The sequence below is a fragment of the Meriones unguiculatus genome, chromosome 17 (assembly GCF_030254825.1).
Source record: "Meriones unguiculatus strain TT.TT164.6M chromosome 17, Bangor_MerUng_6.1, whole genome shotgun sequence".
In the NCBI taxonomy this organism is placed as follows: domain Eukaryota; kingdom Metazoa; phylum Chordata; class Mammalia; order Rodentia; family Muridae; genus Meriones; species Meriones unguiculatus.
In genome coordinates, this window is record NC_083364.1 from 14,791,643 (window position 1) to 14,852,590 (window position 60,948).

The 60,948-nt window shown below is 41.7% G+C and overlaps 4 protein-coding genes across 5 annotated transcripts in view; 1 reads left to right on the plus strand and 3 right to left on the minus strand.

Moving 5' to 3' along the window:
- LOC110561476 (zinc finger protein 883-like) overlaps nt 1–4,410 on the plus strand; it is an 11,706-nt gene extending 7,296 nt beyond the window's left edge. The window contains exons 2-4 of the mRNA XM_021657916.2: nt 77–203; nt 404–458; nt 1,376–4,410. Coding sequence (XP_021513591.2) covers nt 77–203; nt 404–458; nt 1,376–2,954 — 1,761 coding nt within the window. The 3' untranslated portion in view covers nt 2,955–4,410. The remainder of the gene's footprint in view (nt 1–76; nt 204–403; nt 459–1,375) is intronic.
- Nucleotides 4,411–9,227: 4,817 nt separating this feature from the next.
- LOC110561482 (zinc finger protein 14-like) lies at nt 9,228–24,414 on the minus strand. 2 transcript variants are annotated; one of them, XM_060371014.1, is made up of 5 exons: nt 24,278–24,389; nt 16,407–16,485; nt 13,108–13,234; nt 12,853–12,913; nt 9,228–12,086 (listed from the first exon to the last, which is right to left on the minus strand). In XM_060371014.1, the coding sequence occupies exons 3-5, from the start codon at nt 13,139–13,141 to the stop codon at nt 10,766–10,768; spliced, it is 1,416 nt and encodes a 471-aa protein (XP_060226997.1). In that variant the 5' UTR covers nt 13,142–13,234; nt 16,407–16,485; nt 24,278–24,389; the 3' UTR covers nt 9,228–10,765. The 2 variants fall into 2 exon arrangements, with proteins under 2 accessions (XP_060226997.1, XP_021513598.2); XM_021657923.2 differs by lacking the exon at nt 16,407–16,485 and having other exon boundaries at nt 24,278–24,414.
- Nucleotides 24,415–31,045: 6,631 nt separating this feature from the next.
- LOC110561483 (small EDRK-rich factor 2) lies at nt 31,046–31,537 on the minus strand. Its single transcript, XM_021657927.2, has one exon. It carries the CDS (start codon nt 31,518–31,520, stop codon nt 31,341–31,343), a length of 180 nt encoding a protein of 59 aa, XP_021513602.1. The 5' UTR covers nt 31,521–31,537; the 3' UTR covers nt 31,046–31,340.
- Nucleotides 31,538–44,479: 12,942 nt separating this feature from the next.
- On the minus strand, nt 44,480–53,544 carry LOC110561478 (zinc finger protein 14-like). The gene is made up of 4 exons (XM_021657919.2): nt 53,428–53,544; nt 47,386–47,512; nt 47,145–47,205; nt 44,480–46,319 (listed from the first exon to the last, which is right to left on the minus strand). The coding sequence occupies exons 1-4, from the start codon at nt 53,446–53,448 to the stop codon at nt 44,921–44,923; spliced, it is 1,608 nt and encodes a 535-aa protein (XP_021513594.1). The 5' UTR covers nt 53,449–53,544; the 3' UTR covers nt 44,480–44,920.
- Between the last annotated feature and the right edge of the window lie 7,404 nt (nt 53,545–60,948).

Below are 60,948 nucleotides of genomic sequence, written 5' to 3' on the forward strand. Positions count from 1 at the left end.
CAATGGCCTGGTTCTGTCAGGGTAGCAGATCTTGTCAAATTGACAACTAACACTAGCCACTTCCCTATTATTTTAGGAGCCTGTGACCTTTGAGGATGTGGCTGTGAACTTCAGCCCAGGAGAGTGGGCTTTGTTGGATTCCAGTCAAAAGAAGCTCTACAGAGATGTGATGACAGAAACCTTTATGAACCTGATCTCCATAGGTAAGCACACTGATTCTTTTGCTACTCTGGAAGAACAGCCTTTTTCTTACCTGTCTGTATGCATTCATGAATTGAAATATTGAAAGAGTACATGATAGTGAAGGCAGCATGTCAGGCGATCTTATAACACAATAAAAGGTCGCCTGTATCAAGTGTTTTCTATTGGATATGTTATGATTTTTTTTTTTATTTACTTCAAGGAAAAACAGAAGAAAACATTGAAGAGGGCTGTCCAAATATCAGAAGAAATCCGAGGTAATTCACACTCAGATATTTGCAATTTGTTTTAGGAAATATGACAATCAAACCAATGATCCAACTACATCTAAATGTAAATTGTTTCAGTGACAAATTTCTCTAAAACCTGCACTGAGTTTATATATCCAGAATTGTCAAGAATTCTATCTTCCTGGTCTTTGAATATCCCCTAACTATGTTATGTTAAGTAATGTAAGACATTCCTGAATGATTTGTTGGATATAAGCTTCACACACAAAAATACGTAATATATCTTTATAAGCTTTTCTTTAGGATTTGGATACATGTTTCTATGTTAAATCCAGTGACTTCTAGTTTTAAATTGGGATCTAGCTTCAGTAAATCTCATGAGGGATATTCAGGTATTTCAATTTCATCATGCTTGATCCACATCCTTTGTATAAGTTATATTCCCCATTGTTAACTGGTATAGACATTTTTTTAAAAACTTATTCTTTGGTAATTTCATACATGTATGCAATGTAGCTAATTATAACAATAGCCTTCTCCTTCCTCTCCAGCTCCTCTAGCATCTTTCCTCAGATCCCTCTTTCAGTAACTGCATGTCTTCTTCTTAAAAGAACTGTGTTTTTTTTTGTTTTGTTTTGTTTTTTTTTTTATCTAACCCATCGCGTCTCATTAGGAATGGGTATTTTATAGGAATAGGTGCAGGATAGTCCAGTGGAGCATGGGGAACTCATAACCATCCAAACTCCAGAAGAAAAGTTCCTTATAAAAGTTAAGTCAACACTTAGATCAGGCTCTTTTTGTGTGGCCCTAAAAGTTGGTGTCATTCTCTGCTGCCTCCTAAAGACTATCAGTAGGAATTAGTGGGAGTGATCCACTGACCCCAGGCTCCAGGCCTTCTCCTGGCTAATCATAAATACTAGCTGTGTTCTTTTCATGTTTTGCAGAACTCAGATGATTGAGAGGGACTACAAGTGTGAAGATAGCTGTCGGTGCAGAGAAGCCCACCACCAACAGATTCCAGAATATGTTGTTAGTGAGGACATGCCATCTGCAACAGCAGTGTATGAAAGCAATGTGTGTGAAGGAGCCATCAGAGCTCATTTGCCTTCAGATGCAAATCTCACTGATAAACATGGAGAGAAATCATTTGAGAGTAAGGGACGCGTGGAGGAAACTGTTCAACATGAGAAATGTTATGCAGATTTCACTTCATCTGAGTTCTTTCAGTTACTCAAAAGTCCTATACAGATAGTTTGTAAAAAGAAACAATTTAATGCAGCCTATAAGACTCTCACTTCTGATCAAAATTATGAGAGAATTTACAATGAAGGTGCATGTCACAAATATAATCAGTTTGAAAAAGCCATCAGAAGATACCCTTACTTTCAGATGTATGAAAGACTCCACACTAGAGTGAAGCCATTTATGTGTAAGCAATGTGGAGAAGCCTTTATTAATTTTAGTCAGCTTGTCTGCCATGAAAGAATTCATACTGGAGAGGAATGTTATGTGTGTAATCAGTGTGGAAAAGCATTTAGACATTATTCGTACCTTCAGAAACATGAAAAAATCCACAGTGGGGATACACCATATATGTGTAAGCAGTGTGGCAAAGCCTTCATTCGTTCCTCACACCTTCTCGTCCATGAAAGAATTCACACTGGAGAGAAACCCTATGCCTGTAAACACTGTGGAAAAGCATTCAGCCACCACAGTGCCTGTTACAGACATGAAATAATTCACACTGAAGAGAAACCCTATGTCTGCAAGCAGTGTGGGAAAGCATTCACTTGTTCTACATCCCTTCGTAACCACGAACGAATCCACACTGGAGAAAAACCTTATGCATGTAAGCAGTGTGGCAAATCCTTCATCCAACGAGATGCGTGTTATAATCATGAAAGGACTCACACTGGAGAGAAGCCCTATGTGTGTAAGCAGTGTGGGAAGGCCTTTACATGGTCCACGTGCCTTCGCAACCATGAAAGGACTCACACTGGAGAGAAACCGTACATATGTAAGCACTGTGGAAAAGCCTTCACCCATTCCAGCACCCGTTACAGTCATGAAAGAATTCATACTGGCGAGAAACCATATGTATGTAAGAAGTGTGGGAAGGCATTCATTCATTCCAGCCATCTTATCAGCCATGAAAAGATCCACACTGGGGAGAAACCTTATGCGTGCAAACATTGTGGGAAAGCTTTCATTCAACGTAAGGCTTGTTACAATCATGAAAGAACTCATACTGGAGAGAAGCCCTATGTTTGTAAACATTGTGGAAAAGCATTTAGGTGTACCACGTACCTTCGCAACCATGAACGAACTCACACTGGAGAGAAACCTTACATATGTAAGCATTGTGGGAAAGCCTTTACACACCAGAGTGCCCGCTACCGTCATGAACGAATTCACACTGGAGAGAAACCCTATGTATGTAAAAAGTGTGGAAAAGCATTCAGTGATTGCAGCTATCTTGTGAAGCATGAAAGAATTCACTGGAGAGAAGCCTTACACATGTAAGACTAGAGAAACCTCCATGTGTTCCACATCATTATCCACATGAAAGGGCTGACAGAAGAGAACTGAAGAATACCTGGTGGCCTTGCCTTAGTATTGTGAGGCATGAAAGAAAGTATTAACAGCTTACAAGAAGGTTCAGTGAGTAAAGGTGCTTGTTGCTAAGCTTGATAATCTAAGTTCTATCCCAGGGACTCTTATGGGGAAAATAGACAATTATTTCTAAAAGATTACCTCTGAATTTCATGTACATATGTGGGTTCACACACAAACTCAGTATTTATTTCACACAGGACATACAAGCAGACAGGATGAAATCCTACTGCACTCAGTATGGTAGAAAAAAGGCACAGCCTTTATTCTGGCACTGGGTGAGGTGGGATGGTAGAGATTAGAGAATTATATTGATATAGTGAGTCTGAACACCACATGGGAAGGTTAAGAGCTAGTTACAAGCAAGTGGAGTTTTCCTCACAAAGAAAGAAGAAAACAGCTGGAGGGAGGGTTGAGCTGTTCGGAGCCCATGCTGCTCTGTAGGAGCTCCTGGTTTTGTTTCTCAGCGCCCACATCCTGTGGCTCACAACCGCCTGTAATTCCACATCCAGGAACTGTGAGACCCTCTTCTGGCCTCTGTAGGTACAGAACACTTGTAAAACACATATAAATAAAATAAATCTTTAAAAAAGTATGTGTATAAAGCAAATAAAAAAGCTGTGTTTTTTGAAATAAGAAAATTTATGAAATATCATATAGTTCAATTTTATAAGAATAATAACTGGAGACGGAGCAAATTTATTTGCACAGATTATTTCTGGAAATAACCTGGAATACAATAAAATTATGAGCATTTTTATTGTTCAAGTCTTATGAGACCTTTAGTTTGCATTATTGTTCTTTACAGTTTTAAAATAAGATTTGGTGAATAATGTCATGATTTTGTCTGCCTGTACTGCCTGGTGCTTAGACTGCGGAACCCACCAACACATTGACACTAACAGTAGCAACCATTTATAAAACTTTTGCATTGAGGTGATGTAAATTCGGTGAATTGATTTCAGTTCAGTAGGTATTGTTTAAATGAAATGAGGTAATGCTTTATTGTAGAGCTGTTGGATTCATTGGACTGAGATGTCTTTGCAATAAAACAGTAGATTTAATTTTACCTAGGTTATTGGTAATTGTGCATTTGAAAGTGAAATGTATTCTTCTTAAAAGTATTTTCTCACTATTATATGGCATACTTTTAAAATTATTATTAATTCCTTTACAATGAACTTTTTCTGGTGTTTATACAGATTTTATATTTTGTGTTTTTCAGTGTATGTGTTGTTCCAATGAGAGTATTTTATTTCTTTTTGTTTGTAGACAGCATCTCACTATGTAGGCTTGGCTGGCTGAGAACTCACACAGTTCCTGCCTTTGCCTCCAAACAGTTGGAATTAAAGCTTATACCACAACACCTGGCTCAAATGAGTATTTTGTATACGTTTTTATGGTAATTTATTTATTTACCTACATATTTATTTACATGTTTGAGAAAGGGTCTCACAATATAACTCTGGCTGTCTTGGTACTAACTGTGTAGAACAACCTCCAACATACAGATTCTCGTGCCTGTGACTTCCAGTGGCCAAGATTAAAAAGGATGAGACAATACACTTGGCTGTGTTTTACAGTTTTTGAAATATTTGATAAAAAAAAATGTTATTGTTGAGTGTGTATGTTTGTGCTCAGCTGCATATGGGTACCTGTGGAGGCCACAGTCATCCGATTCTTGGAGTTATAGATTGTTGTCCGGACAGCTGGATAGCTGCTGGAAACTGAACGCAAGTCCTCTGAAGACCAAGAAGCGATCTGAACTGCTGAGCCACCTCTCCAGCACCTTGCTCTTAATTTTTTGATAGTTTTATACACTTACATAGTGACTTTTAGTCCTGTTCTCTCCCACATTCCCTTTTCATCTCCCTCTCTCTTGCTAAGATCCTTAACAATAATAACAATAATAAGATCCTTGTTTTCATGTCTTATGTGTGCTCCACTGAGTCTAACTCAGGGCTTGCTCAAGTGCAGATTAGAAATTTAGCTACTGAAGAGCAAATTGCCTGAGCATATACCACTGAAAAGAGGACTGCTCCTCCCCAAAAACCATGAATTGCCAATAGCCCTCTACTGGATATGTGGAGATTCCTGTTTCCTTCCACTATCCATGATGAAATTCTCACAGGCCCAATCTTGTGCAGATCTGGTACTGATAACCATAGGTGTAGTGAGTTCTTAACACACACATTATTTTTTTTTTCAGTGTATATTTATGTGGCCCTGGATATTCTAGAACTCTACGCAGACCTGGCTGTCTGCTGTCTCAGCGTGCTACCTACCTCTACCTACCTCTGCCTCCTGTGCCGAGAATAAAGACATATTCAACTATACACTTTTTCTATCCTTTGTCTTTGTTCTGACCACTCTTTACTATTCCCTTGTCCTTTGAGAAAGTGATATCTCTGACCCATTTAGGAATCACTCTACTTGGTCAGGTATGGGTTTCTAAGCCATTAGTAAGAAGCATCTCTGATGAATGTAGACAGCATTAATCTCCAGGTGTGAGTGCTGACAAGATGACCATGTAGCAATATAATAATCAGCACCTTCCTCCCTCACCAAATGAAGCTACCAGTACAGCCAGTGGAGTTGTTGGCCTAAGGGGTCCCCTGGAATCTCAGAATGTTGCCAAGACAATAGACTGCTCTTTGCAAACTGACAGCATGACCTCATGCTGAAGACAACACCCACACAACTCACTGAACATGCAGGAAGAACTGGGCCCACATAGAACCTTCACCTTTAGTGGTTTGGGTATGGGAAGGTACTTTCCAGACTACCAAAAAAGAAACACAAATCCAGCCACAAACCATTTGATCTACAATTTATCCTGCCTGCAAAATATGCTAGGGCAATAGTGGCACAAAGCTGTGGGAGTACCAACCAATGTCATTTGACTTAAGGTCCACTCCATGAGATGAAATGTATGCCTGACACTGGGTGACCAAGAACCAGACACTAGATAGCCCGCAGACCTAGGATAAAACCAAATACTACTGGGTTTTTTTGTTTTTGTTTTTTTTTTTTAAGTTTCAACAAAATACTGCAAATGATGTTCTGCTATACTCATAGAATGGTGCCTTATTCAGCCACCCACAGAACGGCTTCTTCCTGCAGCAGATGGTAAGAAATAACGAGAACCGCAGCCAGACATATGGAGCAAGTCTAAATGGGATGTCTCCATCAATCCTACTCAGAGCTCAGAAAACCCTGCAGAAGAGGAGGCAGAAAAAGGATAAGGGCTGAAGAAGAGGGAGAGCACCAGAACAAGGCCCTCTGAATCAACTAAGTAAGGCTCACATGAACTCACAGAAACTGCCGCAGCAAGCACAGGGTCTACACAGGTCTCCAGCAGGTCCTCTGCATATGTATTGTAGCTGTCAGCCTAGTACTTTTGTGGGACTCCTGGACGTGTGAACGGGTAGGTCTCTGATTCTTATACTTCCTTGGGTCCCTTTTCCTTCTGTTGTTTTGCCTTGTTTAATATGATTGCTTTTGTTGTAGCTTATTATTTTGTTATAAAAACTATGGAGATGTAAGAGAGAGCAAGGAGAAAGAGAATGGACCAGGCATGAGTTCCCTCCCATGGAAGTAGCTCTAATAGTCAGAAATGGCTTGTTTGGCGGCCCATAATAGTTATTTATAAGGTACATGTTACCTGATAGATCACTATTATAGTTCATAGGACATGTAATTAGGTAAGACTTGATGTTACTTCCCTTTTATCCTGCATAACTACTTCTGATATTAGGAATGCTAGTCATTAGGGATACATCTTTCAATTCAAACTTGATTTCTATGTGTGATGGAAGTTTTGGTTTCTTTATAAACTCAGTTATGTAAATATGCTTTTGTTTTCATCCCAAGTGTGGGATTTTAGTTGGGCTCTAGTTTGTCCACACCTGTTAACTGTCACTTATGGGGCATGATCTTTGCCAGCTGGTAATGGCCACCCACGTGTGGCATGGAGAGGGGTGTGGTCTAGGACTCAAGAGTCAAGAAAGAGGAGGTGTGTGTGTTGGCACATGGTGGTGGCATGTGGCGTGGAGCTGTTTGCAGAGACCAGAGATGGTGTGGTGGTTTGAAGCAGACAGATGGAGAGAAACGCTTTGGGGCGCAGTGGCATGGAGGAGCCTGATGGGAGTGTCTGCTGTTGATGGAGATAGGTATAGAGCCCTAAAAGAACCACTCGACCCTAACTAGTCAGGGACCCCTCTCCCCACTAACCTTTTCTCTCTTGTGGGGGGTTGAGGGAGGGAGTAGAGGCCTAAACACCCCAAAGAAAGGAGAGTTTTTAAAAAAGACTGCTACAGGTAATGCCCAATGTGGTTGGTAAGATAAAAGCGACTACCAAGTGATACGCAGATGTGGCTTAGGGATAATGGGGAATTCGTTTTTGGTGCCGCACAGGAGACAGCAAGTTATGAAGGAGTGAATGTACTGTTTAAAGGCGTCACTAAGGTTTGTAACAGCAGCTGCTGCTGGCTTCTCTCTCAAAATGCTCCCAGAGAGAATTTGCTCCCAGAGGGGATTTTTCCTTTTTTTATCTTCCTATATTCTGTTTTTAAAAAGACTGGGAAGACAGGAAAAAAAAAAAATCAGAGAGTAAGAGGAAATCAGGACAGATAGAGAGAGGCACAGAAAGTAGAAGGGAGGGACATTCAGTTTGAAGGGATGTTGGCTGAGGAGGAAGGGTGCTTTCTCTGCCTCTCTGAGCTAGTAGGCTTTCTCCCCAGCCTCTGGCCCCTGAGGCTTTGTTGATAAAATGAAACATTTGATCTTAAAAACAATAATTCTGTACAAAAAAAAAAAAAGATTGGAAGAATGGTGGATGAGATACGAAAACCAGAGGTGTCTGTCACTCAAGTCCGTTGTTCTGGGAAGGACTGCAGAGTTGGCAGTTAAACAAGCTGATACACTTAGGAAGCAAACAGCACCACAGAAAAATGGGAGTTTACCTGCTATTGCTGCCACCCCCTTCAAGCACCAGGAGTTCAGAGCACCTGCGTGTGGTTGGGGATTGGAGGGGAGGGGAGGAAGAGGAAGCAGAGCAGGACAAAACAGCTCTGCAGCCAAGTGCTCTGCTAGAGGAACTGCCTTCGGCTCCACAGACAGCATCAGCTTTCCTAGTCTTTGTACAACGTCCGCCTGCTAATGATGGTGGTGAAGCTTACAATGATATGGCATCCAAAAGAAATGCTAGCTCTAAAGCATTTTAAAGAGGCTATGGTAAGGCATGGAATTCATTCAAATTTCCTTAAATAAATGTTAAGTAACTGGGCTATGCAAAAAAAACACTTATTCCCCAAAACGGAAAGTGTTGGTGTCAGCTGTGCTAGAAGCTGGTCAACATTACCGTGGTGGAGAAATGAAGCCACAAAAATTGAACAACAAAATGTAAGAAGAGGGATAAATGTTAAAGATCAGCTGCTTGGTTTTGGCGTTATGCTGACTTATGAGAACAAATCCCAGCTGACGATGTTGTAACTGAACAATGGCGTGTTGCAGCGATAAGAGCATGGGATGTGGCTGAGGAGCCTGGTAAAACAACCACCTCAGGTACTTCAAGGCCCTTCACCCACTCCTTACAGAGATTGGGTTCAGCTCTAAATAGAGCCATACCAGACCCTGAGATCAAACAGATGTTGACACAGATCATGGCTTATGAGAATGAAAAATACTGAATGTAAGAGAGTATTCAGACCATTAAAATCACGAGGAGCCCCAACTGACGGATAAAAGAGACAGCTGGCATTGGCTCTCAAGAGCATCATACCAATATCATAGGACAAACCTTAGCTAGAAGTCTCAAATCAAAAAGCTGGGTGCTTTAATTGTGACGAATTTGGCCATTTCCAAAGAAACTGTAAGGCTAAAAGCTCCATAGGCTTTCATGGCTCTAAAAGCACTTAGTTAGAAAGAAAGAAATGAAGTCCTTCCACACTCCTTGTATTTATTGTACCTTTCTAAGGATTCCCGAGTGGTGTAAACTCTGAGCTGTATGTGGACAGATCAATGAGAATTTCTCCCAAACAACTGAGTATCACATCACGTGGGCTCTGGGAATCAAACTCAGATCCTCAGGCTTTAGGGGAAAATCCTCTATTCACTGAGCCAATTTTGCCCCCAAAACATCTTGCTTCAAAAAAAATATATTTTAAAGTAAAAAGCACAATATCTATGTAAAAATTTTTACTATTAGAAAATCCAAGCATACACAGAAATGTAAGAAAACTGCCAATGAATTAAGAATAGTAAGAAAAGCAATCCACCACGTAAGGAGAACTGAAAACACTAACAAGCAGCTGATTTTCAATTTCAAATGAAGCATAATTGTTCAAGTCTACTAGCACTTACAAAGCACTTGAATTCCATGAGTCAAACACAGTCTCACACCAAACAGAAAACATTACCTCTCAGTTTCAGATGTCCACTAAAGTAAGATGGACCGGCTGAGCTTGGCGGCACACACCTTTAATATCCATCCCCTCTTGGGAGGCAGAGGCAGTCTGCGTGAAACCAAGGCCAGCTCGGTCTACACAGCGAGACCTTATTTCAATACTAAAACTATTTAGCAAATTAAAAGACGTTGCCTCAACACATGTAGTTTATGCTGTTGCTATTGTTCTTCGAGACAGTATTTTGGTGGCCTCAGTTTTCCAAACAGCAGAGAGGACAGGCAAAATCATGCCGACGTTTTCAATTTCCACAAAACCAGAAAACAGTGTTCAAATTTCTTACTTTTACAACATACAGAAGAAAATTCCCTTTCACATTATTTGAGACAACATACAGCTTATATGCTTAATGCTGAGTTCTTCCTTTGGCTGAAATGGGTTCCTGCCTCTCCCAGCTGTGTTCAAATTCACTGTATTCAATTTTGTAATTCCCTAGCTTCTACTACCCTCGTGAGTAAAAGGCACGAAGCAGGGCAGCAAGGTTCCTCAGCAGGTTACGGACTTGTTTTGAAGGCAACTTGACTGAGATAGTAGAGAACAGAACAGACTTTGTTTCTATGTGTGCACGCTGGCATGTGGGTGCCCACGCACATACACCTACACAATGTAATGTTCATGAGCTGCAGAACCGGTTTCCACTCAACTTCAGGTTCCATATGTGTGCAAAGTTATACATTTTCAGGTCTCCTATTCCACCTATTTCTTTCCAGCCTAAAGAAAAATTACATTTATGGGGCTGGAACAATGGCTCCGCATCTTAGAGTACAGATACTGTTCTTCCAGAGGCCCTGCTGGCCCACCCTCACATGCACACATCCACACACCTACACAGAATTACAAATAAAAGACAGCATTAAAAATGGATTTGAAAGCCAGGCAGTGGCAGCGTACACCTTTCATCCCAGTATTCCGGAGATAGCGGCAGGTGGATCTTCAAAGCCAGCCTGGTCTACAAAGCAAGTTGCAGGATAGCCAAGGCTACATAGTAAAACTGTCTCAAAACAAGAAAGTATTTTAAATTATTCCATTTATTTATACACGTGTGGGAGGATGCTGCAAAGGAAGGCAGGTGTGCAAGCCAGAGGAAAACTCTGGAGACTCAGTTCTCTCTCCACATGGGTTCTGAGGCTCCGCCTCAGGCTATCAAGCTTGGCGCGTGCTTTCACCCCTGAGCCATCTCACTGGCCTTGCACACAGTTTTTACATAACAGCAGGTTGACCAATGACAATTCCATATTATGTACGTGGTTTCATATGCTACCCACTGGGTTTCTTTTCAGTGTGAGCTCTTTCATGTTTGTGGAGGCATGTGGAAACTCTAAATGCTTTCCCACAGTAATTACAGATATAAGGTTTTTCTCCAGTGTGAATTCTCTCATGGTCACGAAGGGATGTGGAAATCCTAAATGCTTTCCCACATTCCTTGCAGACGTATGGTTTCTCTCCAGTGTGAATCCTCTCATGATTATAACATGCATCCCGTTGGATGAAGGCTTTCCCACAGTGCTTACAAACATAGGGTTTCTCTCCAGTGTGAATTCTCTCGTGGTTGTTAAGATGGCTGGCCCGGAGGAAAGCCTTCCCACAGTGCTTACATACGTAGGGCTTCTCTCCAGTGTGAGTTCTCTCGTGAATGTAACGAGCACTAGAGTGGGTGAAGGCCTTACCACAGTGCTTACATAGGTAAGGCTTCTCTCCAGTGTGAATCCTCTCGTGTCTCCGAAACGACGTGGAACATGAAAATGCCTTCCCACACTGTGTACAAACATAGGGTTTCTCTCTAGTGTGAATCCTTTCATGACTGTACCAGCCGCTATAATGGGTGAAAGATTTCCCACAATGCTCACATGTGTAAGGCTTTTCTCCACTGTGAATTCTTTCATGGATGAGAAGATCATAGGAACGAATGAAGGCTTTTCCACACTGCTTACATACATAGGGCCTCTCCCCACTATGAATTCTTTCATGGTTCTGGAGTGATGAGGAATATCTGAACGCTTTTCCACACTGCTTACATGTGTAACATTTCTCTTCCGGGAGAATTATTTCATGCTTAATAATATGACTAGAAGTGAGCAATGCTTCACCGTACTGCTTACACAGAAACGGTTTCTCTCCAATGGTGATCCTCTCATATATCTGACCATAACTGGGTCTCCAGAAGGCTTTCTCAACTTGCTTCCATTCATGGAGCTTATCTCCAGCGTGCATTCTCTCACAATACTGATCAGAATTACCACTCCCGTAGGCTTCATTAGACTGCTTACTTCGGTAGGGTGTCTCTCTAGGAGGACTTTGATTTGTCTGAATGGACTCAGAATAAGTGGAACCTTTCCAACATTTCTCATGTATAAATGCTTTCTCCACATGTTCCTGAGACCCACATGTTTTCTCTGTGGTCTCACACTGCACATTCGAGGGTGAACGAACAGGGATGTCTCTTGCAAGCACACTGTTTTCACATACTGTCACTGCAGGACACATGTCTCTATGAACAATATGCTCTGCAATCCACTTCTGGGTTTCTCCACACTGAATACCATCTCCATAGTCACAATTCCTCTCAACGACCTGAATTCTGCAAAATAGAGAGAAAAAAAAAACAAAAAAAACATGTAAGTAGACTTTGCTAACTCACCAGCAGAAGCGCTGGAGGCCGGATGTGGTGCTGCGGTTATTACAGTGTTCTGGAGGAGGACGGGAGGACACTGGCATAAAGTCCCCGTGGCCACGCACAAATACCCGAGCGAGGGAGGATGACACTTCTGATTTTGCTTCTCTAAGAATCTGCAAATATGAACGAGCTGAACATTCAGCCCTGGTCCTGAAGATAGTATACAAAATTCTTAAATACTGCCGTTTTTAGGCGTTTCATAGATACTGTGTGTGCCCCAGTTAACAAAGCTGAATATTCCTAATGAAAAATGTTGTGCATCGAACAGTATGGGTTTTGAAACAGCTGAACATATTTTTTGTGATTTACGGACAACAGGTTTCGATCTAAACCTGAAATTCATTTTATTGAACACACCTCATATCCAAAGCTAAAAGGTAACTTGATAAAATACGGTGAATAATTTTCTGTATAAAGGACAGTTTGCACATAATGAAACACCAAAACAAGTCTTACACAGGTTAATGCTGCACTACATTTTGGCAATATTCATACACTACAGAGCTGGCCACCTCTAATTACTTGTCCATATTCCCGCTCAGCATGCTGTAGAGAAAATTTGAAATTAAATCAATTGCACTGAGATGGACTGCATCATTTGCTTGGTTATCAGATTTCCTATCACTTGCAAAAATTTGATATAAATTCCTCTCTCTTGAGTGTACATTACCTCACATTTTTCCTAAGATTTTGGTGGTTGTCTTCAATGTTTTCTTTTTCCTCTGTTCTCCCTAAAAAGAAAACCCAAAAGAATCATGATTTAATTGAGTGTCATACAAAAATTCACTAAATTCTACATTTTGTTATTGTGCAATCTGACCAGGAATGCTACATTCACCATCAAGCTCCCTTCCAATATCCATATAGTTGAGCAAGACACAGCTGTTTCCTAACTGAAAAGTAAAGAAATCAGTGGTGTGTTTACCTATGGCGATCAGGTTCATAAAGGTTTCTGTCATCACATCTCTGTAGAGCTGCTTTTGACTGGAATCCAACAAAGCCCACTCTCCTAGAGTGAAGTTCACGGCCACATCCTCAAAGGTCACTGGCTCCTGAAATAATCCACATGATGGGAAGTCAAAAGTTAACTGCCAACTTGACAGGATCTAGAGTCACACAGAAGCTAAGATGTTAGGATACTTGTAAGTATGCTGAAAGCAGGGGTTAACTGGCCACTTTTGACAGGATCTTGGCACAGAAGAATCCTTAAAGGAATAAAAACTGTCAATGCCTGGCTCAGGAGGCTTCAAAGGGAAACTAGGAAACCGGGATAGAGGCTATTTGTGCTTTATTTTAACCAATATTTGGCTTCATTCAGCCCAAAGCCTGACAACCTGAATGAAGTTGAATTTAAAGAAAATGAAATAATTTGACATAGAAAATGAGTGCGAACAGCTTACTGTTTTGAACAAGGAGAGTACAGATAACAAAACAGCCATGACTAGCATTGAGCACTGGAACAATGCTGAGGCAGGCCAGCACAGTGACTGTATTAGCAAAACGAGATTCCACTTGACTTAGGCTATGCAAACACCCATCTGGGAACCTATCAACCTATGCACCCATCAACCACTTAGCAATCTAGGAGCCCCGCATTCATCAGGAAACATACACTTGCTTTATACAATAAAAACACTCCCCTTACTACCATGTTTCTATTTAAATAAATTCTGCAATCCTTCAGGAACCTATGAGCAATGGACTTATCTGCCATGAATTACTTTTGGGTGCATGCACAATAATCAAATTATGTTCATAAGACTCATCTCTGGGGATATTTATGTTGCTTATCATAGCTGGACTAGCATCAAAACAAACAACCATCTGTACATGCTACACACTGTAGTAATTAAACTTCTTTTTAGCCACTAAAAAGAGGCCTCAAACAATAATTTCGGCCCTTGAGAATCTCCCCTCCTGTGGCCTCCTTTCATTCTTCATGGTTTCTTTCTGGTCTGTACTATGGCTTTTCTAGACCTGGCTACGTTGCAAATCTATGAGGATTATTATTTCAACGGTTTAAACCTACGAGTCATGACCTCCTTGGGAAATGATCAACATTTTCACAAAAATATCTGAAAACAGGTATTTACATTATGATTCACACCAGTAGCAAAATTACAGTTATGAATAGCAACAAAAATAAATTTATGGTTGGGTATCACCACAACATTAGGAACTGTAGTAAAGGATCACAGCATTAGGAACGCTGAGAATCAATGGTTTAAACAAAGGCAAGGGACTGAGAATGGGGGTGGGAGACTTGGCTCAGCAGTTAAGGTTGCTCTTCCATGACCCACGTTCAATTCAGCACCCACAGGGCAGTTCACAAACACTTGCAACTCCAGTTCAGGGGATCTAACACCCTCTTCTGCCCTCTGCTGACTACTTCATGGGTGTGGTGCACATACATATACTCAGGCAGAGAGACACATAAAGTAAAGTAAAACAAAATAAAACAGAACTTGGAAACACCCAGTTCAGACACCCATCTACAAGTAACAATTTGGCAACCCTCACAGGGAGAGAAAAAAGTCTCTCACTACTAAAACTTTCCCTCGCTATTTTCTAACCATTGTTAATACTGCAATGGCTAATCAAAATAATCAATACTCATTTGGTCAAAGAGTCATCAAGGGCTGAAGAAATAGCTCAACTGTCAAAGGCTAATAAACTCATAAACAAAAAGACAAAAAGGCACCAAGCTGAGGCTACCCTGCCTAATTCAAGAACAGAATGGCTGAGGACAGGTTCTCTGCCAGCTGCTTCACTGGCATAGAAAAGACAGGAAGATGAAATCAAAGAGGGCAGCAGCTTTCTCTGGTCAAACATGAAGAAAGAAACATTCCCGCTCCTGTCCTTAGGATGGTTTCTGCTCAATAGAACTGCAGAACCTAAGTCTAGTCATGTGGAATTTATAGAAAATGTTTCTCCCTCTCTCTCCTTTCCATTTTTTTTTTTATTTGAAGTGATTCTGTGACATTTTGCTATCCCAAAATAAAAATACAGGTCCTCTGGATTCTCTGAAATTACTTCTGCTCTTTGGTGCAGACCTTTGCCCATGGCTGACTGAATTTTTAAGTTATTCTTGGGCTAGGCCTGGTGGCACAGGACTTTAATTCCAGCACTGGGGAGGAAGGGGTAGTTGATCTCTGTTGATTTTGAGGACAGCCTAGTCTACAGAGCAAGTTCCAAGACAGCCAAAGCTACATATTGAGACCCTGTTTAAAAAAAAGAAAAAAAAAATCCATTAAGAACATTTGTATTCTTGTGCTGTGGTTTCACAGAGGCAAAGCAGGTGACAAGAGGGAAAGAAAGACAAGGAGGAAAGAGGGATTGGCAGGTGCCTCCCGATCAAAGCACTGGAAGAGACTCACAGGGCCAAGTTAATTCCCTGCCTTAATCAGGACACGCTGTACCAAGATCAATTCCTCTGCCTCCTAATGCTGCTTCTGCTCTCTGAACCAAAGCAAAAACTCTACTGCTACTTTTATTTTGTTTTTCCCAGTCTGGTTTTCATTTCCCCTTTTTCTGTTCTCACATGTGTCTGGCATACCACTGTTAAGAGTAGTTCTGACACTCAAATTAGAGACAATCAGGTGACAACAAACACACACACACACTAAAAATTTTTGTGGGTAGATTACTTGTGAAATTACAAAGGAATATACAGACGGCCATATCAAATCACTAGGGGCTCAGGAGGAAAATTGGTCCTGAGATTGGAAGGAACCAGGTAACCACTCCCAAAGCATGCTGGGTAGTTTATGTCACACACACGCTGGACTCATCTGAGATGGTGGCATCCCTGGTCTGGTGGTCCTGGGTGCTGTAGAAAACAGCCTGAGCAAGGCATGAGAGCAAGCCAGTAAGCAGCACCCCTCCACGGCCTCTGCATCAGCTCCTGCCTCCACCTTCTCATCTGGTTTTGGTTCCTGCCTCGGCCTTCAGGGGACTGTGATTCAGGATATGTAAGCCAACTTAAACATTTCCTCCCCAGGCTGCATTTGGGCATGGTGTTTCATCACAGCAATAGAAACCCTAACTAGGATACATGGCAGAACTGTTCTCCTGAGCCCCATCTTCCAGATAGCAAGCCGCTGACTGGGGAGTCTTTGGTTGTCTGAGACCTTTTGGTCTTAGTTAGGGTTTCCATTGCTGTAAAGAGACAGCATGACCATCAGAACTCTCAGAAATGACAACATCTAACTGGGGCTGGCTTACAGTTTCAAAGGTTTAGTTCATGGTTGTCATGGTGGGAAGCATGGTGTTGGAGCTGGAGTGCAGAGTTCTGTATCTTGACCTGCAGGCAACAAGAAGAGCTGCTGTACCACACTGGGTGCGGCTTGAGCATATCATGACCTCAACGCCTGCCTCCACAGTGACACACTTCCTCCAACAGGGCCACACCTACTCTAATAAGACCACACCTCCTACGAGTGCCACTACCTACGACCAAGCACTCAAACACATGGGGGCCATTTCTATCAAACCACCACAACTTCCCCGGGTTTTAATCTTTTCACCTTTAATGCTTCTGTTGCCTTTCCCGGGTGCAGGGTATAAGAATTAAGAGCCAGTAGGACCTCTGCCACTAGAAGGCCACCTAGGCTAATGCATCCTCTAGCATCACCAGCTCACATATCCTGTCTTTCCTGTATCGTAAGACAGCACAACTCCACCAATTAGTGAAAAGAAAAAAACATTGTATGGATTTCCAGTCTTTTGATTTCCTACCAAAACCCTGAGGAAAATAGCATTTTGGAGCATAGCATTTTTCTTTTTTTTTTTAATTAAATTTATTTCTTTTTATTTTGTGCACATAGGTGTTTTGAATGCACGTATGTTTATGAGGGTGTTAGATCTTGGTACAGATAAATGTGAGCTGCGATGTGGGTGCTGGGAGTTGAACCTGGGACCTTGGGAAGAGCAATCAGTTCTCTTAACCACTGAGCCATCTCTCCAACCCAGAGCAAAGCATTTCATTGACTTACTCAATAGGCAGACTGCCTGCCAGGCCCCTTGTTGTTGTTTTGTTGTTGTTGTTGTTTTGTTTGTTAGTTTACTTTTAATTGTGTGTTTCTGTCTGTGAATGCAGAATGAATGCAGTGTCCAGAGGCCAGAAGAGGTCATCTGATCCCCGGGAGCTGGAGTTACAGATGGTTTTGGGTGCTAGGAATAAAACTTGGGTTTTCTCCAAGACCACCTCTTCGGTTTTTCAAGATAGTTTCTTTGTGTAGCCTTGGCTATCCTGGACTCACTTTGTAGACCAGGCTGGCCTTGAACTCACTATAATCAACTGCCTCTGCCTCCCTGAGCACTGGAATTAACAGCGTGCACTACCATGCCCAGCTGTCAAGACAACCTCTTAACTACTGAGCCATCTCTCTCTAGCACCAACCCTATGCTTAGAATGATTACAAGTGTACAGTCCTAACTGTGGATACAATCTTTCAACCAACTCTCATTCAGCCAACCAATACATAAGGCAGTGCCTTTCAAAAGACATCTATTATAGGATTATGTGCTTCAACAGGAGCCAGGATGAAGCAAAAGCTACTGTCTGCATGAGGAATACTGCAGCCATGAAAGGATAGATTAAGGAACTCACAAAGAGATATGGAAATAACACAAAAGTATGACATCTATTACAGATGCTCAGCATCCAAAGCAGACTGGAATTCCACGTGGGTGTGTCCCTGAATCTATATCCTGATCTTCCCTCTCTGAGGGGGAAATCACCCATTTCAAAGAAAACTATGGATGGTTTTCCATTTCCTCTTTCCTGTTTTCAGGCTGCCATGGGAAATGCCTTGTCTGTAGTGTCAGATTTCCTCCACCTGCCAAAGTCTCAGGTATATCAGTAATCACTGGCAAAAGTCTGACACAGACAAAAGCGTAACACTACCTAGACGTAGCACAATCTGGAGCCACAGAGAAATGATCCTAAAATGGCGGCCTCAATTACAATACTATTTTATGCCTAGACCTTTTCTGTAGAGACAAGGATAATGGTGAGATTTCCTATGTTTAGGCCATTGTGGTCCTCTGCTGAGACTCCTCTATTTACCAAGAGATCTGGGAAGTCGAAAAAGAAGGAAACTCCAAACTTGACTTTGATATGCGGATGATCCATGCCTGAGTGGTCTGTGTCTCCAAAGAAAATCCCTTACCACCCAACCCTAAGGTTTCATCAATCCAAAAGCTACAGATGCCATCAGACAATCTCTGAGACCTACAATGACTTCTCTGCTTTGCTGTCCCCATTTCCACCTGATGCTTTCAGTATCAGGTAAAAACTGATGCCTGACTCAGTTTACAACAATAAGGTTTTCTTAAATACCTGTCTGCACCTGTAACAATTTCCCAAAAACTGGCTTAAAGAACAAAGATTTTGTTTTATCCTTTTACTGAGTGAGCCAAGACTTCATGATCGAAGCTTACCCAAACGCTGTTTATACACTTATACTTGTCACTCAGAAAATGTCTCACTTACTGGTTAACCACTGTCAGAACAATAGGAAGAATTCTGTTACAAAGAAATGTTCCTATATTTCTGCTGTATCACAAACATTTAATCTATTTATAAAATCCGGCCAATCATACAATACTTCGTGCCTACAATCTTCCGTCATTTAGACTGATGATTAAGTAGACCATTGGCACTAGTTCTTTGAGAAGACCTGGGCTCAATTCTCAATTCGTGGCAGCTCACAACTATCTATAACACCAGTTCCAAGATCTGATATCTTCACAGTCATACAAAGAGATCAAACACCAATGCATGGAGAAAACAAAATAAAAAATAAAAACAATAACTTTAAAACAACAACAACAAAAAATTTAGTAAAGCTATGGCTTCCTTAGCTAAAGACACTCATTTGTTTTCCAAAATCTAAGATTTACATCTTCCTGAAAACATCCATGATCTCTTCATAAAATGCTTGTTATCCTACACACACACACAACCACCACCATCACAATCAAATATAAAAACAAAAACATAATGACACACCCCTTTAATCCAAGCACCTGGGAGACAGAGGTAGATAGATCTCTGGGAATTCAAAGCCAGCTTGGTCTACATAGGGAGTTCCAGGCCAGCCAGAGCTACATAGTGAGACCCTGTCTCAGAAAAAGGAGTATGGGGCTGGAGAGATGACCACTACCTGCACTTCCAGGGTTCAATTCCCAGCACCCACATGGCAGCTCACAACTGCCTGTAACTCCAAGATCTGACACCCTCACACAAACATACATGCAGGCAAAACACCAATCACTTATGAAGCACTTGTTTAAAAACAGGAGGAGGACGTGGAGAAGACCTAAAAGACCATCTCTCTTCTCTGAAGAGAGAAATAGACTGTAAGTGTCTTTCATAATACATGATAATTAGAAATTCACAGTACTGCCACAATGACCTACTGGGAAAAGCAAAAGGAGTTCCTCGATTGGGAAAATCCGTAGCAACAATTCCTTCCAACCTGAAGGGAACACATTCTACTTAAAGCACCGCCTGTGCTCTAACACTTCAGAAACAAACTCAGCTCCGGACTTATCTCAGCTTGCCGTCAATTCCGAGACTCGTTCTCCTGGCCTTAAGAAAGCCGGAAGATACCTTCAGCAATGACTTCAGACACCGCATCCCAGTAACTACCCTTAGAACCCTCTAACGTTTCCAATTCTCGTCCTTTCTCTCTTCTAGTCTATTCCTCTATTTAGTGTGTGTTTATGTGTGTGTTTGTGTGCCAGGGAATGTAGATGGGAGGTCAGAGGACAACTACAGAAGCGGCTCTGGCCTTCAATCGTGTGGGTTCTACGCACTGTACTTATGTTGTCAGGCTTAAGGCAGGGGCCTGTACCTCCTGGGTCATCTTATTTTAATTTTTAATAAATTTTTACACTTTAATATTTCTGAAATCTTTCTACAATTTTTTAATGTTTTAAGACTTTCATATACAAGTACATTTTTTATCATTTCCACCCTTCCCTCTACCGATTCTACGTCCTCTCATGCCCCATTCAATTTATCATCTCTTCTTTGTTACATATGTACATGTATGTATGTATGTGTGTATGTATGCATGTATGTATACATTTTCTAACTGCTGAGTTCCTTTAGTTTTGCTTGTACGAATTTAGGGATTTAGGGTGAACACCTGATATTGCATAACATATCAGAGGGTTTGTCCCTGAAGACTGATTCTCCCTCATTTAGGAACCATTACCTGCCTGTAGCAAGTCATCCAGGGGCAGGGTCTTGTGACATTTCCCCATCCACACTGGCATGTCAACTGGTGCTGTCATTATATAGGTTTTGCTTATAACCATATTGTTGAGATTTCATAGTTGCGGATCCTTTACTCTAGAGACAGCATCTTGCCACATTCATTCTGGTCCTCTGGCTCTTTAAATCTTTCTGCCTCCTCTTTCAGGATGCTACCTGAGCCTTAGGTGTACTGTAAATGTATCAGCTACTGAAAATGTGTCAGCCCCTGACAGTCCGCTGTTCTGTTTTGACCAGTTGTGTTTTTCTGTACTAGTTTCCTATCTGCTGTAAAAAAAGAAGCTTCTCTGATGAGGAGTGAAAGCTACCTTTATCACGGGATGCTAACGCAGGAGCTACATAACCAGAGTGAGGCCTGAGAGGTTGTGGATGGCACAAATGGGAGAGGTTCTCTCTTAAGCTTTATAGATACTTCGAAATTTGTCTAGGACACTTAGCATTTTCTTTAACATAGCTCTACACAATTAAGAAAGGAAAAGAAAAGAATTTTTTTCCTGCCTAAAAAGCATGCAGTCTCCATGATGAAACATGGAGCACTTTGGGTTATTAAGATACTTGTTTTCAGGACTGGAACGAGGTGGATCAAAGGTTAATAGCCCTGATTGCTCTTCCAGAAGATCAAGGTTCAATTTCCAGCACTCACACAGTGGGTAATAACGTATCTGCAGCCCCAGTTCCAGGGGTTCTGATAACCTCTCCTGGCCTCTGCAGACACCAAACATGAAGGTGCTACACAGATACACATGCAGGCAAGACACCCACACATATAGAAATAATTTTTTAAATTCTGTCTTTCTTATATATATGACTTTTTGAGCTACTTCTCTCTCCTGAGGATTGCTTTCCTACCTACTAAGCTTCATCTATACTAGATCCTAAGAATGGGCTTTCCTACCACTGATAAGAAAATATCCGGCCTTCCCATGCATAAAATACGATTCATGGCCTTCAAGGTGAACTAGAAACTGAAGTTCACAGAGAAAAGGTCAGTGTGAAATAGTACCGGCTGAGAGCCAAGTTTATCTTGGGCCTTCTAAACAAGCAGTTTATTGCCCACCTCCATGTGTGACCTAATATTCTTGTGACTATTAGTTGAGTCCTTTTATATTAGTAAACCTGAAAAAGTACAAAATGTATACTGTTAAAATTCTTCCCTTAGGTAGTGCCCCTCCACTCACTCCCTGATTGTTTACGTTTAAACTTCATATTCTCAATAAGCGTTTACAGTTTGCATCATCCAGAATCCAACAGGTTCACCTACAAATGACCCTTCCACATTAGGTGTCAACAGGAAGAACCAAGCATACTCATGTGACCAGGGGCAAGAAGACATCTATTAAACCCCGAGTCAACAGAATGAGAAGGTTTTCAACATGCTCCAAAGAAATGTAGCACCTGTAGATGTACAATATAAGATTACGCCTGCACTTATTTGGCCTCTGCCCAAATCTACATCCCTATTCAGTATGACACAGTCCAAGACGACTGACTTTCTGCCTTCTCTACTCCAGGGAGAAATGTCTTGAGAAGTTGAGTTAGGCAGACACAGGAACAGCTTAATAACCTGGGCTCTCCTTGGCTTGGGCTTCGCACACATCCCTACCTGTCCTCGCTTGTTTTCTATTGCTGTGATAAAGAATACAACCGAAACAGACCAACTTTGGGAGGAAAAGACTTACTTGGCTTACACTTTCTGATCAACAAAAGAAACAGTTACACAAAGGCAAGACACTACCCAGCAAATGTTCCAAAGTATAAAGATGCAAATTAAGGTGAACGAAAAACCCTCAACTGGGATTCCAGCTGAGGGGGTCCTCTGCTGAAGAGGTGTTTCCCTACAGTCACCTCACGGAAGCTGACACTACTGTAGTGCAAGTGGGCTAGGCTCCATCAGAGGATGGAAGAAGAAACTGAAACTCAAAGTGTCATCCAGGTGGTGCTAGTTTGGGGGGCATGGAAGATGCCAAGACTGAAGAGACTTGCACCATGGATCCAGAGAGCCACTAAGGACAGACATGCAACACAATAACAATGAAGCCCAAGTTGCAATGGAGACGTCAGGATGATGGAGAGAGTAGCCGTTAACCATGAGATGTGCAGTTTTTTTAAAAAGCTGTATATACAGAGTAGAGTCAGCCAGTCCAAGAACGAAATTTTGTGTGCTGTGGGCAACATAACTTAAAGAGAAGGGTCACCTAAGCCCTTCGGATTTGAGATGATTCCACTGGAGGCATCTCTAGGCGAATACAGAGTTTCAGTATTTCGTGAGTTCCTCAGCTGGATTTTGTTCTGTGTGTGTGTGTGTGTGTGTGTGTGTGTGTGTGCAATTAGTCCTCGGAAATACTTCCATTCTAGAAAATCTTACCACTATACCTATCCTATCCCTTTTTTCTTCTCTCCATCCATCTATCTATTTTCCACACACACACTTGTCTCCTATTGAAGAAATGGGTACAGTATGCTAACACTGTCACTGCCTTTTAATTGGCATATGTACATATATACATACAGTCCACATTTAAATTTACAATTGTGTCACAGCTTTCCGGATGCAAATTTTTAAAAATGATACACAAGGGCTGAGGATGCAGCTCAGTTGTTACAGCTTGCCAGTCCAGGAAGAAATCCTGGACTCCACCCCCATCGCTGCCTAAAACTGAGCTTTGTGACTCAAGCCTATAACCACACTTCAGAGGTAAAGGTAGGAATATCAAAAGTTCAAGGTCACCTTCAGCTATCTACTTAGTTCTAAGACAAACTAGACGCATGATAACCTGACATAACACACACACAAGCCAGGCAGGGGTGGCACATATCTTTAATACCAGCACTTGGGGAGCAGAGGCAGGAGGATTTCAATGAGTTTGAAGCCAGTGTCTACAGAGTAGGTTCCAGGTCAGGAAGGTCTACACAGAGATACTGTGTCTCAAAACACCTCCCACCCGCTCCACCCACCCCCGCCAAAAGAAAAAAAAAAAAAAAAAAAAAAGGAGAAAACCAAAGGCAGAGGATTGTCCTCGTTATTCCACTATCACAGACGCTTTACAGTAATAATTTTTTTTTTAATGCATTGCACACTCAAGCCCGAAAACGTTCTCATGAGAAAAAATAAAGGTGTCTGTCTCAGGCTGACCATCCCGGACTTTCTCAAAGGTCAGGAATTACTGTCTGCATAGAACAAGTAGTTGAAGGAAAAAGGAAAAGTATCTAATTGGGGTACATTTATTTTCCCAAGAACTGTACCCCAATTAGATACTGATTGACAAGCTCTCACTCTCAATTCTTTCTGTTTGGAGAAGCAAAACAGATTACAGTTACATCAAGCTTTTTTTTCCCCCACAGCCAAAAAGGCTAGAAAAGCTTTTCAAAATCCCACTTTTTGCCTTACAAATAATCAAGAAAATTTATTTTGACTTGCATTATTATTAAAAAGAGAGGGAGCGATCGGAAGAGAGGTCGAAAGAGATTTCCAGAGGAGAAAAACGCCCTCTGCACACGAGGAGTTTTTGCCTAGCGCGAATAAAGCCTGGTGGTCCAGCTGGCAGTACAAAAAAGAAAAACACTGCGATCACAGAGGAAAACTAAAGGGGGGCAAACGGAAGCGCAAGGGCAGAGAGACGAACGGCCGCGCTCACACCCACGAGGGTTCGCAGCAGTTCGGGTTCGGCATCACCGGCGGCCAGCGCCGCGATTTCTGCGGGGACACAAGTTCAAGGCCCGGTCTCACACCGAGAGGGCCGGACGGAGCCGCTTCAGAGAAGCGGGGCAGAACTGGACGCCGGCCTCCACACACCCGCCACCCACTCACCATACTCCGTGTCCGGCGCCTCCCGCGTCCCCGCCACGGAGCCTGCGATCGGAAGGCGTGACAGTCACCGAGGCCGGGCGAGCCCCCGCACCGCCGCTACCCACGCTCCAAGATGGCAGCAGGCAGAACCCCTCGATGACCGGCGCTCCTCATTGGACAGGGGAATAACAGCGTCGTAGATTGGTGAGCCCAGCCCCCCCCGACCCCGCCACCCCGAGCCAAGCTGAGGGAAAAGCAGCTTTTCTGCATGCCAATGCAGCTGAAGAAAAGAAGTGATAGCTGCAACTCACGACCCTTTTAGCCGGAACAATCCTGGCACCTGAAGATCCGAGGCATGTGAGGAGAAAAAAAAGAAAGAAAAAGAAATAGCGCTGCAGCTTTACGGCGGAGCTTCCTGACTCTATACCCCAAGGGAAAAAAAGCTTAGACGCATCTTAGGAAGAGTCCCCGTGTCAGTCTGGACCCAAGAACAGAGAGGACCTGACGTGCAAGCTCCAGATGCTGGGCTTTCTCACACCTTGTGTTTCAATCTTCACTTTCCAACAAGAAAATTAAAACATATCAACAAAGAGTGCAATTACACAAAACGCCTGGAGAAAAATGGAATTACATGGCAGACGCATTCTACAAAGGATACAATAGGTATGAAAAGCAACCTTTGAACTTCAGACCAAGAGGTTGGTTTGTACAAGGTCACAAGGAAATTCTAAGTTCAAAAGTGTGAATGTTCCCCATCTTCCAGATTACACTAATTTTGGACCAGGAGTGCCACCGTGGGTTATTTCCTAATGATGAGACAGACACCAAACATTGCTTCCTCTACCATGAGATCAACCTACCAATACCTTAACTTTCACAAACGAAAAAATGTCATCCGCATTCAAATTATGGTTTTTGGTTTTGTTTGTTGTTGTTGTTGTTTTGTTTGTTTTTTGTTTTTGAGACAGGCTTTCTCTGTGTAGCTCTGGTTATCCTGAAACTCATTTTGTAGACCAGGCTGGCCCCGGAGATCCGCCTGCCTCTGCCTCCTGAGTGCTGGGATTAAGGGCGTGCACCACCACACCTGGTTCAAATTATGACTTTAACAAAATAACCTATCAAATTCACAAAACCTTTTCCTAGGGCCCTACTAGAAAAGTCTTTAAATGTGATCTTCACTGGAGTCCTTCACAAAGGAAGGAGGGAGACAGGGAGAGAAGGAAAGGAAACGAATGGAAACACGGGAGGCAAGGAGGCGTTGCTGGGGAAGGAGCACAGAAGTGGACAAACGATGGCTGGGAAAAAGAAACGTAGATACCAGAGTGCCCCGCACACCTCCTGTGTCTGCTGGCGCAGAGGGCGCTCTGCTGAGGAGTCCGAGCTGAAAGATGCTCCTCATGGCATTTTCAGCTTCTTGATACCGAGACAGAGCATCGTGCGGTTGGGAACAGAATCTTAAAGTACTTCCTTCCAGATAGTGGCAATTGTTAGGCTTGAGGGAGAGCACAGATGGTGTGGAGTTCACGGCCACCACGTGATTTCCACGTGTACACACCATGGTGTGTGTTATATTGAGTCTTATATTGGCCTCCGCTGAGATGAGTTCACATTACACTCAGACATACACACAAAATGAACTGTATTGCTTGACAACATATGCATACTTTATACATATAAAGATCTAAAGTAACGGAAGGGTATCATTGTGCCAATGTCAGCACAAAGGATACCCATTATGGGGGGAGAACTTTGAACAAAAATAAGGAGCTAGGTTTCTTGAATTATGATTTTATGCTTCTTGACAGAGGATGGTCCTTTGGGGTGCACTTAAAACTATTCACTAAAAAGGACATTTGAAGAGGTGGTTACATGGACTCGTATTCCCACCTACCTTAGAGGCTTAAGTCACAACATTTGATGAGCTCCAAGGTTGAACAATCTGAACAACATATTAAGACTTTGTCTTGGGAAATAACAAAATATTTGAGAAATATATGTGTATTTCACAAACAATGCCTTTAGTAATAATCTCTGTCTTTACTACCAGGTGGACTGCCAATTTTTATAATAACCTAATCTAAAACAAAACACCATGTGAAGTGATAAAGTCAAAAGAAGAAGGTGGTGAGGCAAAGAGGATGTTGGGCCATTTCAAGTACATTTTTGTATTTAATGACCATGAAATACAGTATAATAGAAAATGAGGCAAAGCAGGAAGAATTTTGAAAATGAAGGCTCAATTTGATCAGAAACATTTGTTGAAGATGCTATTATTTTCTCCAGTTCTTTGTCAAAAATTAGGTATCCATAAGTGTGTGAAGTTTATCTGGGTCATCAGCTCTATTCCATTGACCAACATGTCTGTTTTTATGCCAATGCCATGATGTTTTTATTACTGTACCTTTGTAATACAATTTGATATCTGGAATAGTGAAAACTCCAATGATTCTTTTGTTATTCAGGATTGTTTTATCTATCCTGGATTTTTTTTTCTGTTTCCATATAAAGTTGAAGACTTTTTTATTTCTGTGAAAAAAATGTGTTAGAATTTTGATGGGGATTTTACTGAATCTACAGATTGTGTTTGGTAGGATGGCCATTTTCTCAATGTTAATCCTACTGTGCCACAAGCGTCGGGGAGGGTCTTTCCTTTTCTGGTCTGTTCTACAATTTCTTTCTTCAGTGTCATACACTTTTTATCATGCAAATCTTTCAAGTGCTTGGTTCATAATCCCAGGATGTTTTTGAAGCTATTGTGAAAGGTGTTGTTTCTCTAATTTCTTTCTCAGTATTCTGTAATTTGTACATAGGAAGGTTACTGGTTTTTGGTGTGTTAATTTGATATTCTGCTATTTTGCTGGAAGTACTTATCAGCTGTAGAAGTTTCCTAGCAGAATAAATAGGGTTGTATGTTTAATATAAAATCATATCATCTATAAATATACTTTGGCTTCTTCCTTTCATATTTGTATTCCCTTTTTCTCCTTCAGTTGTTTTATTGCTCTAGATAACACTTCAAGTACTACCTTGCACACAGGAACCTAGAATGGCTTTTATCTGAGAGACTTCATGCAGCAGATGTCAGAAACAGATGTAAAGACCCACAGCCAAACATTAGGTGAAACTCAGGGAGTCTTCTGGAAGAGTTGGGGAAGGACTGAGGGAGCAGGAAGGGTCAAGGACACCACAAGAAGACCTACATAGCCAACTAACCTGGGCCCATGGAGGCTCCTAGAAGACATGCATGGACTAGTCCCAGGCCCCTTACACCTATGAAGCTGATGGGCTGCTTGGTCCTCACGTGGGTCCCCTAACAACTGGAGCAGGGGCTGTGACTGACTTGGGCTCTGTTGCCTCCTCTGGATCCTGTTTCCTTAGCAGGGCTGTCTTGTCTTGACTCAGCAATAGAGGAGGCACTTAGTCCTGGTGCAATTTAATGTGCCAGTGTGAGTTGGTACAGGGAGGGGGGGTGAAGTGGAGAGGTGGGTGGGAGAGTAGGTCTGGGAGAAGAGAGAGTGGGGTTTTGAATGGCGTGTAAAATGAACAAATAAATTAATTAATGAAAAAAACTTCAAGTCCTGTATTAAATAAGTATGGAGAGTGAAAATGTCTTATTCCTGAAAGAAAGTTATTTATTTATTTATTTATTTATTTATTTATTGAATTTATTTATTTATTTATTTTTTTGAGACAGAGTTTCTCTGCATAACCCTGACTGGCCTTGAACTCAGAGATCAGCCTGCCTCTGCCTCCTGACTGCTGGGATTACAGGCATGTGCCACCACTGCCCAGCTTATTCCTGAGTTCAGTGGAAATGCTTTGAGCTTCTCTCTGTTTAGGATGCTATGGGCTTGCTATAAAGTGCTTTTATCATGTTGAGGTATGTCTCTTATAACCCTATTCCCTCCAGGATTTTTAACATGGAGTGTTAAATTTTATCAGTGCTTTTCTGCATCTAATAAGATAATCATGTGGCTTTTGTCTCTCGGTCTGTTTATATGTCAGATTGCATTTGCTGGTTTAACTGTAAATCATCTCTGGTATGGAGCCAACTTAATTGTGGGGAATCATGGTGTTGTGCTTGAAAAACCTTATTGAATTTTTTTCATCTATGTTCATATGAGATATTCATCTCTAATTTTCTTTTTTTGAGTCTTTGTGTTGTTTTGGTATCAGGGTGATAATACCTTCACAAAAAGGAGTTGGAAATGTTCCTTCAGTTTCTATTTTGTAAAATAATTTGGGGAGTATTACTGTTATTTTTCCTTTGAAAGTATAGTAGAATTTTTCACTGAATCAATCTGTCCCTGAGCCTTTAATGATTGGGAGATTTTTTTTTAAATAATTAATTTAATTTAATTTTATGTGCATTAGTGTGAAGGTGTCAGATTCCTTGAAACTGAGGTTAAAGACAGTTGTAAGCTGTCATGTGGGTGCTGGGAATTGAACCCAGGTCCTTTGGAAGGGCAGACAATGTGCTTAGCCACTGAGCCATCTCTCCAGCCCTGATTGGGAGATTTTTAATTATTGCTTCTATTTCACTACAGGTTATAGGTCTGTTTAAGTTGAAGCAGCATACAGAATGGAAAACTGTCTATTTACCAATTACACATCTGTCAGAGGTTAAGTGTAATGTATATATACATATATATAACTTAAAAAAGCAATCTTGATCAAGAAAACAAACAACCCAATTAAAATGGGGTACAGAACTAAGCAGAGTGAGCTCATAACACGAAACACAATGGCTTATAAACAAAGAAACGTTCAACATCCTTAACCATCAGAGAAATGCAAATTAAAACTACTTGAGGATTTCATCTTGCCCCGGTCAGAATGGCCACGACCAATAGAAGAAATGAGAGCACATGCTGGCAAGCATGTGGGGAATGGGAGCACTTGTTCATTGCGGGTAGTCACGCAAAGCTGTGCAGCCACCGTGTAAATTAGTATGGAGGTTTTTCAGGAAGCTGAGAAAAAATTTATCCCAGTATCCACCCATGTCATTCTGAGTCACACACACAAGACTCTATGTCTTCTACAGAGATACTTGTTCATCCTTCCTCTTTGCTGCTTTATTCACAATAGCCAGAAGTTGGAAATAGCCCAAATGTCCATCATCTTTATGAATGAATAATGACAATGTGGTATATTTGCTCAATTGAATACTACTCAGCTGGTAAGAAAAATAAAATCATAAAATTTGCAAGTAAATTGGGGGAGCTAGAAACAGTCATCCTGAGTAAGGAAGTCCAGGCTCTGAAAGACGGATATTGAATTTTTTTTTCTTATATGTGGATGGTAACGTTTAAGCTTTAGGTATGTTTAAATCCAGAAAGCCACAAAGGCTAAGTAACTAGTAAAGTACCAGAGGGAAAGTGGGATTTTCCAAGCAAAGAGGAAATAGAGGACAGTTCTAAAAAGATAATGGAGAAACAGATCGGGAGGATTGAACGAGAAGAACGGAAAGGCAGCGTAAAGGAGGGAATATTCAAAGAAACAACCTACTAAAGACCTTTTGAAAGTCGCATAAAAACCACTACCAAAGCAGAAATTCTGCTTTCTTTGGACACTCTGTTGTGTCACGTGAATATGCTTTTTGCTTTGGTCCCAAATCTAAGCCTACAAACTGCCGTAAAAGCTTCCTAAAATATCTGCATACAGGAAAGGAATCTAAATGGAGGAGGCAGTGTCCCAGCTAAACATCTTTTACTGTCAAGTAACACCTCCAGGGCCAGAAATTGGTTACATTTTGTTAAGTCATTGGCCAAAGGGTTCCAGAGATTCCCTCCAAAAATTACATGTAGTGGCTGATCTGGAGCCACCATGTATTCAGATGTTAAGTGCTTGCTCCCCAGCATCTGGCTGCCAAGTCTTCATTGGTAAAAATCAAACAGTTGGGGTTTTCATTTTTTTATAACTACAGGAACCTGCACTCGATCTGGAGTAGAACCCAACATCAATCACTTCACTTCACAAATCCAGATTTGTTTTCATGAGAATTGCTGATCTAGAGAGACAAGCTACTTTGGTTCTGGAAACTAAATTACTGCAATTTGGGAAATCATTACCATTCAAACACAATGGAGGAACTTTACAAAATGGCATCACCTAGAAAATCCATTTCATGGTTTTAGAAAAGCTTTGGGCATGGTGGAGGCCAGAGGGAAACTTACCAGTCTGTTTTAATCTCACACCATGTGGGTCCCTGGGACTGAACGCAGGTCACCAGGCTTGACATCACACCTCTTTATCTGTCAGCGGTTCTCAACCTTCCTAATGCTGCAACCCTTTAATACAGCTCCTCACGCTGTGGTGAGCCCCCAAGCATAAAAGTATTTTGTTGCTACTTCAAAACTGTAATTTAGCTACTGTTGTGAATCCTAATGTAAATGTTTTTGGAGGTGGAGTTTCCCCCAAAGGGTCAAGATTATAGGTTGAAAATCTCTGCAAGCATCAATTTGGTCCTTCTGTGGAGTTCTTTGCCGATCCATGAACCAACATTACAGGTCTTTTAACTCAAAGGTCTAATCATTTCCAACAGGATCATCTTCACTCACTTTTTAAAAAATCTTACTAAGTCCCGGCTGAATCAAGTATGAGCACTACTTTTTCAGGGTCTTGTAGTACAATAATTGACCAGGTCCCTTCAGTGTTTGAGTGGAATGTTCTGTGAATGTCTCCTAGATCTATTTAATCTGTGATGTCATTTAACTCTCTATTTAGTTGTTGTATTTAGTTTCTGTATTTCGTTTTTGTCTGGGTGCCCTGTCTATTGGTGAGAAAGGGTTTTTTTTTTTTTTTTTTTTTTTTAATTACAAAGTTACTTTTAATACTTTGGGGTGTGCCCCACAGGAATAAAAAACACTGGGAAGGGGTAACCCCTCACCCCCAGGAGTGGCCCAAGGGGAGAGAGGCTACCTGAGGGGAAGGAAGCACAAAAGGAACCCGCTGCAGACTCAGGGCAAAGGAAATGCCATCGGTGCTGGGACCTGTGAGCACTACAGGAAGAAACTCGAGCATGGTGGGACTGGCTCCAGGCACACAGGCGTAGGGCAAGAGGGTTGGACACGAAGCCACAAAGCTACTTGGGTTCCTCCTTCTTCTCGTTTGCCTTTTTCTGCTTCTGCTGCATGATCTCCGAGTCCCTCTGCTTGCGGGCGGCAGCAGAAAGCCCATCATCTCGGCGCTTCCCCTTAACCGAGTCGCTCTGCTTCTTCATGTTCTTCTGGCGGGCGAGCTCTCGCTGGTTACCGCGGGTCATGGCGACGGCAGCGGCTCCCGAGAAAGGGGTTTTTTAAATCAACCACTATCATTGTGTTAGGGTCAGTATGTGATCTAAGACCTAATAGTATTTCTTATATGAAACTGGATACCCCTGTGTTTGGTGTGTAAATGTTTAGAATTAAATCCTCTTGCTAGATTTTTCCTTTAATGATATGAAGTGCCATTCTCTATCTCTACTGACTAATTTTAATTTGAAGTCTAGTTTCCCAGATATTAGAATAGCTAGGCATGCTTTGTTCTCAGTTCCATTTGCTTAGATTACCTTATGCTGTACTTACACTCTAAGGTGGTCTCTGTCTATGATGCTGAAGCACGTTTCTTGGAGGCAGCAAAAAGATGAATCCTGTTTTCTAATGAAATCTGTTACTCTGTGTATTTTATTGGAGAACTCAGACCATTAATAATTACTTAACTGTTTATTAATTCCTGTTATTGTATTGTTGTGGTGTTGTTTTCTTTCTTTCCTTCTTTTTTGTTTTTTGTTTGTTTTTCAGCCAAGGTTTCACTGTGTAGTCCTGGCTGTCCTGGAGCTCACACTGTAGATCAGGCTGGCCTCAAACTCACAAAGGTTCACCTGCCTCTGCCTCTGAAGTGTTGGGATTAAAGGTGTGTGCTACCAGTCAGCTATTTTTTTAAAGACCTCCTTTAATTCACTGTTCTGGGATTCTTTCTTTTGTTCCCTTTGGTGTGTTTAGGCATCTCTTCAAATATAAAAATATAATTCAAATGTAATCTTCTTCCAGTATCTTCTGTAGAGCTAGCTTTGTGGACATGAATTCCCCAAATCTGTTTTTTTTTTTTTTTTTAAATTGTATGTGTACTGGAGTTGTCTGCATATATGTCTATGCACCGTGTGCCCTTGGAGACCAGAAGAGTGCATCAGATTCCTTGGAACTTGCATTACAGATGGCTGCCAACTGCCATGGGGGTGCTTGGAATCTGGCCTATATCCTCTGGAAGAGCAGCCGGTGCTCTTAACCGCGGAGCCATCCTTCCAGCCTCCCTTTAAATTTGTTTTTTCTCATGAACAATTTTTTTCTTTGTCCTTTAATTATTGCTACACCCACGCCAGTGTCGCCATAGTAGCATGTGCTACATTGTGGGAGACACGCTTTCTTTGGAAATTCGCTCCCTGGAAGGTCCCTGGCAGACTCATCCCACTTGGAAAAGAGACGTATTCTGAGATTTCTGTGCTTTTCAGGCGCGGTTCTGGGGCTGGATTAATGAGTTTTTGAATCTTTCTCTGTGACTCCTGAAACAGCACAACTAATTTCATAAAGAAATTTATTATTAGTAGATTATTAAAGGCTTTAATAAGAATAAAAATGTAAAAGAAATAAGTTTAAGAAAAGTAATGAATTAGATTTAGTATTAATAGGCATTAAGAATAGTGAAAAAATAATAGGCTCCTTCTTAAGAAAAAGTAGCATGAGAGGTGCAGCTGGCGGGAGTTTCCCCTCCCTTCAGTGCCTTGTTTCTAAGGAAGATTATAAATCTTGGGCAGGACATATGGGAGGATGGTTAACAAAGGTGTACTTAGATTTTGATATAGAGAAAGATTTTGGCAGGCATCTGACTTAGCTCCTGACTTTCCTCTTCACTGGTTAGCAATAATGAAACTGCATTTGAGGTTTCTTTTTCTTTGTTTGCCCTGATCAAAAAGTTTTTAGGCCAAGATTTCTTGTGGGCACTGCTTTATGTTTGACTACATTTTGAGTTAAAATGTAAACTTTGTATTCTTGGTAAAAGTCTAAATGTTCTGGGAAGTATGCCAATTTTAAGGTACCTTTTGTAAAATCACTATAAAAATACTAGCTTGACTTCAGTAAAATTGCAGCAGAGCCAAAACCATTAAGGTGTCTCTCTCTGTCAATTCATCGCCGAAACCGTGTCTTCCTGTCCAAAGCTTGTTCTCCCTCGGACGCTGGGAGCCCGACTGGGCCGGTCCGTGGCAAATTATGACTGGTAATTTTTCTGGGTATAGTAACTTGGGCTGACATCTGTGGTCCTTCAGAATCTTCAAAAAGGTTTTCAAAGTCACTGTTAAAAAATCTCGGGTGTTATTCTGATGGTCTTGCCTTTAAATGTGACTTGGGTTTTCCCTCCTGATGTTTTCAATAGCCTTTCTTTGCTCCGCACATTCAGCATTTTGATTCTGTCACAGGGGTTTCTTTTCTCATCCTCTCGATTTGGTGTTCTGTATGCATCTTGCACCCTGAACGACATCTCTTTCTTTTTTATATTAGGAAAGTTTTTCCTATAATTTTTCTGAAAATACTTTGTTTGCCTTTGACCTGGATTTCTTCTCCTTCTGTTCCTCTTAAGCATAGGTTTGGACTTTTCATAGTGCCCCAGATTCTCTGAATGTTCCTTTCCTTTAAAGCTCTAGCATTTGACTGGGAGATGCATTTCTTCTGTCTTGTCTTGGAGACCTGACAGTTTCTCTTCTTGATTCAGTTTGTCGGTGAAGCTTTCCTCAGAGCTTTGTGTTGCGCTTCCTGAGTTTTTCATTTCAAGTTTTATTTCAGTTCTGCTTTTATCAAAGATTATATCTCCTTGTTAATTCCTATTTTCATGTCTTTGTGTTAAATATGTCATTTAACTGTTTTGGTTTTCATAGTCTTCATTCGGGCATTTATTTACAATCTCCTTGAGCTCTGAACATATTTATAATTGCTCTTTTGAAGTCCTTGTTTTGTGTTTCAGCTAAGTTGCTTCTCTCAAGCAGTGTTCCAATAGGGGCGCTAGTTTTTGAAGGAGACATATTGTCTTGGTTAGTCAGTTACTTGTGGTATTTCCAGGTATGCATACCTGGCCTCACCTTTGTTGGGCGGATGTTTGGATCTTTGCTGTCACCCAAATGTGTCAGGTCTTGAAACTACTCTGCACTTCCAGGTGGGATTACCAGGTTGGCACAATAGTTAGGGCGGCTTACAGGCAGGCAGGTGAGGGAAAACTGGCTCTTAGCATCTCTAACTAAGGTTCGGGATTGGGGCCCAGCAGTAGTTGAGGCGGTTATCTGTGGTCAGGCCACTGACCACCCCTGGGACTCCACGTGATCTTAAGTGGGTGGAGCATCTGGAGAGGCTCACAGGTATGCAGGCAGAGCAGACACACCTTGATCTGAGACAGCCGCTCAGTTCCTTCTAGTTCGAGGACCGTGTCCGGCCACCATGAGGCACCTGCCCAGCTCTTCCCGGTCAGCTCCGACCTCTCTGCACCCCAAGCCTCTGCCATTTCTATCAGCCCCGGAACCATTTGGCACGGGCATTTGCCCACACCTCGGCTTCTGGACTCTGAGGTTCTGCTGTCTTCTGGTTCCGACTACCTCATTAAGAAGAGATACCGTAATATAGTGCACAGGGGAAGCTGTTCTCCACATCCCGGGTGACGTCGGACGTCTTGTTGCACAGACCTCACTCCACGTGTTCCAGTTGTTCCCGAGGAAAGCAGAATCCAAGACGCAGAATTTCATCCATTTAGAAGCTGACAGCATCCGGGCTTTCCTGTGAAGGAAGCGTGGACTTTTGGGGGCAGCCGAGATGGTAGTTGGCCATGGCGTGGGGGCGGGGTGGGGGACAGGACCACGGAAGCCTAGCTGAACAAAACCTAAAATAACCTACGGCAAAGTTCGGTAGTGATGTCATCTGGCGATAATGTATGACTCCCCAGACAGATGTTTACCCTGATAGCTGCTCCTTACCTTAAGGAGATCTAGATTCGATGCCATTCACATCAAAACTCCGATGCGATTCTTCGCAGGCATTGAAAACCATCTTAAAATTCATTTGGAAGCACAAAAGATAGCAAAAGCCACCTTAAGACAAAGCATAGCGTAGGAAGTATCATCATAGCTGCCTTTACGGTATATTAGAAAGTCACAATAATAAAGCATCACGGTGGATAAAACAGGTATGTGGATCAACGCAACGGAAGACCCAAACATAATAACACGAAACTATAGCCACCATATTTCAGACAAAGATGCAAAAACTACCCATCAAACGCAAAGCACCTGAGAAAATTACTCCATCCGGGCAGTGGTGATGCACTTAATTCCAGCCCTTGGGAGGCAGAGGCAGGAGGATCTCTGTGACTTGAAGCCCAGCATAATCTACAGAGCCAGGTGTGCCTGGGACAGCCAGGACTACACAGAGTCCCGTAAAAACGTTAACAAAAACCAACTCTAATCTCAAAGAGGATAAGAAATAATTTACTCTGGAGCCATATGTGAGTGACCACAGCAAATTCCACATTCTAACAGGAAAGGAGTTTCTTGAAGTTTTTATAGACACAAAACAAAGAAAGTCACACACATTGAGATGCTTTTCAAATACGTGGGAGGGAATACCAGGTAGGGATGCTACAGAGTGGAGGAACTTGTGCCTCACAATTATCTAACATTATTAGCTTCTTGGTTGGTTAGAAATCAGTGCTGTTTGCACATTCCGAGTGAGTTTTCTAATGATCACAAAGATGCCAGTTAGAGTAGGAGGACAATAAATTACTATTATGAGAGCCAAAGAGGACCCAAGATAACTTGATGCTGGATTCAACATTCAGCATTTTCAACTCTCTATAACCAGTGAACTCTTCACAGATGATCTGCCTTGCAGAAGGTCTGGTAGAAGGTACAGCTTCTTTCTAGCAACTTTTATTAACAATATTCACGAATATGGGGCTGGAGAGATGGTTCAGTGGATCCTCTGTCTGCCCTTCCAGAGGTCCGGAGTTCAATTTCCAGCAACCACATGGTGGCTCACAACCATCTGTAATGTGATCTGGTGCCCTCTTATGGTGTGCGAGTGTACAGGCAGGCAGAACACTCAAACATTATATAAACAAATGAAACCTTTAAAAAATAAAAATATGACTCTAAGTGAACACCTGTAATGCTAGTACTTGGGGTGGCAGAGGCAGGTAGATCTCAGTGAGCTTGAAGCCAGCTAGGTCTAGCCAGTCCAGAACAGCCAAGGCTACACAGAGGAACCCCATCTCGGGGGGGGGGGGAGGAATTTTGACTATAGACCTTTGCCCCACACCTTGCACACACACACACACACACACACACACACATCAAACCTCAGTGGGTCAAAGGTCTTAACACAATGTCTGAAACTGTCACAATAACTGAAAACATCATAAGAAAACCTGTTACTTTTCGTGATAAAATGAAAAGAACTTAAAGTGTGATTAGTATAAGATGGAAGTGTACAGTGTAAACACTGTAACTAGAATACTGAAGACTGTGTGGTGAAGCGTCATAGTTTCAAGTTACCGTCTTTCTAATTATGTATTTCAATTCCTAATTACCTATTGTGGTATAACGTCTTGAATGAGGCAGGTGATACAAATTGAATCACAGAAGCATGAACAGGGCTGAGGCACATACAGGAAAATGTAGGACAGCCCATAATCAAGGCCCACTGAGATTGTGATAATGGAGAGATGCTCAAGACTTCTATGTAAGATGGAGAATTAGAAGCTGCACCATTGCAATTCAGTGAAATAATCAGAGTAATAAGCAACAGTCCCTACTCCAATGAAAGAAAAGCTGGATGTAAATTCATTAACTTGAATGTCTGTAAAGAAGACACTAGTGAATGCACCATGCCGTTTGGGCTTCTCTGAACAGAAACTAACCTCAGGACTGTTTCTCAAAATGAAAATCATGGGCCGCAGGATCAGATAACAGGAGACCGAGCAGCCGCCGAGGCCTGAACACACTCTGTGCCTGGGTGAGACACAAGAACAGGGAGGGCTGTGAAGACAGAGGCGGCTGGGTCTGAAGCAGACGCTGTTTACCATTGCTGTTCTTTGTGATCAGTGAGAATTACCAGGTAATTGTTCTCCCCACCTCCTGACAATGGCACCATAGGAAGTTAGATAGGGAGTGACGGAGCAGCCTGGAGGTGAAACCAAGCAGTTCACGAACATATTTGGGATCAGGGTATGTTCAGGACAAAAAAGCTTAAGTGTGGCAAATACACCTGGAGCTAACTGCCTAAAGGGCTCTCCCGGAGAGTTGTGTACTACCTGAGCACAGTGGAAACTTAGAAATACAGTGCTGAGCTCTGAACAGTGGTGACAGAAGGTCAATCCAAAGGGAAAATTGTTTCAGTTCCAATAAGGCACTGCATACCCACAAACTGGTTCTAAAAGTTTGAGCTGGAACACTGAACATTTCTCTCACCATGACGGATTTCCACATGAAACTGGAATAAGGAGGGGGGATTTATATATAAAACATATATTTTAACCAACTGTACTTTGGTTACGCTTGTTTGTTTAGATTTTCTGAGACACAGTAGCTTTGGCTAGCCTGAAACCATGTGGGCTTGGCTGGCCTTAAATTCAGAGACCTGCCTACTCCTTCCTCCCAGGGCTGAGATTAAAGACATGTACTATCACGCCTGCCTTAGAATTGACTTTTTTAATCTTTAGTCTTGCATAAATCTCTTACCAGTCTTCCTTTATTTTATTATTTTTCAATTAGGTTTTAAGCATTGGTATGTTTGTATGACCATTCAGTGACATGCTTTTTACTGTTCTTCTTATACACAAACCATACACTCTCCCTCTTCCTCCTGTCTCACTTTCTCCCTCCTTCCTTCACACCCATTATTTCTCAACTATAACTTTCTATAGCCTTAGTAACCCTAAGTGGTACTGAGGATCATAACTCAAGGCATTAGTACATGGACTCGGTATTTACCTACACCTACACCCCAGCCCATGGATGAGCAAAACCCAACCTACCATAAACCTTTGAAAATGGTAAAATATCACCAGAAAGAAGACAGTCGTGAGGGCAGTGGGAGAATTCAAACAACCAGATAACCTGAGATGGGGAAATCCCAAAGCACAGACACGAGTGATGATGGTACAATGCCCCCCACCCCCACCCCCCCGGAACAATTCCAAATCTGAGGCCCTGCATCTCAGCGAGAGTGAATCAGATGAAATCAAAGAATTCCAAAAGACAACAATAAGAATGCCTAACAGTAGCTGGGCATGGTGGCGCAGGCCTTTAATCCCAGCAGCAGAGGCAGGAGGATCTCTGAGCTCAGCCTGGTTTACAAAGCAAGTTCCAGGGCAGCCAGGCCTACACAGAGAAACCCTGTCTTGAGATTTAAAAAAAAAAAAAAGAGTACCTAATGATAGATAGATACAAACAAATAAAATTCTGAATAAAAAAGGAAACATATCCTAATAAAATTGGGAATTAAATATAACACATGAGAGATTCAATAGCTGTAGAAAAACTATAAACATCAAACTGAAATCTTACAAATGAAGAGGTTGCTAAGTCAAAAACTCAGTAAAAAGCCACAGGCTACCAAGGGGGTCAGGGTATAAAGGCACTTACCCCTAAGCCTGATGAGGTGAGTTTGAACCCTAGAACCAACACAGTAAAGGGAAAGATCTGATTTCACTGACTTCCACATGTTCATAGTGATACACTCACACCCATATAAAACACAAGTAAACAAACCTAATTATGGAAAAATTTTAAAACTACGAAAATAATACAGCTCAAGAAGGTAGTATCAACTTTGGAAGATAAACATGAATGAAAACCCTCAGACACTGGTGAAGAAAAAAACACGTAAAATCAGTCCCCACTCAAAAGAGATTACAATTATGAAGCATGAGGATAGGAGAGCTTTAAGCAATGGCAAAAGTAACATATTCAATAAAACTGTGGCAGAAAATTTCCTAAATATAGGGAGAGATGACTCATCTGACTCAGAAGATATTTAGAATAAAATCTGAAATGAAGGAACACCTACATATACCATATCATATTTAAAACATTAGTATGGAAAATACTAACGATGGGAAGTTTCAAGAGAAAATCAAGTTACTTATAAAGACACAGTCATTAATACCAGGAATTTCTCAACAGAAACAGGAAAAGCCAAATGTCTTCCATACTCTAACAGAAAGTAGCTAGTGAAGCCAGTGAGATGGTTCAGCAGGGAAAGGCTCTTGCTATACAAGCCTGATGAGCTGAGTTCAATATTCAGAACCCACATAAAGGAAGGAGAAGAGAATCAGCTGTGGCCAACACATGTGTACTTCGTCATGCATGTCCACCCAGACACACTTAATACAAATGAACACACATATACACACAGTAATGCTGATATTTTTAGAGACAATTATAGGCAAATCTTTATAAAGAACACGAATACAAAAACTTTAAGATACCTGAAAACATAATTCAGCCAAACATAAAAACCATCATTCACAATCAGGTTAGCTTTATGCCAGGAATTTATGTTTGACATTCATAAGTAAAATGCAATACATCGCATAAAATATAGAGATCGTAAGATCATATCATTGAAAGCAGAGGTTTTGACTTTTTTCCTTTCAGAAAAAGGTTACCAAAATCCAGTATCTTTTCATGATTACAATTGAAAGGAAAATAGAAGTAGAACATCTCTCATATAATAAAAGCAGCAACTAGCAAATAATTAGAACAATTAGCAAACATTATAGTAAATCAGAAAAAAAAATCAGAATTTTTGTTAAAGTCAAGAGAAAGACAAAGGTGTCCATTTTCTCCACTATTAATTCAACATAGTGCAAGACATCTTGGGGAGACCAATAGTGAAAGAGAAAGAAACAAAATGAATACAGTAAGAAAAAGTCAATATATCCTAAATTGTACATAATATTAAATGAGAAACTCAGTGACTGGGCTGGGTGGCGGTGGTGCGCACCTTCAATCCCAGCACTCAGGAGGCAGAGGCAGGTGGAGCTCTGTGAGCTCAAGGCCAACCTCATGTACAAAGAAAGTTCCAGGACAGCCAGAAACCCTTTGTTAGTTATTTTTATGTAACTTTTTTCCCTCAGTTTCTCTCTTAAGCCGGCTACAACACAAGTAATTGAGAGGTTTACATCTGTTTAGTAGTTCACAATACAATAACTATTAGCTAATTTGTCTTCCTCCTAGCATACACCCAGAGATACTTGCACTTTGTACCTTTACTGCTCAGCTCCCTCTCTCTCTTTCTGGGTCTCTCTTGGAAATCCCCTGTAGCTGAATCCCCTACTTCCTCCTCTAACTTCTCTACTGGCTCATAAGAAGTCCAGCCATATTCTCTCCCCTGCTCAGCGATTGGCTGTAAGCTGCTTTTTTGGCATATCAGGGAGAATTTGGGGAACAAGGTTTATTCAACATTGAGACAGCAGATTCTCAGAACAAGGACTACAACCAAATATGGGGGGATACAGAAATCAGCATTTGAGTTACACAGTAACTTTATGCCTACACACTGCCTTGAAAAACAATCAATCAAACAAAAAAGAGACCCTGAAGATTGCATCAGAAAAGTTAATGATTTAGAAAGAAAATTCAGCATCCTAGAATATAAAAGCAAAATACAAAAATCAAAAGCACGGCTGGGAAAATGGCTCCGTGGATAAAAGCACTTGCAGTAAAAGCCAGATGACCCGAGTTTCAGAATCCCAGGACTCAGAACCCACACAAATGCATGAGATAGCAGTTCAAGAGTCTATAATCCTTTTGTAACTTTGAAAAATGACAGAGACAGAAGAATCTAGCAAAGTTCAAGAGCTAGCTGGTATGTTTAAGAGACAGTGTCTCGAAAGGGCAAGGAACAACGCCTAAAATTTGTTCATTGACCTCCACATGCACACCCACATTCACACAACACATATATACTATATACAAACACACATACATAAACACACACACACACACACACAAAATCAGAGGCTTTCTGACGTTCTAACAGCAAGCACACTATGAAAGAAATCAGAAAATCAATTGCATTCAAAATTGATATATGCAGAAAAGCAAACAAAAGTTCATGGAATACACATAAACAAGGACACGAGAGGCAGTTATTCTGTAAAGTGTAACAGTAAAGAAAAACAAATTAAAGACAACACTTCAAAAAGGAAAGACCTCCCATGCTATGGATTGGTATAATTAAAGATGGCTGTAATTCCAAAAGCAAACCTTTTCGTTCCATGCAATATGCGTGAACTTCATTAACATTCTTTACATAGAAAACAAAAGTCCTGAAGTTTATATGGAAGCATAAAAGAACATGGTTAACCAAAGCAATTCTGAGCAAAAAGAACAATGTTCCTGGTGTTTCCACACCTGATTTCCTGTTTTACCACTGAGTCAGTGACAAACATCACAAACAGAAATGTGTCTCCATGCAAGACAGGACCCATAGAAACCTGTGCAGCTACAGCCACCTAATCTTTGGCAAAGACGCTGTAAATACAGAGTGGACAGTGGACTTGAGAAGCTAATGGAGATCACCTAACTGGAGATCCATGTTTAGAATGAATGAAATTAGAACTTCTCTGTGCTAAACAATTATTTCTAAATGGATCAAACCCCTTAATATAAAACCTGAAACTCTAACAGCTTGGGAGAGGGGGCAAAGAAAACATTTCAAGATAAGCATAAGCAAGGACATTTGGAGTCCTTGAAGCATTCAGTAAATAATGGCAAGTATTGACAGGTAGGACTGAAATTTAAAAAGCTGCAGCATAGGAAGAGACACCTGAGTGAAAAAAAATAGCCTAAATAGGAAAATGTCCGCTAACCCTGTGATGACACGATAAGTATGTAAAATATACAAAGACCAAAAGAAAAAGGAAATAAATCCAATTCAATGGGCAAATTAAAAGAATTAAGAATTCTCAAAGGATGGACTAAATGGAACCAAATGGACTAAATGGCCAAAATGAAGCTCCTTCCTCAAACCAATCTCAAAGAATGATTACTCGTGGGGGCCAAATCTTTCTTGGATCCAGTTTTTAGTAATTACTTCACCAAATGTATTATACTTAAAAGCTTCAAAAAGCCTGCAGAGTTCTGAGCAGCCTCCCAGAAATGAAATATTTCATGTTATCATTTGTCATTGCCTTTTTGAAATATATTTATCCTTTCATAAGTAAAGGGATATTATTTGATAAAAGATAAATGGAGTGGAAATGAAGCTTATTTGCTGAATAAATCATTAACCTTTATTTTGAGCTTTTACTTGTTTGACAGTAGTGGGTGTCAAAGCCAAGGTCAACCACATTGGAGAAATGTTCTAAAGCTGACTTTCACCCAGGCAATGGTGGCGCACACCTATTATCCCAGCACTCAGAAGGCAGAGGCAGGCAGATGATCTGACTTCGAGGCCAGCCTGGTCTACAGATGAGTTCCAGGGCTACACAGAGAAACCCTGTCTTGAAAAAAAACCAAAGCGGGGGACCGGGGCTGACTTTCAACAGTAGCTTCATTTTCCTCTCCTAAATTTGCAGTGTTGACTCACCACCCTCAACTTTCTCACCAAATTTTCAACAGCAGCACAGCAACAATTAGTCTTCTTGTAACAACATAGAGCAAAAAATCAGTTTTGCCTGCTTACTTTCCTCATCTACCACACGGCATGTACAGGATGCTTGAAAACTACAATCTAATGCATGCTTTAATACCTACTATAGCGATATGTGTCTAATATGTATATTAGACATTTTAGAGTATGTGTCTGGGTATGTGCAACTAACGTAGATGCCCAGGGAGGTCAGAAGGGGGTGCCAAATGTGTAAAGCTGGAGTTATATGTGGTTGTGAGTGGACTGATAGAGTTGGGAACTCAACTCTGGCCCCCTGCTATCTCTCCAGTCCATAAAATGCATGTTTTCTGAAAAACCTAACCTTTATTGAAACAGTGGTGCTGTTTCCGTCCTTTAATAGCCTTACATGGGAAAATGTAAACATATTTGTCATTACTAGTCATTTAGGAGATAAAGACACTATAAGCAATTGACATGAATGGGCTTAGGTGTTTCCACTCACATGAACGATGACAAAGAGTATCTGTTTATAGATATGTCTATATATCTGTATGTCTATATATTTATAGATATGTCTGTATAAGTGCATTACCAACCTTAGACTTATATTACTAGGTGCAAACCGTTTCTTTATACTATAATTTCCTGTTGATGCTCTTTTGGAGTCTTGTTGGTCTGTAATCATGGCTTAAGGTATTCTCCCGCTTCAGCATTCCACATAAAGCAGCAGGGATCACAGACGAGCAAAATCACACCAAAGTTATTTGCCAGCCATATTTTCAAAAGTAAAATAATGATGAAAAGATGTGTTATACCAGAATAGACCATTTATTAAAAATTACACTTATGCAGTTATTAGATTGACTTGTTTTATTCCAAGCATGTTTAATAGGTTCAACTTCCAGCACTTACTCCTTAAAGACACAAACATTACATTTGAAAATAACTTTGCTGGAGAGATGGCTCAGCAGTCAAAAGCCCTGGCTGCTCTTCCAGAGAATGAGGGTGAAGAGTCCTTGCACCTATATGACAGCTCACAAGCATCTGCAACCCTAGCTCCCGGGGAATCCAACATGCTCTCTGGACTCCACAAGCACTGAACAAACATGGTGCACATGAAGGCAATATACCCGTACACACACACACACACACACACACACACACACACACACACTGCTGATTCAGGTTAAGAATGTTTGTTCAACTGATAAATGAAATTGATCCCAGGATAGGGCAGAATGATTGTCCCAAATGGTACTAAGCCGTGCAGTGGGCCTGGCTTAGGAAGTCTAAGCACAACATTTCTATCAAAGCTGATGTTTACTGACCCATGGGCAGATTATGTCAGCCAACTTTGCTCTCAAGGAATTCACTATGGCCTAATTTTTCCAAATTAGTATTACTATTTCATGTAATAAGGGAAAATTATGCAAATATACAGGCAGTACTGAGAATTAGACTAATGCTTTTGTTTTTTGCTAAGTTCCTTTGATATACATTGTTATAAAGCACACTACCAGTATAAACTCAGCAAAACAGAACATACATCATTTAAATAATCAAGTTAAAAAAATACTCAGAACTAACTGTATCTCTTTCACATGGTTTATTTTCAGAAATATTCCATACAAGTTAACTTTCAATATCTTCCCAATTCTTTTACAGGACTCAACCACATGAGATCACTTCATAAATTTTATCTTATTGGTAAAAAGACACCTTTCTTCTATTTACAGACAATTTCATTTAGTTGGAATCGGTTTGTAAACCTCCCAAGCTGTGTCCAAACCCAGTAAACAGCACAGGCTTCATTAAATACTGTAACTGCCTAGCCCTTAGTTTCCCACTGCTGGAAGGAAAGGCACGCACCAGCACACCTGATACACAAAGTCGTCTGAGGGAAATCTGCATACGAGGACCAAAATTATACATCTGTTGTTCTCATAATCTTAGTGTCTCTCCTTTTTCTTCTTTCATACCTCAAAATGAAAGTTGCCGTCAGACATTCCTATGATTTACACTGGTAGAAACATTATCCACTGAGTTTCTTTTCACTGTGAGTTCTTTCATGTCTGAGAAGGTATGTGGAACAGGTAAATGCTTTCCCACACTGCTTACATATATAGGGTTTCTCTCCAGTGTGATTTTTTTCATGTATTTGAAGGGATTTGGAAAAAGTGAACGTTTTCCCACATTGAACACACATGTATGGTTTCTCTCCTGTGTGAGTTCGCTCATGACTGTAACAATCATCACGTTGGATGAAAGCTTTCCCACACTGCTTACATACGTAAGGTTTTTCTCCAGTGTGAATTCGTTCATGCCTTCGCAAAGAAGTTCCCTGAGTGAAAGATTTCCCACACTGCTTACAAACATAGGGCTTTTCTCCACTGTGAGATCTTTCATGTATGTGAAGGGATCTGGGGAAAGTGAAGAGTTTCCCACACTGCACACACATATATGGTTTCTCACCAGTGTGAATTCTTTCATGCTTGTGACATCCAGTGGCATAAGCAAAGGCTTTTCCACAATGCTTACATACATAGGGCTTTTCTCCACTGTGAGATCTTTCATGTATGTGAAGGTATGCGGAACATTTAAAGGCCTTCCCACACTGCTTACAAACACAGGGTTTCTCTCCAGTGTGAATTCGTTCATGATAGTAACAGGCACTGGAGTAGGTGAAAGCTTTTCCGCAATGCTTACATACAAAGGGTCTCTCTCCAGTGTGAATTCTCTCATGGATGAGAAGCTGGCAGGAACGAAGAAATGCCTTCCCGCACTGTTTACAAGCATAGGGCTTTACTCCAGTGTGAGTTCTTTCATGATTGTAACAGGTTCTGCGATCGATGAAGGCTTTTCCACAATGTGCACACACGTAAGGTTTCTCACCGGTGTGAATCCTTTCATGTTTGTGAAGCTGTGACGGACGACTAAATGCTTTTCCACACTGCTTACATGTGTGACGTTTCTCTTGAATATGACTTCTTTCATGCCAGAGGAGGCTACAGGAATCACTCCACGCTTTCCCACACTGTTTACAAACATAAGATTTCTCTTCAGTGTAAGTTCCCTCATAATCGTGATCGGAAGTGAAACTCCTAGAGGCTTCATCAGATTGCTGATATTCATAGGGTTTCTGTCTCATAGGAGGGCTTTTATGCATCTGAAGCAACTCAGAATAAGTAAAATCCTTCCAACATTTCTTATGTTTAAACGCCTTCTCCATATGTTCCTGATACTGGAATGGCTTCTCTCCAGGTTGATGTTTGATGTGTGTACCTGAGGGTAAACGAGCAATGATGTCTCTTCCACACTCCGTTATTGCAGGAGACATTTTTTCATTCACAATGTGCTGTGGATTCTGTTGGTGGGTTTTCCCATACTGACTACCATAATCATATTTACAGAGTCTCTCAACCACCAGTGTCCTGCAAAAAAATAAAAAGAATAATACTATAGTTTTATGGTTAGTCAAAAGAAATACCTCAGGGTAGGTGTTAGCTCATGACTGTTATCTGAGAGGTAGTGGCAGGAAAAAGCCTATTTGAGACCCAACTGTAACACAGACATACCCTTTTCCAAGGAAAGAAATAAAGAAATAATTCTGTAAGCATGTATTAACTTTGGGGAGGTGAGATGGCTCAGCAGGTAAAGACACCTGTTGGCAAGTGTGAAGACCTGTTTGATCCCTGAGATCTGCACAGAGGGAGAGGGTTACCCTCTGACCTCCACAACTGGACCACTGCAGCATTCGCGTACCGACATATACAGACACAAATGAACAATGCTTTAAAAAAAGAATCATTACTAACATTAAATGACTAACACTGACTAGGTCTTGGGATGGCAAATAATCAATTAAGGTTCTGTAACACTTTCAGGCATTTCATGAACATTAACTGAATGTGCCACAAGCCACAACGAATAGTTGAACATTCATAATGCAAAATGACTTTTATTATGGAATTTTTAATGAATGAGCAATTGTTTAAGTGATTTAACAAAGATAGGTCTCAACCTAAATCCAAAATCCATTTTATTTCACACATACCTTATGTTCAAGCCTAAGTGTGACTTGAGTAATATTTTGAAATTTGGTGCATAAAGGGAAGTTATATAATGAATCTTAGGAAATGTCATACAACTTTATATGGCTAGGATCTTTCAATAGTTCTAAGTGCTCAAGTTCAAGTCCTCCGATTTCCTATCACTACCAAATACCTGATGCAAATCTTTTTCTGAGGGTAATTTACCTCAGGTTTCCCTTGGAATTTTGGTACTCTTCTTGAACATCATCTTCTTCTTCTGTTTTCCCTAAAAGCAAACCCAAAGAAATTATTTAAAGTTTATTCAAAATTATATTTTTCTGTTATATGACCAAGCATGTGACAATGGGCAACACCATTCTTTCACTTTTTAAAATCATGCAACTACACAGATGAGCAAGAAACTGCTGTGATTAAAGTAAAGGAATCTTAGTGGTTTTGTTTTTACCTATGGAGATCAGGTTCATAAAGGTCTCCTTCATTACATCTCTGTAGAGCTTCTTTTGACTGGAATCCAACATAGTCCATTCTCCTAGAGTGAAGTTCACAGCCACATCCTCAAAGGTCACAGGCTCCTAGAATAAGACAGACACATTTACAGAATGAACAGCGAGAAAACACAGGAGATATACAGATGCATGATAGTTTACTTTATGCTTTATTCTTCAAATAGCCACTGCCTGTCTTGCCCCTTTTATTCCCACTTCTACCCTTTTACTTCCCAGGTGTAGAAGCATTCTTCTACTTGTCCTTCCTCTCTCTGGCTGTTATAAAGATGGGCTGGAGTTCAAAATGTTTTACTAAAAATAACATGATATATTTCTTTTTTAAAAGATTTTATTTATTATGTACACAATGCTCTGCCTGCACGTGCACCTGCAGGCCAGAAGAGTACACAAGGGCTCACTATAGATGGCTGGGAGCCGCCGTGTGGGTGCTGGGAACTGAACTCAGGACCTCTGGAAGAGCAGGCAGTACTCTTAACATCTAAGCCATCTCTCCAGCCCTGACATATTTCTTTTAAAATGTACTTATATGTTAGTATACTGAGTGCACCCCCCACCCCCAAGCTGATGTTACAGGTGGTGAGGTACAGGGCAAATGTGAGGCCTCTAGAAGAGCAGTAAGTGCTCTTAACCATTAGCCATCTCCTCAGCCCCCAGTACCTTTCTTCTTTATAGTACAATTTACCATAGTATTTATATGTGTATTTGTATACAGCTATATACATAGATCACAAGATCTAACATTTACATGCACGATTTAATAAACATAGACATCATAATTTATCTTTTCATTCACTGAAATCCAGCTAGGCGGTTGTATGAGATGGCTATCCTGCAGTAGTGGGGAAGCAGTGTATGAAACGAGACTCAAAAATCAAGACACAGGAAACAAACAAACAAACAAACAAACAAACCCCTGAAGCTGAACTAGCTGGGAGCTTCCTCTATGCTGAGGAAGAAAGGCTGTCAATGATGTGACCGGTGGCAAACCCGGTAAGCTATAGCACCGACCTGCCAGGCGACACGTGCCGCAAAAGTGCACCAGCAGCATGAAGGCACCAAGCTGTGCTGCCCAGTTTTATATCAACGTGACAAAAGCTACAATCAGGTGGGGCTGTGACTGGCCTGTGGGGAACCCTGTGCTGCCTATTCTTCACTGATGATGGATGTGGGACAGCCCAGCTCACTGCAGGAGGTGCTACCCTAGGCTGGTATCGTGAAGATATAAGAACGCAGGTTCATCAGTCCAGATGTGACTTGATGTGCGGGGGGGGGGGGTTGTGGTGGTGTTGATATGGGGTCAGGGGGCTTCTCTTTTCTGGGAGGAAAGGGAGAGGGGAAGGGGAAAAGAAGGAAAGGGAGGACTGGGAAGAGAGGCGGGAGGGGGCACCCTTGGCCTGCAAAGTAAATAAACAGAAAGGAAGGAAGGAAGGAAGGAAGGAAGGAAGGAAGGAAGGAAGGAAGGAAGGAAGGAAGGAAAGACAAGCAAGTAAGCAAGTTGAGTCACATAGAACAAGCATTCCTCTATGGCCTCTGTTTCCTTTCCTGCCTCCAGGTTCTTGCCCTAACTTCCTTCAATGACTGACTGAACGTATTAAAAAATAAAATAACATTCCTCCCCATGTTGCTTTTGGTAATGTTGTTTTACCACAGCAATAGAATCTAATGAAGATAAAAGGAAACCAACTGCTTTCTGGTTGGATTTAAGGGATTCTCCATGGGGGGAAGGGAAGGACATACATCCTTGGTATTCTAAACCTGTCCGATGTCCACTGCCAGGGAGGTTACAGAGCCTAACGGGGAACCAGCTACTGTTGCTTTTCTAAATCGACATGCTGGCAAACTGTTCTCTATTTATAAACATATCCACAGATATGTACTGCTTTCCGTCTTAGTGAGGAAACATGTATTTATTTGCAGTAGCTAACAGTTAATGCAGAGACCATTCCACTGGTCACAGTGCTGAGAACAAATGAATGTTGAGTGTTCAGGCCTAAATGGGACATCAAGGAGAAATGTGAAATGCCTTTTGGACATAATATAGCCAATGTACTCCTGAATTCACAGAGGCTGTGGCTACCTGCACAAGAGTCCATGCGGGAGGGGGCCTTGAGGGTCCACCTTTCAGAGGAGATGCTGGCTGGTAGGGTTGCTTGGAAAGAAATAGTTTTGTTCAATGCTATAGTTGCCGACACTGCAGTTAAAACACACCAACAGCTGGTGGCACATGTTTTAGTCCCAGAAGATGGAGGCAAGGACAGGAGGAACTCTCAAGTTCCAGATCGATTAGAGCTACAGAGGGAGACCCTACCTCAAAAACAAAATATAAAAATCCACCCATGTTCATTCAAGCAATCCTAACTAAATTCAGCAGGTCATAAACAAACAGGTGGATCTGTTAGGAAGAAAGGCTTTAGAAGAAAAAGAAATGAATTATGGGGCATATGAAAATAACTAAAATACATTAAGTATTTGTATTCATTTTTTTCAAAAAATCAAAGTAAATTATTTTCTGACTAGGACTTGGTATTCTAAATGAGATCATAAATTTGGGTAGGAAAATGTTTCTATTGTACGCCAATGAGTACTTCCTTTATATTCTCCAATCATACAGAAACACAGGAGAACAACAACTTCTCAGGCACAACTGACACATCAAGAAAGTAACAATGAAACACATCGACAAGCAGAGACTGAAGCAGCTAAAACACGTGCCTGAAACAAAGACCTGTCCAGCACTGCAGAGTCACTGCCCAACTCTACAAAAGCTTTAAAAAACACCTCACGCCAATGCTGTTCAAACTGCTACACACAACAGAAAGGAAGCATACTCAGTCCACAAAGACAGCACTACCTTGACCCAGTATACGACTAAGAGTAGAAAATGGCAACTCAAATAATATCCCGTCTTCAAATTTCCTTCTCCACACAAATTGGCTTATGCTTTAAATTCAGCTCCCACTCAATTTATCACAGAAATACAGCTACATTTTTTTTTTTAACCAGACACATGAATAGCCATGAGCACACATTCTAATAGAGCCCTGGTTCCCCCTCTGAAACCTTATGAGATAGGTCTCTTAGTGTCACCATTTTCCTTGGCATTCTAGCATCCTAAACTGCCACCGGAAGCATTTTAGGGCTCCTCTAACCAGTATCAAATTCTTCCACAGTTTGTTGGACAGCTATTTCCTATTTAAAACAATGTCTCCAGCAGAGAAGAAAGAAGCTTACACATTTCAGGAAGCTCCTAAAACTTACAAGATCCATTAATACTCCTCCCCAAAGACATACCATAAGCAGAAAAAATTATTGACAAGCTGAGACTCTCCAACCAGTAATTTTCCGAATGTTTTGCAGGAAGCTACAGGAATATAGATTTCATGAGTCATTTCTAGAGTAGGATAGGCTTTTTGCTGTTTTTGCTGCTGCTGAGTTATCCATTCTCTTGTTGGTAAGCTCTTCCCCATCCTCCTGTAAGTAACCTTTGCAAACTAATTTACTAAATGATTCGAACTAGAATCATTTCTTTGGTCGGTGGTTGGTACTCCATCTTGGGAGACTAGTCATTTGTTTATACAGCACTAGAGGGAAAAAAAAAACCCCACAAAACATTCCTCCACCAAACCAGCCCCAAAGCCTAAGAACCACATGGTCAAGTTTATTATGGTAACTGAACATTGTTCAGTACCAGTTTTATTACTCTTCTCATCACTGTAACCAAACAGCTGGCAAAAGCACTCAAAGAAGAGAGCTAACAAGATGGTTCAGTGGGTAAAGATACTTTAACACAAGGCTAATGATCTGAATCTGATCCCAGAATCCCATGCTGTAGAAGCACAGAACTGACTCCTGCAAATTGTTTAATCTCCACGAGGGCACTGTGGCATATAGTAAATAAAATAATTTTAACTTTATTTTTTAAAAAGAATTTCTTTTGGCTCACATTTTAAAAAGAGATGTAGGCTTCATCAAGGGCAAAGCATGACAGCACCAGCTTGTGAAGGGTCTCACTACGTCTACATCAGGAAGCAGGGGAGGACAGAATCCCAGGCCATAGAATCTGAGGCCGTGCTACAGAACGTCAAAGCGTGGCTACTCTGACCATTGGTTCTCTTCCCTACTAGCTCTGCTTCCCACAGGGTCCAGAGCTTAGCAAACAGCACTACTTTCTGGAAACTAAGTGAGCAAGCACATGAAGCCATGGGGGGATATTTCACATTCAAACCCATAGATGAGCTCAAGCCGAGGGACAGTTAATGAGAGTTGGTGACTGGCTTGGCCTTTAGTAATCCTGTGAGTGGTAACTCCCCACACAGCTGCCTCCTGTCTGCTCATATTTTAGGATCTCCCTGTCAGAGTCTGAGAAAAAGGCCAGCTCTTAAGATGGTGCTGCAAGACTGAGGAAGCAGCTCATTCGGTAGAGGGCTTGCCTAGTACCTACAAAGCCCTAGGTTCCAACCGTTGCCTAACAGCTGGTTGGTTGGTAGACGCCTGTAGTCGCAGCACTTGGGAGGTGAAGGCAGGAAGACCGGAAGTTCCAGAAGAGTGTAGGCTACATCAGAATTTAACTGGAAAACCAAAAATACTCTACACACTAAAATCAACTTTCAAAATATTTTCTCTAGCAGATAGAAAACAAGCCAGATTTCCTCAATGGTCAGAAACCACACTGTCCAGAGTTGGAGAGAGGGCTTTGCAGTTAAGGGCACATGTCCTTCCAGGGGTCCCAAGTTCAGTTCCCAGCATCCACAAGAGCTACTGACAACTGGCTGTACCTCCAGTTCCAGGGGACCCATACCCTCGTCTGGCCTCAGCAGGTACCCACACACAGGCAGCATACACTCACACAAACAGATTTATACACATACATAAAATGTTTTTAATCTAAAAAATAACAACAAAGAAATTACACTATCCAGAAAGACTAACAACTACCTAAAGGCAACAGAAAGGAACTGAACATATTATCTTTTTCCCCCAAGGACTGTAATTCTGGTAAGAGTACTGGTTGGCTTTTGTTATTTGTTTGTTTTGATTATATGAAACAGGGTCTCACTGTGCAGTCCTGGCTGGCCATGAACTCTTAGATAGGCCTGTCTCCACCTCCAATGGGATTAAAGAAATCCCTCCTGCCCACTCTACATTTGAAGAAGTAGCCTAGAGCTAGCTAAACAACAGAAATAAAATTATATACAGTGCCAGGGAGGGGCTAATAACCTGTAACCCAGCACTGGAGCATCTGAGTTCCAGCCTAGCTTGGTCTAAAAAGCCAGATCCAGATCCAGACCACCCAGCACTGTAGTGAAACCCTGTATAAAAAAGAAAAAGAATCGCATAATCCCTCCCCTCCCTGGGTTTTTTCACCCCTCTCAAGGCTGGAAAAGCTTTCCAAAATCTTATTTTGCCTCAAAAATGATCAGCTTAACGGACCAGTACAAACAAAACAAACTCTAAAGTAAATTTAAATTTCTCCCCTTTCTCAAAGTTAGGGCACTTGCCCACCCAGAGCTAGTCACAGCTAACAAACCCAGCTGTATTCGCATAAAACAAGCCCAGGACAAGAGATGGAGATAGCGTTCGCCCAGCTAGAGACCTGAGGTTCGAGCCCTAGTCTTTTTAAAAAGTTGATGGTTAGAAGAGAAAAACAAACAAACCAAACAACAGAGGTTCCAGCGTGATCAGAGTAAAACCAAAGCAGGGAACAAGGAAGAAGTAAAAGTGCAAAAGAGTGCACAGCACCCACGTGTCCTCGCCGCAGCCTCTCCCCGGGAGGACTGGGGGCTGGGGCAGAGCTGGCCTGGACGCCGGTGCCGCAGAGCTCGCAATTCAAACGCCCGGGGAGGAGGGCGCCACCGCCAGCCTCCGCCTCAGACCCGCTGCGCAGCGGCGAGGAGAGGACGTCGGGGCCGGCGCCACAAGCGCAGCGAAGCCGCCGCGCGTCCCCGCCGCCCCGCGACCCCCAGGGCCCCGGGCGCGCTCACCATCTCCTGCTTCTGGTGCATCCGGGCGTCCTCCGCGAGCCCGGCAGAAACTCGGCAGGCGCCAGCGCAACTCTCGCCGCCCCGGCTACCCGGAACTCAAATATGGCGGCAAGAGGGGCACCCCCCACTGTCTGCGCTCCTCATTGGCTAGCTCAGAGGAGCAACGGCGTTCCTGATTGGCCAAAAGGCCGGCCCCAGCTCCTGGGAACCGAGCTAACGGATCCGGCAGCCCCGACCAAGTACGGATTGCGACTGCAGTCCCATCTTGGCCCAGACTTTTTCTCCGAAACAAACCTGGTGTGTGCGCGAGTGCTCGCGGAGGACGGAAGAGGGCGTCAGGTGTCCTCTCGCTTTTCAGCTGAGGATTCTCTTGGCCAAACTGGAAGCCACTGATGCCTTCTCATCTGAACCGCCCTTGTACAGTTTAAGGAGTGTACAAGGGATCTCTAACTTGAATGCTTGCCATTGCTTTTCAAGCGCTCTTAACCACCAACCCTCCAGACCCATTCACAGCCTCCTGTGCTCAGTGGCCTCTTGTTTTTTTCCGCATAACAAATAGTGTCACATCACTTTTGATCAAATCCTATCTTAAATCGTTTGGCCTTCAGTCAGAATAAGCCGCAAAGAGTCATAATATAGCAAACCAAAACTGATTATTTTTAAATTCCTCTAAGAAACAACTTCGTAACTGGCTTTTTAAAAATCCCTCCACCTGATAGTATTTTCCTCTTTCTTAATAAACTTGTCTGTTTTCATACTGTCTCCTACTTAGGCTCATCATAAAAGAGCAAACATGTCATATCTGTAGTTCTGAACCTGGCTCATTTCACTTAACACGATGACCTCAGGTTCCACACATTTTTCTGTAAACGGCATTCTTGGGGGATGAATAATATTTCACTGTACACAAATACATATATTTTATCCATTTATTCATCTACTGGCTGGCTCCTGGGCAGAGTCCATCACTTGGCTATTATACTTGATGCTGCAATAAACATGTGTGTGCAAGAATCTCAGTTATGTGGTGACATTTATTCTCTTCATCTATATCCAGGAGGGTATAATATAGCTATTATAGATAATACAATAATTTGATTTTTAGTTTGGGGTTGGATGTGAAATGTCCCCTCCCCAACGCTCATGTGTTCGTGCTGTTTGGAGGTGATGGAAACTTAGCAGGTGGGCTGTCAATTGGAAGTAAGGTCCTGGGAGGTGGTGCCCTTGAAGCAAGTATTGGAACTCTAGTCCTTTCCAAAGCACCCAAGCCACCATGAACTTAGCAGCCTGACCCTCTCCTGGGCTTCCCACCATGATGCTCTGCTTTACCACAGGCCAAAGGGACCAGCTGACTACATCCTGACACCATGAGCAAGAACAAACTCCTCCTCCTTACAAACTGTTTATCCTGAGTATTTTGTTAAAACAACAAATTACTGACTAAAATACATTCTAGCTACACACACACACACACACACACACACACACACACACATATATACTTATCTGAAAATATGTATCACATTTATTTTGAGATATTATAGCCCAGGTTCGCTTAATACTTATATTCCTTATACTTTAGCCCACCCCACCCCCCACGATGGGCAGATTACACATGTACCATGTCTGCCTTCTTTCTCCCTTAGCAGGTTTATTTTAAAGATTTGATCCATGTGCTTATTTGACTGACAAGTCCAAAATCTGTAGAGACTCCGGCTCCAAGCAAAAACTCAGACATGCTGAGGCTATAGGCACAGAGCAAAAATTTGACTTTACTGAGAAAGTCAGTTTTTACTCTTATGACCTTTCAACTAAAGGCTGAGACTATTCACATTAACCAGGGTTCTCATCTCTTTTTTACAGTACTGCAGAAGGAACTCAGGACCTCTTTCATGCCAGGCATGGGCTCTACCGCTGAGGGCTACAACCAAGTGACACATAAATGCATCAGATTAAATCGTTGGGTGCCTTAGTCAATCTAAATTGACAAAATAATCCACTTCGATCACAGCCTCTCAGTGGGAGAGGTAACAGGTTGGCACTACAAGGAAATGGGGAACAAATGGCCACTTCTTATAATGCTACACATCTTAACAGGCTTCCACTTTTTCCATGGCCTGGAATGGTTGATGGTATTCCAACTAAGTTTTGTCATGTAGTGTGTGGGGAGGGAGGCAGTTAAAAGGAGAAAGAAAGAAAGAAGGAAAGAAAGAAAGAAAGAAAGAAAGAAAGAAAGAAAGAGGAAGAGAAGACCACAAAAAGGGAAGAATAAAAAAATCAGTGAGTCACGTCCATTCTTAGTCCCCAATGCTATTTGCCCTCTCATTTTGTACAAAGGGAAAAAGAAATGTTTTTTGCTCTTCCACCTTCCAGAACAGTTCCCTAGGTCCTTTGCAACCCAAACTAGGAATTTAGTTAAGCCTTAAGCTGGTGTTGTCCTCAACATGCTTTCTTTCAAGTGGTTTGTTTGGAGTTTTGTTTTGTTTTGAGTCAGGGTCTCACTATGCAGCTCTGCCAGTTCAGGAATCACCATATAGACCAGGGTGGCCTCAGACTAACAGAGATATGCAGTTCTCTGCCTCCTGTGTGTGGGATTAAAGGAGTGTGCTACTATAGAGGCTTGCCTTTTTTGTTTTTGTTTTTAAGTGAAGCTTTGCTGCTCTCAAAACTGATCTTCTCATGGCTACAGAAGTCTTCTTACCCCTAATTTTATTTATTGGTTGGTTTGTTTGTTTATATATACCTGTGGTTTTTCAAGACAGGGTTTCTTTGTGTAGCTGGCTGTCCTGAAACTTGCTCTGCAGACTGTTGTAACCAGCTTCAACTCAACAGCCCCTCTGTTGAGACCTACTTTAGTTCTTAGTATAAATTTAGCTCCTCTGTTAACACCTGCTGTCACCTTTAGCATATCGAAGCCATTTTGCCTCCAATTCTCCATTTTGATCATAAGGTGAAATTAATTTCAAGTTCTCAGATCCTACAAACCTGAGGCCAGGATACAATTCAGTAGTTCAATACTTGCTGCTTAGAATACAACAATAGATGATAAATACATAGTCAGCTTGAGTTAAAGATGAATGTGTGTTCTGTTAGAGTTAAGACCACAACATCCTGCTACTTTCCTTACTCCCAGAAAGCTGGAAAGCCCCCAAGAGCTCCCCTACCCTAAATCCCAGACAATCAGCTTAAAGTGCTTTGTCTAGCTACCTAGATAGAATACAATATACTTGAAACAAAATCAATTATGTTTAGCTAGTGAAATTTATGTAATGCTACCCCCCTGCCTTCCTACACCTGGTTACCTGGTTGTTACCTGGTTACGGTTTTTCATATTAAAAAGCCTGCTTTAGAAACAGACCAGCATTATACTCTGGCTTGCAAGTCCAGATTGTGTCTCTGACTGGTCAGTTTTTGTTCAGCATTCAACGAACTTCCATCAGTCTGCGTCTGGTGTCTGAGTGGTCAGGCTATTCCTGAACCCATAAACAAGGTCAGACTGGCCTGGAACTCACAGAGATTTATGTACCTTTGCTTCCCAAGTGACCCCACCAACCCCACCAGTGTGGGGTTTTGTTTGTTTGTTTGTTTTGTTTTGTTTTTGTTTCTGTTTTACCCCTAAATCTTTAAAGGGCACCTGAAATGTGTTCCTTTTACTAGGGCCGTCATGTCTAATTACTTCACTGTGTGGGTTAGGCAGGTGACTGCACCTCTGTTTCCTCTTTCCTCCTGCTGCCTTTCACTATCGGCTTTGGTTTAAGGATCATCTCACTGAACCTGGCTCTTCTCTGGCAGGTGGATATGTCCCAGTGAGGAAAGAGGAGAATACAGGGACCATGCTCCCCAAGATGCTGAGACCTCCATGGCCTTCTAAGACTAGAAGTTGGACTATCTGGGCTGGAAGACATGAGGAAGAGGAAAAGAAACATTAGCTACTTCCATGGTTTCCTGTAGTCAGGCTCACAAGTAAGGATGAGCACTGTGTTAGATGACACTAGACAGAGTGAGAGAACTGAAATGGAGATTCCTCCTGCAATGGATAGAAGGCTCGGGAGGCCAGGTGTAATGGGGCCTGTAATCTTAGTACTCGAGAGTCTCAAGAGAGAGGATCCTGAGTTTGAGGAGAGCTATGGTAAGACCCTATCTAAAAACAAAACAATCCATGTGTGTGAGCGCACATGTGCAAGCATTCCTGTGTGTTTGTGTGTGTGTGTCTTTGTGTGATCACATATGTGTGGACATATACATGGGTGCCTGTTGCAGGATGTAGAAGCCTGGATTTGATGACAGGTGTCTTCCTTCACTGCCTTCCACCTTGCATGATGAAGTAGGATCTCAAGTGAGTCTAGAGCTAACAGATTCTGGTGGCCTTGCTAGCTATCTTGCAATGGAAATCCTTTGTCTCTTTCTAACAGACAAAGCATAAGGAGAGGCAGGATTAGAAGCAGGAGAAAGAAACAGGAGGGGAAGAAGGTTGCTACTCCAGCTTGGCATTATGTAGGTGTTGGGGACCACACTTCATTCCTAAATTTATACAACAAGGGCCTTATGTAGTGAGAATTCTGGAATTTTGGTTTCTTTAAAAATATTTTAAGAAATATGAGAATTTTTATGTTAGTCCCAGGTGTGGGGCTGTCCGAGCTAGATGACTATGATTTGCCTTGTGCTCTAGAAGAGGCATAGTTTTGCCAGCTGCAGATAGTTTCTGCAATTGTATGACATTTGGAATTCTGGAAACTTTTCAGAGGGTAAATAAAGGCTAGGGCCCTGAGATGCAGGGTGGGTGGTTGTCCAGGGGGTTTATTAGTAGTCATGCTCAAAGAAGAAACAAAAAAAAAAAAATGAAATTACATTCAGAGATCTCTATTTCTCTCTCTCACCTCTCTTTCTTTCTCTCCAATCTAGCGAGGGGGTGAAACGGGGAAGGGGGTAAAGGCTGGAAAAAAAGAACCTACAACATAGAAAAGAGCAGCTACAGCCTTACCAACTGAGCTACTCTCCAGCTCCTTGCAGAAAGGGATGTGTCTTCAGACAGATGCAGTCTTCAGACATGGGTCTACCTGGTGCCTTTGGAGTCAAGGGTTTCCTATCAAGGTTCAGTTTCCTCATCTATAAAATGGGAATAATTCTCTGCACGTAGAAGGCAGTCAGGATGATGCCACGGAGTCATGCTCCCAGCATACCACGGAGGTCAGCAAAGAACATTTTCTACCCTGCCACACAGTAGTCCTGGAAAGCCACTGTGTTTGTATTAGTTATATTTTTATTGCTGTAATAAAAAAATTATGACAGAGGCAACTTATAAAAAGGTTTATTTGGTTTGCAGTTACATAAGGCTCTGAGTCCATTATGATAAAAAAATAATAATAACAGCAGATACCAGAGAAGGAGGCTGGAACAGAAACTGGGGCTTAATCTCTTGAACCACATGTGTGAAGCCAAGAGAGCAAGCCCCAAATGGCTTTTAAACTCTGAAAGCCTGCCTCCGGTGACATACCCCTCCAAAAAGGCCACGCCTCCTACACCTCCCCAAACATCACCACAAACTGGGGACAACACATTTAGATGCCTGAGCTATGCCAAACATTCCATTCAAATCACTGCATTAATGTCAACTATTGGATAATATCCCTTTCTAATTATCATATCACTTAAATTCGCTGGCTTAGCCAGGCAAAGTGGTGCACACCTATAATCCTAGGACTTAGGGAGACAGAAGCAGGCAGATTGCTGTGAGTTCAAGACCAGCCTGGTCTACGAACTGAGTCCAAGACAGCCAAGGCTACACAGAGAAACCCTGTCTCAAAAAAAAAATTAGGTGTACAGATTTTAGTATGTTTATCCTACATTATATGTCTAATATCCACTTATAAGTGAGTATATACCATGAGTGTCTTTCTGCATCTGGGATACCTCACTCAGGATGATTTTTTTTTCTAGTTCTCACCATTTGCCTGCAAATTTAATGATTTTCTTGTTTTTAATAGCTAAGAAGTATTCCACTATGTAAATGTACCACAATTTCTGTATCCATTCCTCACCTGAGGGACTTCTGGGTTGTTTCCAGATTCTGGCTATTATGAATAAAGCTGTTACAAACATGGTTGAGCAAATGTCCTTGTTATATGGTTGAGCATCTTTTGGATATATGCCTAGGAGCATATATGCCTATAGTTGGATCTTGAGAAAGCACTATTCCTAATTGTCCGAGAAAGTGCCAGATTGATTTCCAAAGTGATTGTACAAGTTTACATTCCCACCAGCAATGGAGAAGGGTTCCTCTTTTTCCACATCATCTACAACATGGGTCACTTGAGTTTTTTATCTTAACCATTCTGATGGTGTAAGGTGAAACCTCAGGGTTATTTTGATTTGTATCTCCCTGATGACTAAGGAGGTTGAGCATTTCTTTAAGTATTTCTCTGCCACTTGATATTCCTCTATTGAGAATTCTCTGTTTAGCTCTGTACCCCATTTTTTAATTGGATTGCTTAGTTTGTTGGTGTTTAACTTTTTAAAAAATGTTTTAAAGATTTATTCATTATTTATACAGTATTCTGCTTGCATGTGTGCTTTCATGCCAGAAGAAGGCAACATTATACATGGTTGTGAGCCACTATGTGGTTGTCTGGGAATTGAACTCAGGACCTTTAAGGAAGAACAGCCAGTGCTCTTAACCTCTGAGCCGTCTCTCCAGTCCCTGGTCTTTAACTTCTTAAGTTCTTTATATATTTTGGATATTAGCCCTCTGTCAGATATAAGGTTGGTGAAGATCCTTTCCCAATCTGTATGGGTAAGATAATCAATCCTCACTCAGAAAGGTGAATGGGACAGACATGGGAAGAGGAAGAAAACAGGGAAAAAGACAGGAGCCTACCACAGAGGGCCTCTGAAAGACTCTACCCAGCAGGGTATCAAAGCAGATGCTGAGACTCAGAGCTGAACTTTGGGCAGAGTGCAGAGAATCTTATGAAATAAGGGGGAGATAGAAAGACCTGGAGGGGACAGGACCTCCACAAGGAGACCAACAGAACCAAAAATTCTGGGCACAGGGGTCTTTTGTGAGAATAGTACTCCAACCAAGGACCGTTCATGAAGATAAACTAGAACCCCTACACAGATATAGCCCATGGCAGCTCAGTGTCCAAGTGGGTACCGTAGTAATGGGAACAGGACTGTCTCTGACATGAACTCAGTGGCCAGCTGTTTGATTACTTCCACCTGATGGGAGAGCAGCCTTACTAGGCCACAGAGGAAAACAATGCAGCCTGTCCTGATGAGACCTAATAGGTTAGGATTAGATAAAAGGGGAGGAGGACCTCCCCTATCAGTGGACTTGGGGAGGAGCATGGGAGGAAATGAGGGAAGGGGGGGTGGGATTGGGAGTGGATGAGGGAGGAGGCTACAGCTGGAATACAAAGTGAATAATCTGTAATTAATAAAAAATAAATAAATTTTTAAAAAGACAAAAACAAAACAAAAATGTTATGAAAAAATTAAAACAAAACAAAAAAAGTGAATGAA

Bases quoted from the DNA above. Each gene is read 5' to 3' on its own strand.
- LOC110561482 (XM_021657923.2), bottom strand. The intron at 12,914-13,107 runs GTAAACACACCA...TTTTCTTTTTAG, and splicing joins TATGAACCTGATCGCCATAG to GGAGAACAGAGGAAAAAGAA. The intron at 12,087-12,852 runs GTAATGTACACT...TCTATTTTGCAG, and splicing joins AATCTTAGGAAAAATGTGAG to AATTCAGGTCGTTGAGAGGA.
- LOC110561483 (XM_021657927.2), bottom strand. From the start codon at position 31,520: ATGACCCGCGGTAACCAGCGAGAGCTCGCCCGCCAGAAGAACATGAAG.
- LOC110561478 (XM_021657919.2), bottom strand. From the start codon at position 53,448: ATGCACCAGAAGCAGGAGATG. The intron at 47,206-47,385 runs GTAAAAACAAAA...GTTTGCTTTTAG, and splicing joins TATGAACCTGATCTCCATAG to GGAAAACAGAAGAAGAAGAT. The intron at 46,320-47,144 runs GTAAATTACCCT...ATTTTTTTGCAG, and splicing joins AATTCCAAGGGAAACCTGAG to GACACTGGTGGTTGAGAGAC.